Below are 72,089 nucleotides of genomic sequence, written 5' to 3' on the forward strand. Positions count from 1 at the left end.
ACATTATATCGTAATAACTGCCTGCTGTATAGACACAGACTGTTATTTTGAAATAACACTAGTTATTTCAAAATAATGTTTGAACCCTGGAAGATTGACTGCAGCAGTGTCAATCTTCTCCTTAGTCTAGACAAGTGCCAAGAAACACAGAGCTGCTGCAGTGATTCTATACCAACCCTTCTCCTGGTCCTCCACAGAGTGGGTCTGGCTAGGATCAACATGCCACTGCACTCTCTCTGTCATTGCACTCCACAGCTGCTAGAATGGCTTCTTCAGGCCTTAGCTAGCCAGGCATGATCCATAATGAGCTTGAAGGCTGCTCTAACTTCTACAAGCTGGCCATGGTTGAAAGCCAACTCTACCTTTACTCTCTTCAGCCAGATCAGAGAATTTGGGCCACAGAATACGGTTTTTTTACAAGTCAAATGAAGTAGATTAGAAGTTGAGAAGAGACGGAAAGGATATGAAACTAACTACAAGCACTTAATATTTTATACAGATGTGGGCTAATTTCTGCTTTTTGTCACACTGCTATAAACATGAAGTAACTCCACTTGAATTAGTGATTTTCCCTGAATTTATATTGTTTTTGCTGTCTAGCATTTACCACTCTCCCTCCAAACATTATGGATCTCTATGCACCATTTCAGCATTTTCCATCCATGTATTCCATTTTATGCTCTTACTTACATCCCCTCCTCTGTAAAGAGCAAACTCTACCATGCCTTTTCCTTTCTTTAACAGACAGTTACTCTGATTTCACAAATCTCTTGTTTAACAATCTGTCCTTCCATCCCTAAGTATCATCGTATTGCCAGATAAAACTGTTATTGTTCTTATTATATGAAAGATGAAATGGATATATATAAAATACAGAGACAGTCCCATTGTTCTTAGAGTCCATTTTAATGTAATGAAGTTCCACTCTTAATATTCTGTGATCTTCAATGTCCTTTACAAGTAACTTTTTATAAATTAATCTATAATAATCTAATTCAAGTTGCTTAAAATGGATAACTATACTCCAATTATGATATTGGGAAGGGCTTTTACATAATATGAGCTTTTATATAGATGGTTAACACTCATACTGCAGTTTACAACATACTGTATGAATCACTAATTAAATGACTAAGTAGCAATAATGGAAATGGAACTATCAATACAGAGGAGATATCAATGATGTAAGGCATTAATAAAACTTTATGATACCATTTAATCTTTTTTTATAGGTACTCCATTACATCAGTAAGAAGAACAGGCAAGAAAACAAAAAAGTAAGCTGTGGATCTTAAAGGAGGAAGGAGGTGAAAACTAAAACCTGTCTTTCATCTTTACCTTTTCAAGGAAACAGACTGTAGACAAGATGAGTGGGATAGAGCACCCATTTTTGTAAACGGACTTAGCATTTTTTCCTGTTACATCAGTTGTATAATTCATTGTAAAATGTGTCCTCAATGGCTCTGAGGGTAAATGCAGTTTTAAAAACTGGCATTTTATGGAATATGTCAAGGGCAGAATAAATAATATCTTCAAAAAAGGATATAAGTTTAGTAACATACTGACCAGAAAAGGAACAGATAAACTGTTGTGTTCCAGCTGTTGGCTAACCGAGAGGACTAGCAGAGTAAATATATAAACATTTATATTGGAAGTAAAAACTGTTAACAAAGGTATTTTATTTTTAAGCCAAAACACAAACTTGGCTTTCACTGCTGTCCAAGGACCATTCTAGCCATCTCAGCTTCTATCCTGACAGGACATTTACTCTGTGTTCTTTGGACAGCTTCCAGTGTCCCCCGCAGGAAAGCAATCTGCCAATTTGCATATCAAAGTAAAGGAATAAGCCAACCTCAATAGACTTCTAAGGGGAAGTGAAAGTATATGGGAATTTTAGTTTTAACAACTCTCAAAAAAAATTAAAACCACCTCCATGCGTTCCATGCAAAAATCATTTGAAATGCTTTTACAGCACATTTAAACAGAAACAAGAATTTAACACTTCACATTCTCTTTGATATCACAAGTATAGCAGTGTTTTAATAAGCAATCAGAGGGAAGATATCTAGATCATTTCTGCATGCACCATTTTGGAAATTATTGCAGAAGACATCCTTTCATAGTTCTCAAATAGTACTTCAATAGCCAATCAAGCATTTTGTGTTCTGTGATGGTGAGATGACATGATATTTAATTCATACTTTTTAGTCTTGAGCATTTCTTGTAGCTTAATTCAGGGCATCTGATACCATGTGTATTGGAGATCCTTGCTATGAACATCTGGGATAGAATTAGCATTGAACTCCACCCTAACTAAATGCCCGTCAATGCCCAGTTGCAGGGGAAAACAGAGCAGATGGGACTTGCTTTGTAGATTCTAAAAAAATAAAATAATAGAATAATAGAAAAGCAGGGCTGGAAAGGACCAGAAGAGGTTATCTAGACCACCGCTACCCCATGTTGATTAGGAATCTCTCTATGAATTCTTGTAAAACTATAAATTGAATATGAATGTGCAATAAAAGTCTCTCTTCAATACTCTCTAGAGAACCAAGAAGTAATCTTTTTTTGTGAAAAGAAATTTATTTTTCTTCTTGCTCATCAAATATTGCCCTTGACAACCTTCCACTATAACCATAGAGAACTCTTTGATAGCCATGATTTTGGAAATTTAACAAATGAATCCAAATCAGTGTGACGACAGAGGCATGTAGTCTAGACACAGCCTGAGACTCATCCCAGGCAAAGTCAATGGGAAGTTTTGAGGTCAATGAGTAAGAACATCATTGAGTTTTGGCCAACTGATTCCAAGCTTGCCATAGCTCATACCTGTACTATCTAACAGCCTTAGGCTTATGTAAACAAAATAGTGACAGGCAAATACATTAAAGCAGGAAATTATATCAAAAGTAAGGTCAAAGGGGAAACAACTCAGATCATGCTTCCACAAGACCTAAGATGACACCCTGTGGGGTTGTTATGCAATTTCCCTCATAATAACTCTCATTTCTACTGGCTAAGTGAAGTAAGATGTGGATGTGTTGATCATTGAAGCATCAAAACTGTGTCATTGCTAGAGACAAAGTTCCACATGTGCTCAATGAAGGGTAATGGCTATCATGATGCTGAACATTTCTTATGACTTGCCAGTTCTCCTGAAGTTACCATCAGTTGTAAGCAAAGTTACCAAACATTTGTCAAAACTATAGCTGACTAAGATAGCAACAGCTTTTACAACCTGAACTCCCAGCAGGTTTTATTTGTTTTCGTTTTTGTTCCAGACAACATGACTCTCTTTAGGGCGCAAGCATTTCAGGTAAAGAATATAACAGGAGATCACAGTTTTGCCAGAGAAACTCATCTTTGCTTGATTAAACTCTTAGGGGCAGATCCTCAGCTGGCTCTGGCATAACTCCATTGGCTTCAGTAAAGACACACTGATTTAAACCAGCTGATGAGCTGAAAATATGGCCTTCAGTCCGCATAAAGTTTTGTTTTAAACAGTATCACTTGGTTGCATTACTATGAAGGATCGTTCATTCTTCCCTTTTCTCTTATATGGGCTAGGATTTTTTCCAGCAGGTTCTCACTAAGGGGGGAATTCATGTAGAAACCAGGTTCAACTGGGACCAAAAAGTGGTTGGTGCTTTATTTTTTAATCTTGAGTTGCTTGGCTATACTAGCAATGAGGGTTTGCAACGTTGCATTTTACACACTGCATTTTCCTTTTCAACAGTCCCAGCACATTCAGTGTTGTCTCCTTTCGGTTTAAAAGATGCTATGTTTATTTTTATTTCTAGGTTTAATACTCAAAGTTTTCATATATAACTCTACTTCCATAGAACAATAAGTTAGGAGAAATTTTAAGCTTTATTATTATTGCTGTTATTTGTATTGTGCCAACACCTAGCAGTCCCAGTCATGGACTTGAATGCCATGATACTAGATGCTGTATAAACACAGAACCAAAAGAGGGTCCCTACATCAAAGAGCTAAATCATCTTTGAACATTTCCGTTCTTCACACTCTCTCCAACACAGCATTGGTTGTTTTCTTTATTGTTAATGGTAAAAATAACTTTTGAAATGGTCTCTATTCTCTCTCTCTTGTTATCCCAAAAGTATTTTCATTCCAATTTGTCTCTCTCAAAAATGTCTAGTTTTCTTACAAGAATAATTCAGGTCAGGTCACTCAGCACTATAGAGCTATTTCTGAGGTAAATGGACTCCTACTGACTTCAGTAAGCTTTAGATCAGGCCCTTAGGCCTGATTTCGGAACAATTCCAGATAAAGGTGAAAAATGTTTTGAGAAGTTATGTTTCTACCTTTTCCCTGTCAGAGTGAGTCTTCAGTCTCTTCCTTGGCTGAATCAAGTTTCTCCATGTTAGGTTTTCCTCATGTACCCTTTCTTTGCTACTAGAATTCCTTTCATTAGGCTGAAGGCTTTTTATCTTTTTGGTTCCCTGTGACAGGATGAGATTGCCCCACCAGGACGGAACCAATTCACCCTGCACTCAACCTGCGGCCGTGTACACACTGCTTGGGGGTAAGCAGTGAGGATGGGAAGCAGCCCAGGGCGGGGCGTTATAGGATTCACCGACGGGATGCTGAGTTACAGGATGATGATTTTGCGGGGCCCAGGGCAGCACAATTTTGCGGGGCCCCCCCCTTTGACATGGCGCATGCGCGATGGCACCATGGTGCATGCACGGTGGCACCACGGTGCATGCGCGGGGCTTCTTGAAGTGTGGGGCCTGGGGCGGCTGCCCTGCTCGCTGTGCCCTATATCTGCCCCTGGTGGATGCTATACTTGGAGCCAAGGGACTGGACATTTTTGGAGAAGCGGCCCTCCCCGCTCCTATTTTTGTAGGGGAAACTGCGGGACCCCGGAGGGGAGGGAGGGAAAAGGGGCATTAGGCTACACTTGTACATTCCCCTATAGGGATGTATTCACTTTATTTGGTTCTGGGAAATTTAGGGAGCCAGACCAGCCTAATGCAACATCCAGTGCATTTCTTTCTCCCAAATCTATGTTTCTCACTACTTAATCAGGACTTTTGTAATTGCTTGTGACTCCTGTCTTAACACAGATATTTTCAGAATTCAAACTATGTCCAGTACCCCAAAACTATGGGGTGCAGTGATTTTAGGCCTATGAAGCCCCTTTATTTCTCAGTATTCTAGTGAATTCGGTCTTAAGCTTCTTCTTCCTCCATGATTGCCTTCCTTCTGATCTCAGCTGGGCGCCAGACCCCCTTTTTGTTCCTCTTTCTCTCATGCAGCTTGTGGTGGTAGGTAAGGAAATTCCTCACTCTTGAGGTATGCAGAATTAGGCCCTTGATGGATCTGAATATTGTTCATTTCTTTTATTCCATGTAGATTCAACTTGCTGCACCATTTCTTCACATTAAATTACTCCATAAAACAATGGCACTTCAGGATATGTTATTCTCCTTAGTATAAAAGCATTTAACACAAATCCCCTCTTCCTAACACTGTTTACTTTGTTGTGATTGAATCATATTCTCAATTCATCACTCAGGGTATGTCTAGACTACATGCCTCTGCCAACAAAGGCATGTAAAATAGTCTACCCGACGTAGTCAATGAAGCGGGGATTTAAATATCCCCGGCTTTATTAAAATAAAAATGGCCGCTACATTGTGCCAGCTCAGCTGATCGTCGGCACAGCATACAAGTCAAGAAGCGGATCAGTTGACAGGGGAAGCCTTGCCATCCGCTCCCTTATGCCTCGTGAAATGAGGTTTATAGGAGTGGTCGACAAAGGCTTCTCTTGTCGACTAATCAGCGTCTTGATTCGTGCACTGTGCCGACGATCAGCTAAGCCGACGCAGCGTGGCGGTCATTTTTATTTTAATGAAGCTGGGGATATTTAAATCCCCGCTTCATTGACTATGTCAGGTAGCCTATTTTACATGACTTTGGGTATGTCTACACTACAGCGCTAATTCGAACTAACTTAGTTCGAATTAGTAAATTCGAACTAAGCTAATTCGAACTAACGCGTCCAGAACTAAAAACTAGTTTGAATTAGCGTTTTGCTAATTCGAACTAGCATGTCCACATTAAGTGGACCCTGAACAGGGCTTAAGGATGGCCGGAAGCAGTGCCGGCAGGGCATCAGAGGAGGACTTAGAGCGTGGAGATGCTGTCTCAGGCTAGCTGAGGGCTGCGCTTAAAGGGTCCCGACCCCCACCCCGGACAAACAGTTCTCAGGGGTGCCCCGCTTGCAAAGCAGTCCTGGCTTGGAGTGCCCAGAGTGCCCACACTGGGCACATCACAGCACTCGGCCATCAGCCCGGCTGCACTTGCCGCAGGCTGCCATCTGGGGAAAGGGGGCAATTGGGGGGCTGCAGGAGAGCTTCCACCCCCAGAAGCCCGCAGAGCCATCCCAGTCCTCCCCATCGGGGGCTCGTACCCCATTCCTTCCTCACCTCCTTCCACTTACCCTGCCCTAGCCCCTTTTCTTGATGTACAAAATAAAGGACAATTGTGTTCAAAAATGGAATCTCTCTTTATTGAACAAAACTGGGGGAGACTGGGTAAAGGAGGTGGGAGAGGGGAAGAGAGAGGCTGGGAGAGGGGAGGGCAACTAAAATGATCAGGGGTTGAGAACAGGTCCCATATGAAGAGAGGCTAAAGAGACTGGGACTTTTCAGCTTAGAAAAGAGGAGACAGAGGGGGGACAGGATAGAGGTCTCTAAAAGCAGGAGTTGGGTGGAGAGGGTGCATACAGAAAAGTTCTTCATTAGTTCCCATAAAGAAGGACTAGAGGACACCAAAGGAAAGGAATGGGTAGCAGGCTTCAAACTAGTAACAGAAAGTTGTTCTTCACAAAGCAAAGAGTCAACCTGTGGAACTCCTTGCTGCAGGAGGCTGTGAAGGCTACAACTAGAACAGAGTTTAAAGGGAAGTGAGATCAAGTCATGGAGGTTGGGTCCATGGAGTGGTATTAGCCAGGGGGTAGGAGTGGTATCCCTGCCCAAGGTTTGTGGAAGGCTGGAGAGGGATGGCACGAGACAAATGGCTTTGTCACTGTCTTCGGTCCATCCCCTCCAGGGTCCCTAGGGTTGGCCGCTGTCGGTCGACAGGCTACTGGGCTAGATGGACCTTTGGTCTGATCCAGGACAGCCATTGTAAGCTCAGGGCTCAGGGTCGGGGGTCTCAGTGGACCCCCTAGATTTTCATGCACACCTGCTCCTGGGTGACCAGGCTGGCAGCTCTCCTGCCCTAGCTGGCCACTTTCCTGTGCCTAGTGCGGAGATCGTGGACGAGGTCCACGATGTCTGCACTAGCCCAGGCGGGTGCCCGCCCCTTGCGGTCCCGGGCAAGCTCCCGGGAGCCGCCAGCCTGGTCCCAGGAAGAGGGGGAGGGCTGGGTGGCATCGGGTGGGTGGCTCGATCCGTGCCAGGTACAGGGTCTGCTGGCTGGGTGCTGGCACGCTTGCACCTGGCACGGGCACCGTAGCCAGCCCGTGCCCCTTTAAGGGCTCCGGGGCTGGGAGGGGGCAGACGAGTTTCCCTGGTGTTGGCCAGAGTGGCCACCAGGGTAACCTGGGGAGGGCTAGCCTCCCACTAGTTCGAATTAAGGGTCTACACAGCCCTTAATTCAAACTAGTAAGTTCGAACTAGGCTTAATCCTCGTGGAATGAGGATTACCTAATTCGAACTAAGCTCTCCGTTAGTTCGAATTAAATTCGAACTAACGGAGCGCTAGTGTAGCGCCTATGAAAGTTAGTTCAAACTAACGGATGTTAGTTCGAAGTAACTTTGTAGTGTAGACATACCCTTTGTCCACAGAGGCATGTAATCTAGACGTACCCTCAGAGTCAGGAACCTTATGAGGCACATTCGGCCTATAAACAAAGAGTGATTCAGTTTGCTACTACCTAGCCATGAGCTCTATTTTTTCAGAGCACAGCCCCTGAAAGTTTCACAGAAGGGAAAGGTGAGATACAGCTATTGCCAACAAATACATTCAGTGAATGATACTAAGGATGACCATGTGAGTGGCACAAGGTGTGCAAAACTATTCATGTTAAATGTGGCATTACATGAAATCCTTCATAAAGTAAATCCACCATCATATGCATATTTTTACCAGCACAAAGAAATCTCCACAACAACTGGTTCATTTGGAAGCTTATAAAATTTCATGTAGCTAATGGAGTTTGTGCTGTCCCCAGATAGCTGCCATTCTAACCTCTCCTCCCTGCCTGAGATGCCCAGATACCTTTGAAGATCTGGGCATTTGTGACTGTATAAATTACTAGTGTTACTGAGGAAGGATCACTAAGGTGTACGCCGAGGGCAAATTAAGCATGTTGAGAGTTAGATGCTGGAGTCTGCAGTAGAAGAAGGCCTTCTGTGATTTTCTTGTTTTATTTCTATAAAATGTCAACAAGGCTTAACTCGGTCAGTTTTGCATAGCCTGCAAAAATATTGCACTCAGCCTAACTGGCTCTTTGCCCATCTCTGCATCTGCAAAGTATGTTCATCTTTATGATTCTGAGGCATCCACAATTAAGTATATTAAGAGGGCTCATCCTTTCAGTAATTAGCAACTCTGCCTACATCATGGCTAATGGGGAAAAACAAAAGGACTTGAATTTTTGCTTCTGCTCCTAGAAAGTAGAGAATGTCTTTTGAAAATATTTGTTCATGAGTATTTTGAGGCTATTGACAGCTGGGCCATACATGATGGTTAGAAGAACTAATAAGTAAAAAACTTATGTACAAGGGCATCCAAAGGACATACTTTGGGCATTACTATACCATAGTATTTAGAAATGATACAGGGCCTGAATTCTGCTAAAGAAAGTCTGATAAAATCAATATGGCCGTTGTTGGACTATCTGAATGGAAAGAGACAATAGTCCTGTATACAGACCAGCTGATGTGGTAGGGGACAAAGGGGATCTGGTAATTCAAAAGGACCCAGGACTCCTGGCCACTGACTGCAGGAAAGGTGTCTGCTGGAGCTCTGGGCACTGTAAATCACTGCTGGAGCACCATGCGGCACACTCCTGGTAGCAATCAGGGCTAGCACCACCCCAGAGCCCACAACCCCAGCCCAGAGCACATACCCCTCCCACACTCCACACCCCTTGAACCCATTCCTCACCCCAAACTAGTTATGCCTAGCCCCATCCCAGAGCCCACACCCCCTTCCAGAACTCTCACTTCCTCTCATACCCTAGACTCCTGCCCCATTCCAGTGACAGTGAGCAAGTGTGGATGAGAGTGAATGACAGAAGGAAGGTCTATGAAAGAAGAGGGGCAAGACCTTGGAGAAAGAGCAAGGCAGGGGGAGATCTCTGGGCAAAGATACTTGGTTTGTCCTATTTGAAAGTAAGCAGCCCTAAACTTCTCATTTTTCTTATATTCATGAGAATGAAAAATATTTTGTGGACTCAGATTTTTCACTGGTTTCTGTGAAAACAAAATCTTTTTGTATTGTTTTGAGAATCCTAAACATTCATTTCAGTTATGCGGTAATGTGGGTGGAAAGGACTCTAGCATACTGGTTCAACTTCTCACAGCATATATGTGTTTTGTGGGGTAGGGGGGGGTGGGGTGGAGAAGTGTAGAGTTCTAGGTGCAGATAATTGAAGGCATTTAGATGTGTAGCTCCCAGTTCAGCACCTGAACTTTTGAGGATCCAGACCACAGTTCCTATTCAGAAAGGTGGAGAGAAGCAGGAGATGAGTGAAATGCCTTGGTGTTAGGGGTAGGCAAAAACTTTCCATCCAAAAAGATTTTTGAAGAAAAATTGAGTCTTTTTTTTTGGGGGGGGGGGGGGGGGGAGGTTATTGGCATTTGCTTTCTGTGGCAAATATAGACTTTTCTTTGAAAAAACTATACTCTTCCCTTCTAAATTGAAAACTTTCTGGCTCCAAACTGAAAAAAAAAAAATCCAGCTAAAATGTTCAGGTTTTTGACAAAGCAGAGAAAATTTCTGCATGAAAAGAAGCCATACAGCAACTAGTTTTACTTGAAAAACAGTGACAGTTTTGGGGGAGTTCTATCTGTGCACAATTTATGAATACAGTTTCATAGCAGTAACCTTCACTTTGGGATGAAATTCCAAGGGGTAGTGATACAGGGTTCACAGCGGAGACTCTTTAAACTTTGATAATCTTTTATTTAAATAAAAACACCCTTGGACTAAGAAGGTAGCCAATCCAAGAAAACCAGTCTGCTCATGTAGCTGGTAATTAAGCAATGGAGCATCTAATGAAGCATCTCAAAAATTTTAGAGAGAAGGAAAGACAGAGACTCCATGATCTCACCTAAAAGCAATATCCAGGATGGAAGGGCGAGAAGAAGTCTATCAAGAAAACACTGATCCACAGTGAGGAAATGGGTGGAGGGTGAGAAAACTGAAGCTGGGATGGTAAATGGATGTTCTATTGTTTTGTCTAGGTCTGTATATTTCTTGTGCTATCTAAAGTGAAGAATAATTACTTTACTATCCCTTTTGCATATAGTATGTACTTCAGGTATCACCTGAGTCAGGACCACAAAGTTGGAGCTTGGGGAAGTATGTTCATAAGCAATTGGATGTTCTGAAGTGTTAGCACTGGTCCTGAGGGCCCAAGGTAGTTGGACTGTGGGGGTCTCAGACCTCAGATGCAGGTGCTAGGCAAAGACCAGTACCCTGAGAGCTTGCCAAAGCTAGAGACAGTGCTTGGATTCTGCTTGGCCTCAGGAAGCTTAAAAGCACACAGGTATGAAATGTGATTGTCCAATAGGAGGAGTTCCCCAGGTCAGTGATAAGTGCTGTAGATTGATCACTGTTTTCATTGCATTCTGTGGAGCTCTAGGGTTAAAGCAGAGCAGAATTTGACTTTTTATAAGACAATAATTCCAGTGTTCACCAGATTTTTGGTGTTAATTCTCCTCTTGAAGCATGGGTCAAGCACTGTGGCCCACACCTACACTCTCATTTTAAGCATGATAGTGCTTGTGGAGACTGAAGGTGGGTTGAGGTTGTATTGTGACCAGAGAAGTTTTCCAGCCATGCATTTACTAATGCAGGCATGTAAAACTGTTTGTTGTTATAAAATTCTCTTGGGGGTAGGGAATGTAGAGTTCTAAAGGGTTGAAATGTACTGATTAAACAGATGTTTTGGCATGTTGCTTTACTCCTGGAATTGGATCAGAAATCCTCTGGCCTCGGTGGAATGAGTGAAATATCCAAAGATTTTATGGGGTACCCAAAACATGTTTTCTTAACTCTTATTGTGTGGGTAGCTTCTAATAATTTCCCTTAATTAGCATAAAAGGAAACAGGGGACCAATGCGTGCAGTCCTTTGTCCCAAAGACAAAACTGTCATTGGCTTCAAGAGTTTGGCCAGAGTAAAAATTTGGCACAGAACATCTATTGCCTCTCCCAGGATACAAGAGAGATGGGTCTGGCTCTGACTGCAGGAAGACAGACTAACAGTAGGAATAGTCAAGCTTGCCTATGAGGCTAGGCCTGAAATCTGTTACATTGATATTTATCTTATAAAAAAAAAATCAAACGCCAGGAAAAGACTGAGTTTGCTGAGAGTTGGGGAGAGGTGGATTTTTTGTGCTGATGATAAGGTGTTGGGACCTGTGGTGTGCAGACACAGCCAGCCAGAGTGGAAAGAGAGTGCAGTAATTAGTACACTAGCCCAGGATGTGGGATGCCTGCATTCAATTCCCTGCTCTGACATAGTCTTCCTGAGAAACCCTGGGCATGTCCCTTGACTTCTGTGTGCCTTACTTCCCCCTCAGTAAAATGGGATTATTGTATTTTTCAGCCTCTTAGAGGTATTGTGAAGATCAATACATTAAAATTGTGGGGTTCTCAGTTTTATTTTATCTTATATAAAATATGGCAAATCCCTGTAGCGGTGTACGTTGAGAGTATATATATATATGTGTGTGTGTGTGCTGCAGTCCTGTGTTGAGACTGCTGTGGAAATTGTCTGCTCTTTGCCAACAAACATTCTCCTTTTGGTGATTTTTGCAGTCTGTTTTGATTGACTATTGAACATATGTACTTTCAACAGAACCCTTCAAGGCATTTCTGCATCTGACTGAAAGACAAAGAGCCCAAAGGAGGGAAATCAAACATGTATCAGAGGAAAGAGGAAAAGCAGGTTCAGAGCAGCTAAGGAACAGCCTATAATCAGAAAAGTCTAGTCACCTTCCTCCTGTGGCAAGTACATTTTACTGTCTCCTAATAAATCAGCTACATGAACTGTGCAAATATCAACTGTGTGTGCGTACCCTACAAATAATGAGAAAAGAGTAAGAGCCTGATCCTGCAAAACTTCACTCACATTAGCCAAAATTGTTCATAGAGTTTTTCCCCACAAAATATATTCCTAGCAATTTTTTGCCTTGGTGTTTTTGCTTGGTATCTGCATATTTAAATTTCTGCATGGTGGAATCTAATGTTGCAGCTACCTGTTACAACATGATTATATTGAATAATCTATCAATGCGCCAAAAATATTTATATAGAGAATGAGTTAAAATATAAGTGGTTTGAATGAAGAGTCTATTAGCAGAACGTAGTGCTGTGTGTGTAATTGGCTGGCTTAGTGATCACATTTCCTTCTAGTGGCCGACTTGAGCAACCTAAAGCCCGCTACTTACTGCTAAATGAGTTCTCTGTTAGCTCAAATGGTAGATGCCTGTGCTGTTCATGCTGAATGTCCCATTTGGGTAAGATTTTAAATGAATTATGACATGACTGGGACTACATGTGCTTATGTGCTCAAGTGCTTTGTATGTGGGCATTAGCTGGTATTGTGTCTTTCTCTTACGGGAAAAAAAATTCAGCAAAAAATTTCAAATCTGGGTCTGAAGAATTAAAGATTCCTTAATTCATATCAAGATACTTACATAGAAGATATTAAAGTGTCGGACTTTAGGCAGTGGGATTAGAAAATTTTGGCCAAAATCTAGATAACCTTTTGAACAATAAGAAACCATTTCTTACAAGGAAGAATTTAATTATGTGCATGACACTAGTAATTTCTATTAAGATTAGTCATTTCTATTATGCCTGCTTTGCGATCTCTGTATGTTAAGAAGGTGATTCTCATTTGAAAATAATTCCAGCGTTTTTTCCCATTGGCAAGGTTGAAAGGGATTGATCAAAACGAAACCTTTTTTCAAATGAATACACATAAAACAATCTCAGCCAGTAAACAGGGTGACATGGGGAATATATTCCTATTTAAAATTCTTCTCATTTGTTCTTCTCATTAAATGTTTATTATATACTGATAGTGTACCCTTAAAATGTGAATGCCAATAGTTGCTAAAAACTCTAGTGGGTTTTTAATTTTAGAAATGTAATGATCTGTAACAAAAGCTTTTAAAAAGACCCTTTGTCATGTCAAAATAAAATATCGCTTTTTTCACTTCTGAAATCTATTCTGTTGTCTACCAGTTAAATTGTCCACACAATTGTTATTATTAATTTAAGTAATGAATGATTGAAATGTTAAAGGGAGAAAAAAAGCTGAATCCACTTTTTTTAGTCTGAGCTTGGGTAAGTAATTGTAGCTTTTATTCATTTATTTAATATATCTTAGATTGGTATCTGTGGAAGTCATAGCAGGTTACCTCTGCCAAGTTCCAACATGCAAGTGCTGTAGAATTTACTACAGTAAATTGCAGGCATGCTTCATGTATCCTTAATTTATTTTGAGAGATCCCATCTTTTATCTATAGAATCCTGCTCTCTCAGCAGGATGAATTTCTCTGTGAGAAAGTAAATTTGTTCTAATGTGGCAGAAGTCCCAGCATGCAGTGCTTATAATTATCAATTCTGATGTATCACACAAATGGTTGAAATAGTTAAGTCAGCCTTTAGTATAATTCATAATTATTCCTGGTCAATAGTCTCCAAATAGAAACTTTCATACCACTTATTTCATTTTATGGAAAGAAGAGGGCTCATTGCTTTTTGCCAAAATTCAGATCTGCTGTTCACTACTGCAAAAAATTCACGTTTGCTAATCTTGTAGAATGCTTTTATTTTTTCCTTTTACAGTTTTTTTCAAAAACCTTTGTTTTCCAATCTGATGCTAGCAGGGGTGTGCATTTCTAGAATCCTAGTATTGCCTGGTGACTTAGCAAGTTAAATGCTCTTGATATTTAAAGGATGGCAATAATCCATCTGTATCAGTACATGCTCCTCAGCTTTCTAAACTTTGCAACGGACTAAAAAAAGTAAGCTTCAAGCACATGTCTGCTGTAATAAAACTAATAAAAAATAATAGCAGCAACATTACATAGGACAAATGCTATGTATCTGCTTGTGAAACAGTTAATCTTTGTTAGTGGTGTGAATGCTCAATATGGAACAAGATTCTATATCGTCACTTATGTTTCCACATATATTTCTACTTCATCCATCTAGCAAAGTGGTCTCCAGCCCATGAAAGCTTATGCCCAAATAAGTTTGTTAGTCTTCAAGGTACTACAGGACTCCTCATTTTATTGTCACTGAAAAGATTCTAACAAATATAATAAATGAAAGATTTATTTTTAATAAAAAAAATAGGATGCACTGTGGTAAAAGGAATTGTGATTAACTAAGCTTGACAGACTATATATTTAGGTGCTTTAGTGAAGTAATATCCCAAGAGAAAGGTATATGGTTTGAGAATTGTCACCGCCATGTATCCAAGTAAACTACAGAGAAGAAACTCTTGATTTTACTTTGAATGTCCCTTCATAATTGTTTATCAATGCTAGAATTTTGTTCCCATTAATGTTAATGGGAATCTCTCCCATTTTATTGGGAGAGAAAAAGGATCCCGAAGACTGTTCTAGGATACGCTGATATTGGTCTAGAAGATTTTTCAATTAATGCAGTATTATTTTTACCTAAAATAATTATTGATTACTTTCATCTCAAGAAAATATTAGCATGTTGTTAGATAGTAAACATATGTTTTGAAGACTGATGTATTGGAAACTAGAATCTGCCCAAAAGCTTATATGTTCCAGGAAATGTTTATTGTCACTATTGTAATTTCAATACAATTTGGCTTGGTACTTGGTTGTACATACATAGCCAGTCTAGATTACTCCTGGCATGAGCTGGAGTCTGCTAGCTATGCTTTCATGAGAGTCTCAATTCACTATGGTTATCTAGTTAGACAGTTTAAAACACAAACCTCCCTGTGTACCAAGTGGAATTTTAGAGGGTACCAGCAAGAGTTACCCGGCATTGCTTGGGAAAGTGGAGGAACAAAATTTAGAAAAACAGAAGTCCATTATTGTTTTTTGAATGGTAGAAAAGTTGCACTGAGTTCTATAGGGATTAAAATAGAAAAAAGTATAAAACAACCAATTTTACATGTTATCATCAAAAACCTTATTGTAAACTATATTTTTGTTTCATTATTCTTAAAAAAATGTACAAATTTTTTTCCACTTCCAACTCTTGAACATGCAACATAGCATTGTCCATGTGAAAAAGCAAGATGTCTCCAAATCAATTCCAGCTACTTTAAGTGATGTCCTTGAGCTTTGTCAGTATACATTGTTGAACTATAAGTTGACGGTTGATATAACTGAGGTGAGGAGCCTGAGGGGAGGGAGGGGGAAGGGAGCTGAGTGAGGGGAGGGAGGGGGAAGGGCGCCCAAGCCCGCTCTCCACTTCCTTGTCCCTCCACCAGCCTTAGTGAGTGACTGGCCCCTCCACTTCCCCTGGGAAGCCGCTTCTCCCCACACTGTCAAGCTCCATGCAGCCCCAGGGAGAGGCGTTGGTCTCTCATCTCTTCCCTCCCACAGTACCTTAAAACCTTCTCCTGAATAAAAGGTTATCCCATGGAAAGTTTGGTTGCGGTAGCTCTTATAGTGTCCAAGTTATTAGCGCACAAACATACGAACATTCTCCTTTATATATTAGATGTGTTTATTATTTGTTTAGATTTTTGCTGAATGCTGAAAAGATCGGTGATTTTGCTTTATAAGGGATTATCTGTAGGTCTTGATTAGTGCTCATCAGGAACAGCATTTTGCCAGCAAATGCTAATTCATCAAACCTGACTTGTTTTATGGAACAATATTGGATTTCACAAACCACAGAGAGGATTCTGATGGAACCCTCTGCTTTCCTGCCATCCAGGTGCTTTTGTTAACTATGAAATGATTGTGTAGCTCTATGTGTGCATATGTAAACAAATGTTTTTCAGTTTAGTTTGTCTTGTAAATGAACTGTCTGTATAGATCAGTATTTAAAAAATAATTATGCTCAATTATTCGTGCAATAATTAGCGTGAATAATTCTTGTTTCACATCTTGTTCATGAGCAGTTCATTGGTAGCATTCAATATTCTAAACTCATGTTGTTTGGATTGGAGACAGAGGTCACATGCTATATTTCTGTTCCCTGGTTGGATGCATTTATCCCTTTGAATTAGAGTTTCATTGTAAGTACTCGTGTTTTCTAATTCAAAATTCATTTTTGGCAATGTTCTCTTGACTTCTGTTTTTTCATTGAATATTCCTGCCATGAAGTAATTTGCTAGAATATTCAGAGAATGAAAAGAAAAGAGAAGAAGAAAGTGAAACAGCAGTTACTTTTTGCTCTGCAGCCACCCCGCTTCACACTTCTACGGCAGTTTGTCCCCAAAGATTTCAAAGCATATGGCAGACAATATATGATCTAAGCTCCTGAGGAAAAAGACAAGTAACTGTGTGTGTGTGCGGGCATGACAGAGAAAGAGAGAATCATTTGGCTAGCATGACATTGTGACAGACAGCATGGCCTGATTAGAGGTTTTGTGACACAGTCTCTCCCTGAGCTCCCCAGTGAATACAGGTTACATGAACTTTCTCCATCTGCTGCTCTTGACATGCTGTTAGGCCTAGTGTGAAAGAAGGCCCTGCCTTCTCCCTGCCCTCTTTCTAGTGTCCTGCACACAGAGAAGCAGCTCTTCTGCTCCCACAAGGGCAAAGACTACAACTGTGGAAGCTGAGCTATTCCTATCCATGCAATGGATCAGAGCCACTGCCCCAGGTCCTGCGCTTTTGGGGGCCCTGGATGGGACTCCAGGATTACCTACATCTGGGTCTAGTGTGGTGTCAGCAGAGGTTGACACCCCCATCCCTATACTCACTGCAGTGTTAGGAGCCAGAGCAAACCAGAAGCACTTGACTCCTCAGCAGTGGCAAGAGTCAAAGTGCCCAGGCCCCAGGGTGCTCCACTTTCTGCCACTGCAAAGAAATGGGGCACAGTGGGCCAGAAGGGGGACATGACAGAGCAGAGCAGGCTGCTGGGATGCTCCTGCTCATAATGCCCAGGTAGTACTGACCTGTGCTGCTACCATGCCGACCTTGGTCCCAGGTAATCCTGGGGCCCCATCCATCGGTTGGGACAGCCCTCGGGCTGGTCCTTGGAGACTGCAGAAAGGAAGGGAGGGTCCTTGCAGTCCCTTTCCTGCCCAGATGTGTAAGAGTATTTAGAGTTTGAAGCCACCAGCAACACAGCCCTGACTCTGTCCCCTGCTATAACCATTAGGTATTATTACCTACCAGGCTTTGAGAAGCATGTGCCTATTTCCTCTAAGTTCAGAATGGAACAGCAAAACAGGGTGCATTTTCATAGAAAAATCTTTCCACTGTTATAAGTCAAATCAACGGCCTTGCTGTAAGCATTCAAAGTAGAGAAACAAAATAGTAATGTAAATAGTTGAATTTATCTGAGACTTAAATAACCCACAATTCATGAAAAGACACTTCGATATGCATTTTGAGGGAATCTTAAGAAGAGTTTATATGTTTATAGTAACATTTGATCTTCTATTATGCATTCTCATTACTTCACAAGGATTCATTGGCTGACAGTCATCTATATGTATGAATGGGTGCTGACTGTACTCTTTCAATAACATCAGTATTTACTCTGATTGCCATATTGAAGATAAATACCTCATTTTACCATTAAATGGGTCTAAATGACACAGTTTTGCAACAAGATACAATGGTGATAATATACTTGTATGTAGTAATGCTGTAATTTATTGGACAACTAATCTTTAATAATAAACATAATATATGTTGTTTTTCCTTAAGGTAGTATTGCACCTCTACTTGGTATTGATACTTGATATGTAGTTTGAATGTTAGGTTTTGTCAATTTTTGTTTTCTATTCAACTTCTACATTTTATAAAAAAATTAAACAGTAAAAACTTCATATTAAACACACTTTTTTTTACATCTACTCAGCTGTTAAAATATGGCACTGTCCATGCTACATTTCTCTTTTAATTTTGTTTCCCTTTTATCTTTTTTTTATTTACTGCTGAGAGAAGATGCTTTAAATGGTGCCTTCCCCGTTCTCTGAGCTACTGTTATGGATGGTGGGTGTCTTTAAGAGAGGGATCTGAGACAAACTTCAGCTTTATTTGTCTCTTACCTGGAGGAGAATGCTAAGTGCCACTGAGAGACTAAAAAGTTCATTCTCTCTAGCAAGGTTGCTCTTCCAGATGAGCATTAAAAGATAGCTTTAAGCCATTCACAATTATGACCTTGACTAGGAAAATGTAAGTTAATAAGGCTTCAACAAATTATGGCCTTTTTGGTCGATTTGCCTAGTGAACTGTTAATTGTAAAACTGAAAGACATTATGTTCAGCTTTCTCTATCACATCTTTTGTGTTTTAACAGTGACACTTCATTGAGTGCAATTAACAAAGCCTAGGAGATTTATTAACACACTTCTTCATGGCCAATGATCCATTCCACTTAAGACATAACACTGTAAAATGCACATTATCTCCTTTTGGCACTTACAATAATGCTTCATGAACTAGGAAGGCATATGTTAAAGCAGATAAAATAGCATTATTAGCTGACAAATCTTACAATTTATTAGACAGTTAATTTATCAGCTTAAAAGACACTTAAAACAGCTGTGCATTTAATGTCTTTTTAATGTATCCAGTAAAACTTGCATAATTGCCTGTAGTGCAATTTATTTTTAGCTATGTTGCAAAATGTCTGCGTTTACTGTTTACATCTTCTTTAATTTTTCCTGCAAGGCTCATCTCATCTAGGCACAAGCCCTAACAATGAGGGCAAATGATCAGATGATAAGACTTCTTGTACAAATGGCTACCCATGAATAAACTATTCAAAAGTGCATGCTGAGCTGGACCACCGAGTTTTAGCATTTTATCTCTACCCCAGGGCAAAAGAGAGGGGGAAAAACAGGGGTGCCTCATACAGCACAGTAGTCATGGACTGCCAAACACGACACATCAGAGACTGACAATGTCTGCCTTTACTGGCATTAGCATTTGGAGCCCATTCTGAGCCACATGTCTGGGGTGTAAACTAACAAGGCTCCAAGACTACATTAGCAGAGGTGTTTCATTTTATAATTAAGGTAACTGCTCCCTGTAGATCAATTGTATCAGACATAAGTACTATCCATGAAGAAAGTGTTGGAGAGGATACAAATTTAATGACTCTGATGCATAAATTGCCTGTGTTTGTTTATTGCTCTCTAATTTAATGGAACCTTTGTTAAATGTTTCTGACTTTTTTTCTTTTTGAAACAGGCTCATAGTAATGATTTCTGTGGGACTGAAGGGTGCTTATTATGAAAATAAAAAGTCAAACATAGCAGTTTTCATTAATTAAATGTCAGATTAGTTTTCATCTTTTATAAATGCTGTATATAATCCATTTACAGCTAGAGACCAGGTCTGCAGATGAAACCCTGTGTTATCCAAGTGTTAAAAAGGGACATTTTCCCCTCCCTCGTGCAGAAATCAGACCTGGATGTGAACTTTGAAGATTTGGCCTGTTTTAATAGCTTACGGGAAAGAAGAGGGTAGTCAATTTACCAGAAATAAAAGGATGGTTTTAGATAAAATATAAACCACCCCTTCTCTGAAATGACTCCTCTTTTTTGGCACCTGAACTTTTCTGAGGTTCTGTATTTTTCCCTAGATCTTTGTTGTTGTGATAGAGATAGGAAGTGAAAGTGAAGAGCTTTTCTGTACTATTTCTGACCTGACCAGAAGGCAGCTGTGCCAGCCTGCTTGTGATTAAACTTGTTCGCTTAAGATTTCCAGCCTAGCTTTCCAGAATCTTGAGCCCTCAACAAGCAACCAAATTACTGTGTTTTTATCCAAACCAAAACCCAAGTTTGAGTCCTTTTGAGATCCCCTTCTGGAGAGAAACCTATTTGTTTTGAATTCTTAACACAGTTATTAATCCAGAACTCTTGGTTAAGATCAATATTTAAAAAAGAATAAATCTTCTGCATGCTCAGTATTTGATTCCTAGTCATCCTGAAAGTTACCAGCAATAACTTCTCCCTCCACCATAAGTCACTTCTGCTAGTTGGCAATCTGGCAACATGACACATTAATTATCCCACTGAATGCATATGAAAAGAATGGATGAATCACTGGTGTAAAGAATAATACTGGCACTTACATACCTATGTTCATTAAAACAAAGTTTTATCTATTACATTTTTAATTAAACCTAAACATATAATAGTGCATTATTCATGCAGAGATAGTCATCTAATGAGAACTGCTTTACAGTTTGATTAGTGCAGCATTGTTGACTATTTTATTGTTGTACAGTAAATTGTTGGAGAGTTGTCTTTGTCCCAATTACAGTTTAATTTTGATTAGTTCCATTTTCTTGTTGGTAGTAACCAAACTACCACTGCATGAATCTCAAATGAAGTTACTGGGCTTTTTATGGGCGTCTCTGAATGTTTGTTTTTTTGGTGTTTTGTTAAAACTACGCTCCTTTCGGTTCTCTTCCCTGTGCTGAGAAGAAGCTTTCTTTTTATATTCTTACAATGTGCCGTTAAAATATAAATTCTTAATGTTAAGAAAATGGAAATTAAAGCTAGAAAAGAAACCAGAGAGAAGTTTTGCTGCTTATTTCTACTAGTGTAAGCAATGCCACGGGGGAAACAGTTTCTTTGGATTTAAACCAGGATCTTGTAGCAAAGGGCAGTTTGTCCCTAAAATATTTGACATTCAACAACTCTACTACATTATTAATCTCTTATTTCATAGGCAAATCATATTCCATTTTCTGAGCAGATTGAAATACTCTCCTATAACATTAGCACCTTTCTTTAAACCAAATGAATTCTTGTTAAAAAAAAGTTTTCAAATGTGGGAAAATGATCATCTAGTCCAAAGTGATGGGGAATTGGAGAGAATGTGCTTGCTAATCTGGTATGTGTTCCTCCTCTCTGTAAATAATAACAATATTCTGTGATCGCGAATCTTAAAAAACAGGAGATATTCAAAACTAAGAGTCTGAGTGGCTGTTTATTATCAAAGTGCTGAGCAGCCAACAAACTGCCATTCAACCTTACATTCACTGCTGGCTGCTGTATACTGCTGAAAATCAGGCCACTTATTTAGGGATCTAATTATGGACTGAGAAGTCCAACTGTCACAGCCCATTAGAAGAACTTTATATTTCAGGACTCAATTTACATGCAATGGCTTGTTTCCATCTAGCAAACTGCCAGTATATGTGTATGTCGGGGAAGGGGGAGGGGACACATATGTTTTCCATAAACTCAGAATTCTCTCCAGTCTTATGTACCCAAAGCCACCTCTGATGTGGATAGCTGGGAATACAGATTCTGCAGTAGGTTGAACTTCTCTGCAGAAAGCTTATTCCAATAGAGAACATAAAGAACTCCCTTCATTCCAGAAGCTGTTGAGCAGTTCAGGGGGAGGGACAGCTTCTATAACTAAGTCCCCTTCTTCCAGTCCTCCACAGCTCCCAATTCCTTAGTCTACCTGCCTTTCTCAGGGAGACTCATGCTGTTTACAGGAGTTTTGTGTCCTGTGGATACTGTTAAAAACCAGTTTAAGAACAAGTACTTAAAATGGAAGAGCTGTTTACCCCACATCTTCAAGAGGTGGCAGGGAGAGGGGCTGGCCCTCGAAAGCTGGGTTTCATTGGAAGTGCCTGTTTTTCTCATAAAAATATTCTGAAGAACATAAAATCTTTTGAATGGTAGAATGACCTGGAAGAATAGTACATTAATATGTACAGAGTTTACAATACTCTCTCCCAGACAAGCCATAAATGGCTTGCAGGTAACACTGAGTGGATACAGAATTGAAGGAAAAATGGGATATTGTTTTTAAACACACTGGCTCAAAAGTGTAGAAAAGGGAAGAGATAATTCACATAAGGTGAAAGGTTTTAAGATGTATGTAATCTCTGCTATTTCTGTGAATTACTGAGAGAAGGAGCATTTGCCACATACAATATATGGGATAGTGATAATCTGTTCCATAAGGATTGTTCACCATTGGGATCATTAACATTTTAAATGTAAGTGACTGTGCTGCAGATCTCTTTTCTTTGATTCTCTGCTGTCTATTTCCATGCTTCTGAGTTGGTTACTTAGGAAGTTACTCTACGGAGCCTGATGAAGGATGAGCTGCAAGCCAGAGGTCAGTTTTTCTGCCTTTTGATAATATTTTATTTAAGATTATTATTAGAAAAGTATTTTCACTCTTTAATTTCAAAGTCACTCTGAAGCTATTGTGTCATTGGCTCTGCCAATCAGAATACACTGCTGGGGAATTGTTATTTATTTTTAAATAATAGTTTGCATTCGTATTTAAGAAATAAAATACATTGCAGATGTTCCTATTGGCTGTAGCTTCTAGGAAGAACATATGCAGGGATCATAGAATCATAGAATACTAGAACTAGAAGGGACTGCCCTTATGGCAGAACCAAGCACTGACTAGATAATCCATGATAGATGTCTGTCTAATTTTCTCTAAAATATCTCCAGTGATGGAGATTCCACAACTTCCCTAGGCAATTTATTCCAATATTAACCAGCCTGACAGTTAGGAAGTTTTTCCTAATGTTCAGCCTAAACCTCCCTTGCTTCAATTTAAGCCCATTGCTTCTTGTCCTATCATCAGAGGCCAAGGAGAACAATTCCCCCCACCCCTCCCTGTGACATCCTTTTAGATACATGGAAACTGCTATCATGTTCCCTCTCAGCCTTCGCTTTTTCAAACTAAACAAGCCCAATTCCTTCAGACTTGCCTTATAGCTCATGTTTTCTAGACTTTTAATCATTCCTGTTGCTCTTCTCTGGACCTTCTCCAATTTCTCCACATCTTTCTTGAAATGTGGTGCCCAGAACTGGACACAACCCCCCAATTGAGGCCTAATCAGTGCAGAGTAGAGTGGAAGAATGACTTCTTGTGTCTTGCTCACAACACTCCTGTTAATGCATCTCAGAATTATGTTTTCTTTTTTTACAACTGTTGACTCATATTTAGTTTGTGGTCCACTATGACCCTTAGATCCCTTTCAGCCGTACTCCTTCCTGGACTGTCACTTCCCATTCTGTATGTGTGAAACTGACTGTTCCTTCCTAAGTGGAGTACTTTGCATTTGTCCTTATTAAACTTCAGTTCATCCTATTTACCTCAGACCATTCTCCAGTTTGTCCAGATCATTTTGAATTATGACCCTATCCTCCAAAACACTTTCAACTCCTCCCAGCTTCATATCATCTGCAAAAGAGATACCATTCAAAAGAGATATAGTAGTGTGGACAATTTGTCCATCTCTATTAACTGTTACTGATGTAAGTTTTCAACAAGCAGACTTATAAGAGATACATGATATTGGAAAGCCAACTGGAGGCAGGGACATGTATGTAGGAGGGCCATTCAAAAGCATTCATCATTTGGCCTAACTGTTTTTACTGAAGGCAAACTTTAAAAAACTTCCCATTGACTTCACTGGGAACAGATCCCGGTGAAGATCCCATCCTAAGTCCCAAGTTCATAGTACAATATAGCTAGCTAGCTAAATATTACAGGAGGAATTGTAAGCCACCCTCTGAAATACTGGATGTCCTCTGTATACTTTTGGACCTTTTTTGCACTGTTCTGTGCATTTAACCTGCCTTTATAAAATATGACCCTGCAGTTAAACCAGTTCTCAGATAACATTGTTTTTGCCCTCTATCAGATGCCAGATGTTTGTGATGAAGAGGAAATTAATGGCCTAAATAATAACTATACTGGAGAACAACAGCCATGGTCTGAATGCTCTGTTAGGTCCTCTTCCTACTGAAGTTAAAATCAGGCCACATTTCTGTTGGTTCTTGGTTCGGGTAAAATGGCGGGAGTCCCAGAGGCTTAAGGCCAAATACCCAGTGAAAACACCGAATGATGGCAAGACAACAAGTTTTAACAAAGAAGGAATGATTTATTAAACTGAACAACTTAAAATGAGCAATTACCCAATATTTGCCACAAAACAATTGAACCACAACAATTTTTAAAACTCTATCAGCTAAGTCAAATATATACACATTTCAAAAACTGTTTCTTTAAACACACTGACAATAGCCAAGGTAAAAGTTATAACTGAGCAATATATTTTCCAACCTGTCTCTTTTAAACCACTTAACAAACAGTGAGGGTAAATTAAATACTTATGAACTCAGCAACAACAACACAAAGATATACAAGGAACTGACGCAAGCTCGAGATTGGTACACCCCTTTTGAGATTGGTACACCCCTTCTGAGATGGGTACACCCCTTCTGAGATGGGTACACCCCTTTTTAAATTCGGTGGGTGGGAGTCGGCCTTTGGGTGATCAGTCCTAAGCCAGACTCAGATTCTGTCTTCCAGTATTCAGTTCTCCCTGGGTATGTCTACACTACCCTCCTAGTTCGAACTAGGAGGGTAATGTAGGCATACCGCACTTGCAAATGAAGCCCGGGATTTGAATTTCCCAGGCTTCATTTGCATAAGCAGGGAGCCGCCATTTTTAAATCCCCGCTGGTTCGAACCCCGTGCAGCGCGGCTACACGGGGCTCGAACTAGGTAGTGAAACGAGGTGTACCGGTAGCTCGGAATAGGCACCCTAGTCCGAACTACCTAGTTCGAGCCCCGTGTAGCCGCGCTGCACGGGGTTCGAACCAGCGGGAATTAAAAAATGGCAGCTCCCCGCTTATGCGAATGAAGCCCGGGAAATTCAAATCCCGGGCTTCATTTGCAAGTGCGGTATGCCTACATTACCCCGCTAGTTCGAACTAGGAGGGTAGTGTAGACATACCCCCTGAGCTTAGGGCTCAGGGGTTTTTATGTTATTGCCTATTACCATATTTGGTATTGTTTGTGCTCTGGGGGTGGCACGGGTGTGGTCAGGGTGCGGTGTGATGCCCATATATGGTATTGAGTGCTGGACTCTGGCAAACTCCATTTTATTGGCAGATAAGCCTTGTTGCTATCCTTGTGACTTGGTGAGGTTGCTGAGGTAGATCTCCCAAGGCCTGGCCAAGAGAACCCATACCTGACAATTTCAAATTCCTGATCAGGTTAGCTTATGTCCTGGGGAAACAATCACAGACATATTAGTAAATAGCAAGGAATGACAGTTAGTCTAAGGGATTAAAGGGTGCTGATATTTTGCTGTCTGATACATTGCATGTTATGGAGTGTGAGAGTAAGCTGTTAAAAATAAAGCATCTCACTTTTGTCCAGTTTCAGATCCAGGGTTTCTCGCTTTCTTTAAATATCTCTACTCTCTGGCTGTCTCTGCCAATAGAGCTACTGTCTAGTCTTGAGGGTTAGAGGGAGAGGGAGCCCAGATGACAATGAACAAACGCTAGAAGATCAGATAAATGAGGAACAAAAGCATATCTTTAATACCACACTAGTAATTTCATCACTAAAAGTAATGAAGTCATGAGAACCAATTCAAACCAGCCCTACGGTCATTTTATATGTTGAAATAGCCATGTGGAAGAGGTGTTTTACCAGAAACTTGACTACAAAGCCTTCACTTGTTTCCCTGCAAATATTTTTTAAAGCAATTGTAAATTCTCAAAGAAAGATCTTCCAAAACATTTAAGACATTATTGCCTTGAGAAGAAATGCTTTGTTTTAGATCTTATGCTCTTTCAGCTAGTTTGAAGCAGTACACTTAGGTCCGTCCCCAGTGAAATACAGCAATGATTTAGACATTAACTAGAATGGCAGTCAATACTCTGTTCTAAATCACACCTGAATACACACCCAACACTTCCTCTTTTGTCCTTGATCCAGTATTGCACCTGAATCCATGCCTCTAAAACTGCCAGCCTGATGGAATCTTATGCATTCCAACACATTTTCATCATTATTACCCAGTGCATGGAGACATGGCATAAACTAGTGCCAATTTAAGCAGAGAATCAGCTTTGAGGTCATACAGTTGATTACCCAAGCGATTACTCTGCTTCCTTTATTACAGAGCATCTGTATTTTAGCTCTCATAGCAGTAGTTCTGTCTCACTTTGGAATTAAATTACTATAGGCCAGGTACATGTAGTAGATTTAATTCACAGCATGAAGGAATAAATTTGTTATTGCAAGAGTGACACTACACATAGAGTCAAATGGATGGGAAAGAGGCGATTCTAAATATTATTCCTCCCCTAATACTCCAAGCACCTTTAGGTAATGTACACCCTAAAAAGGCAGAGGGTGTATATTGCCAAACCTGGCATATACAGACATAAAAAGGATATATTTCCAGAGCTATATGGATATTGTCCTGAATTCCCAGAACAGATGGACAAAGTTCTGTTTTTTATCTATCAAGCTGACGGTCAATGGACATCTAACATAGAGAGATTTTAGATTCACAATATGCATTCAAAGTAAAACAAAAAATTAATGTGACTTTTGATTTAGAGCTCCTGGAAGAAAATCAGAAACACTGGATAGAACAAACAGGAGCATGCAGCTTTTCCCTTCTGTGAATAAGCAAACCAAATCATGAAGTAAGAGTTCTTCTTTGAGTGATGTCCCCGTGGGTGCTCCACATTAGGTGCTGGGCTTGCCCCGGCGCTGCAAGACGGAGATCTTTAAAGCCGTAGTCAGCTGGAATGCGCATGCGCGGGGAGGGGCGTCTCACGGTGTTCGCGCTCTCCCGTGCTGCGCGATCCGGTCTCACGGCCATGCGGCATGTATACGATGTCTCGGCGAGAGCCATGTTTCACAAAAATGCACACATTGCTCCAAGCTCACGGCAAGGGCCCGCCCAGACCGCGAAATGAGACTCTGTATGATTTTATTTGATAAGGCCCTTCAACTGCCTGTGCCAGCCTACCCAACTCAGGACGCGCACCAGCCTCGGAGAAACGGAGCGCCTCCTCTCCATCAAGGGCTCCCCCTAAGAGACCCAGACCGTCGCTGAGTAGATCTCTCCCTCTAACATCTCAGGGCAGAGCTACTCAGAGATCTAAGTCTGATACAGCAGTTTCAAGCGCTCGTCCCGCTTCAAAACCGCCTAAAATAGTGTCCTTAGCATCCCGTCATGCCACTGACACTTCTCCAGTGCGAAAAGCTCTCTTGGCACCGAAGCTGTCGGCACCGGCTATTTCACCGGCACCGAGGCAACCCTCGGTACCGTTATGAGTTGCATCTACTTCATCGTCCTCTTCAAGGGACTTGATAACTCTGGCGCAGGAGCAACTGACACCGAGCTCCGTGCAGGACCGTTCTCTACCTTCACGAGCTCAAGATGAGACTCCAGCACCGGTGCCACACTCTCAGGACCGACAACCTACGGCACCGACTCAGGACACGCCGGCACCGACTCAAATCCAATCGGCGCCAGCTTCCACGTGCCCGGCGCGTGATTCCCATGCCGAGAAACATCGCTTGGCACCAGTCTCAGCACCGACGCATACGGCACCAGCCTTGGCACCAGAACGCACAGCTACCAAAGCACATACTAAGACACATCACATCCATAGCCCCTCTCCGGCCTCTCCAGTGCCTGTATTCTCGCCTGCTCCATCTCCATCTCCTCCTTCTCCATCAAGCAGGAAATCACCACAGCAATCTACGAGGTACTCCTCATCAGACAGACTGCCATCTCCCTTTTTGACGCCTCCTACACATCATCGAGGTTCCTCCTGCTATTTTTCAGCCTCACCTTCACCATTACAGCACAGATCATACTCCCCTTCTCCATCTATTCAATCGAGAAGGTCTTCTTCACACTATGACTAAACCATCGTTATACTCGCTCCCCATCCCGCTCTTCCTATTATTACCGGGACAGTTACCACCATTCCCGTTATCACAGAGATCCATTGCCTCACTACCGCATTAGTCATTACTCACCTAGATCACCTCCACGTTCGATAACAGTTTGCTCTTCTTCCAGACATTCTCCTTCTATTCCACCTGCCGGCCAAGCCTTGCCATCCACTAGGAGTTTCACGAGGAGTAATGGTAGTTCGAACTAGGAAGCCTAGTTCGAACTACCTAGTTCGTGCCCCGTGTAGCCGCGCTGCACGGGGTTCAAACCAGTGGGGTTTTAAAAATGGCGGCTCCCCGCTTATGCAAATGAAGCCCGGGAAATTCAAATCCCGGGCTTCATTTGCAAGTGCGGTATGCCTACATTACCCTCCTAGTTCGAACTAGGAGGGTAGTGTAGACATACCCAAAGCGACAATCTACTCTCCGGCACACCTTTCCAGTACCCATCACTGCGCATCCACATCACCACCGATGCCTCTCTCATTGGCTGGGGTGCTCACATGGGCCGTGCAAGGTCGCTGGTCTCCACAGGAATTGCTTTTACACATAAACCTTCTCGAGCTGAGGGCCGTTGCCAACGCTTGCAGACACTTCCGTACACACGTCCGCAATTCCACCATGGCTGTTTTCATGGACAACGTAGACACCATGTTCTATATCAACTGTCAAGGGGGTGCACGATCCTGTTCTCTTTGTGTGGAAGCAACCCAGCTATGGAATTGGTGCATTGCCAATGACATCACACTCGTGGCCTCCTACTTACCTGGCGTCAACAACACGATGGCCGATTCCCTCAGCAGGAATTTTGCGACACAACACGAGTGGGAGATCGATTGCCATGTACTTCACTATGTATTTTGCCGCTGGGGATTTCCTCAAATAGACCTTTTTGCCACGGCCGCCAACAGGAAGTATCACCGCTTCTGTTGCAGGGCATGCCTAGGGCACCACTCGCTAGGGGACGCCTTTCTACTGGACTGGAATGGTCCCCTCATGTACGCTTTTCCTCCATCCCACTTATCTTCAGAGTCCTCCAGAAGATCAAGTCCTACAAAGTCTCGGTCATCCTCATAGCACCCGAATGGCCTCACCAGCATTGGTACCCGATTCTGTTGCGCCTCGCATAATATCCACCATATCGGCTACCATTAATGGACAACCTCCTAACACAGAGGCGAGGTTCCCTCCTTCATCCCCAACCACACATGCAGCCTGGTATCTAGTTGTCTGAATGCTTTGGAAGCCCTCTGCTCTGATAGTGTTCAGAAGGTTCTTATACATAGCAGAAAACAAAACACACAAGTCACTTACCTGTCAAAATGGCGTCGCTTCACTTCGTGGTGTTCTGTCTGCAACCTTGATCCTCAAATTGTCCCATTCCCTCTCATCTTGGACTATATGATGTATCTACAAGAAAACAGACTGGCTTTAGCGTCTTTAAGGATCCATCTCGCAGCACTAACTGCATTTAGACAGCCAATAGGGGGAACCTCGCTCTTCGCTCACCCTCTGACGAAGCGATTTCTTAAAGGTTTAATGAATCTAAACCCTCCTGTACATTCCTCCATCGTGGAGACGTCGTGGAATTTGGACTTGTTACTCTCCACTTTGACTACACGACCATTCGAACCTCTGGCTACCATACCTCTCCAGACCCTCACCCAGAAGCTGGTTTTCCTGATCGCCATCACATCGGTGTGCCGAGTGAGCGAGATCTTTGCACTCATGCGTCGTCTCCATGCACTGTCTTCAACAAGGATAGTGTTATCCTGAGACACCACCCGGCCTTCATCCCTAAGGTCTGCTCACAATTCCATCTTATTGAACCTATAGTTCTACCAGCATTTTACCCGAAACCTCATGCATCTCCTCTCGAGGCCACCCTTCACATCTTAGACGTATGCAGGGCCTTAGCATTTTACTTGCAGCACACAAGGCCCTTTCGTAAGACCGATAGGTTATTAGTCTCCCTAGCAGAATGATCCAAAAGACATCCCATCTCGTCCCAGAACATTTCTAAGCTAATTGTGTCCTGTATATCACAGTGCTATACTCTACATAATGTTCCCTTGCCTCAATGCCTTAGAGCCCATTCCACTAGGGCAGTAGCCACCTCTACTGCATTCCTTAAATGTGTCCCCCTTGCCGATATTTGTAGGGCAGCCACCTGGTCGACTTTTGATACATTTGCTAAGCACTATGCCATTTACTCCAGATGGTCCTCAGATACTTCTGTGGCTACCGCAGTGCTTTCCCCCTTACATACACAGTGACTTCCAAATCTCACCTCCTTCGGGTGGGTACTGCTTCTCAGTCACCTAATGTGGAGCACCCACGGGGACATCACTCGAAGAAGAAAGTGAAGTTACTCACCTTCGTGCAGTAACTGTCATTCTTTGAGATGTGTGTCCCCGTGGGTGCTCCACTACCCACCCGGCCTCCTCGCTTTGGAGTCTGTTCTTTTTTGCAGATCCTGAGATGGCTCTGAGGAACTGGTTGAGACCAGATCGCGCAGCGCGGGAGAGCGCAAACACCGCGAGACACCCCTCCTCGCGCATGCGTGTTCCAGCTGACTACGGCTTTAAAGATCTCCATCTTGCGGTGCCGGGGCAAGCACAGCGTGGAGCACCCACGGGAACACACATCTCGAAGAACGACAGTTACTGAACGAAGGTGAGTAACTTCACTGACTGTAAATTACCTTTTCAGTTTCTAGTAACTGTTCTCCCCCCAGTATCCCTGGTGTAGAGGATTCCTATGCGTGTGAGTGAGAAACTGTTCTCTGGGGTTATTCGTTGTCCCCTAAGGGGCAGTGGATATCTGCTTGGATATCCATTTTTGGGTTCATACTGTATAATGTATGGAATATGTTACTGTCCGGTAGCTTTTTCACCAGGCATATATAAACCCTACTACTGGTAAAAGCCTATGGGAGAGTCTCCTCTAAAAGCCTTTTGAACCAGATGGTCTGAACTCTATCCCCAACATTGCATGAATGGTTGAGTTGCTGAAACGTTCATGAGGACAAGATTGTACTACAGGGGCTTAAAGGAAGCAGCATTTTCTGATTCTGTGCCTGCACCCCTTCCTATGGGGTGCAGTGGGAATTCCAGTGGGAATTACTTATCTAGTAACAGCAAGAGTCTCCTGGGAGGAGCCCAAAAGAACCATATCAGGGGCTTTTCCTTTGGAGGACTGAAGGTTCCCACTTCACTATGAATGTTCAGGAGCAACCTCCTTCCCTGGTTCATGCACCCCAGCTCCTCCCATCTAAAGGGTTAATCATTTAGAAATTTCTACAGGTCATCTTTAAAAAACGTCTGTGACATTCCCTCCTATGTGTTTCTCCAGGGAGAAATACTAGTTCTAGATCTAGTTGCATTTCTCTTTCCTTGACTATGGGTAAGATTATTCCCTCAATTGTTTATTAAACCAGATTGTTAAGCTATCTCTAACTGTGAGAAATAATAAAATTAAAGATTTAATACAGACTGAAAGAACTTAGGCTGTAGAGCTCATTTGTTCTTATCACTTGCTGTAAGTGGTCTAAGTGCCACTACAAGGGACAGTAAACCACACTAGGGCTACGTCTATACTGCACCCTTCTTCCACAAAAGCTTATGCAAATGAAGTGCAGAGTAGAATATTGCCGCGCTTCATTTGCGTAATTAATTAGGATTGGTTTTGTGCAAGAGGCTTTTGCACAAAAAGGAACTGGGTAGATGGCTCCTTTTTGCACAAAAACCCCCTCTTGCGCAAGAGCCGTTCTTCCTCATTTTTTCAGGAACAACATCTCTTGTGCAAAAATGGCCCTTAATTAATTATGCAAATGAAGTGCAGCGATATTCTACTCCGTGCTTCATTTGCATAAGCTTTTGCGGAAGAAGGGTGCAGTATAGACGTAGTCTAGGTGTGTGGATTATAGACACTCCACTTATTTTGAAATAAAGGGGTCTATTTTTAAATAAATCCCTAGTATAGACCAGGGCTAAGTGACAACTTGTCATTAGTTTTATATTCATATGATGAAATTTCACACCATACTTTGATATCCAAGTGGGCAAGATCCCGCCTAGTAAATTAGTTACTATCTTAGTAAAATAGTTTTTCCTAATATCCAATAAACCCCCCCTACACAAACACACACACAAATAACAAAAATAACATAGCTGGAGTCAACGTACAGTAAGCCTAATTTTTCCGGCAGCCCCACAGTGGTCAATGGGATAAACTCTCCTGTTGACGTCTCTTACTCCTCACAGCTGCAAGGAGTTCTAGACTTGATGTGGGGGCATCTCAGCATTTGATTTAGCAGATTCTTACTAGACTCACTAAATTGAACACCCAGAAAATCGACCTTCGCAGGATTGAGCCTCTGTTTAGCATAGATATGGTCTAAGTAGTGTTGATTAAGAGTATTTACCGGGGAGCTGACAGAATTTCCAGGTCCCTGGGAAAGGTGGGGAACAGCTCCATGCTCTCTGAGAAGATAGGGCCTCTGTCTGAAGGAGCAATTAGCCCTCAGTGCCCCCCAGAGTGCACCATACTGCGCTCTCTTCCCAGCCCTCAGAGGTGACTAGAGTACATGGAATGGTTCTTTGGTGTTGATTTAAAGGCCCCAGCCACTGCTGTGGTAGTGGTGGTGGCCAGGAACCCCAGACCCTTTTGAATTGTTGGGCCCCAAGGCAACTTCCCCCTTTGACGGAGACTAAATTAACTGTTACCATGCATGAGAGCATCCCCACAATGTGTATCATCGGCCAAAAAAAATCAAACAGATTTTTAGGAATCATTAAGAAAGGATAGAGACTAACTCAAAAAATATTTTATTAATTCTCTATAAATCCATGGTATGCCCACATCTTGAATATTGCAGGTACATGTGATCATGTCATCTCAAAAAAGATATCTTCGCATGGGAAAAAGTTCAGAGAAGGACAACAGAAATTATTAGGGGAATGGAACAGCTCCCATATGAGGAGTAATAAATAAGACTGGGACTTTTCAGCTTAGAAAAGATACAGCTGAGAGAGTATATAGGTCTATAAAATCATGACTGGTGTGGTGTGACTCCTTCCCATAAACACAAGAACCAGGGGTCACCAAATGAAATTAATAGCTAGCAGGCTTAAAATAAACAAAAGGAAGTATTTATTCACAGAATGCACAGTCAACCTGTGAAACTCCTTGCCACTCCTTGTGAAGCCCAATACTATAACAGAGTTCAAAAAGTGATAGAAATGTAGCCGTGTTAGAAAATAGTCACAACCATATATACCAAAGGATACAATTAAAAAAAATGTCCTTTTCATATGTGTTCACCTTTTTTTTAATTGTATCCTTTGGTATATATGGTTGTGACTATTTTCTTCCACTATTTGATCTGAGGAAGTGGGTCTGGCTCACAAAAGCTCATCATCTAATAAACCATCTTGTTAATCTTTAAAGTGCTACATAGTCCTGTATTTTGTTTCAGAGTTCAAAAAGAGCTAGATAAATTGATGGTGGTTATTAGCCAGGATGGCAGGAATGGTGCCCCTAGCATCTGTTTGTCAGAAGCTGGGAATGGGTGACAGAAGATGGATCACTTGATGACTACCTGTTCTGTTCATTCCCTGCAGCACCTAGCATTGACTATTGTTAGAAGACAGGATACTGGGCTAGATGGACATTTGGTCTGACCCAGCATTGTCATTCTTATGTTACAAGGTTGAATAATAAGAGTAAAGAAGTAGGAAGATACTACCATTCCCCAAACCAGTATGGGGACAGTGATTGTGAAATGCTCAGGGAGAGTAGAGAGGCTACAAGAATATGAAACTCATTAACAGTGGAAGATTTCAAGTGTCCTCATATTGCCTGTGCATATGTCATCTCAGAAAAGGATGGAGAGAGAAAAATGTCTAGACTCCATTAATGGCAGTTCTTGGAGCCACTCATCCTGGAACCTACAAGGGGAGAGCCATCTCTTGATTTAGTCCTAACTGGCGCACAGGATCAAGTTCAGGAAATGAATAAACCTGAACCTCTTGGTAATAAGAAAAATAATAAAAATTAAATTTATCATCCCTGTAGGAAGGAAAGAAACCTACCCCAGAAGCATTTAACTTCATAAAGGAAAACTACAAAAAAATGAGGAGGCTAATTAAATGGAAATTAAAAAGAATAGCCGCAAGAGTGAAATGACTGCAAACAGCATGGATAGCTAAACAAAACCACCGTAATAGTGGCTCAAACTACATGTATACCCCAACTAAAAAAACCAATAAGGGGATAAAAAAGCCAGCATGTCTAAACAAAAATTAAAAGAGACAGAGACAAAAGATACCCTTTAAAAATGGAACATCAAATCCTACTGATGAAAATAGAAAGGAACATGAACTCTTGCAAGTCAAGTGTAAAAGTGTAATTTAGCAGGCCAAAAAAGAGAATGTGAAAGCAGCTAGCAAAAGATACCAACTAATAACAATATATATACAGGAAGTCTGTCAAAACAACTGGGGGAAAGGCTCTTTGTCTGATTTATGTGCTACAGGTGCATTTCAGGAAGACAAAGCCATTGCAGACAAACTAAATGAAATCTTTGCATTGGTCTTCACTGCAGAGGATGTGAGAGAGATTCCCTCACCTGATCCATTATTTTTATGTGATGAATCTGAGGAACTGCTCAAGACTGAGGTGTCAGTAGAGGAGGTTTGGGAATAAATTGATAAATTAAACAGTAACAAGACACCAGAACCAGCTCATATTCACCCATGAACATGGCTTTTGTAAAAGGAAATCATGCTTCACTGATGTATTAGAATTATTTTATGGCATCTACAAACATGTGGACAAGGGTGATCCAGTGGATAGTGTACTTGGAATATGAGAATGTTTTTGATGAGGTCCCTCACCAAAAGCTTTTAAGCAAAACAAGGAGTAATAGAATAAGAGAGAAGGTCTCAGTAAATGGTTAAAAGATAGGAAACAGACCGTAGGAATAAATGCTCAGTTTTCACAGTTGGGAAAGTTAAATATTGGTGTCCCCAATACAAAGATCTGTATTGGAATCAGTGTTGTTCAACAAATTCATAAATGATCTGGAAAAAGGTAAGTAGAAAGGTGGCAAAATTTGTCAATGATACACAATTACTCAAAATTATTCAAATCAAACTGCAAAGAGTTCCAAGTGGATCTGTGATGAATGGGAAGGGTAATACCTTTTCTGAACATTCTGGCCATTGAGTTAACTAAAGTCTTTTCACAGTGGTTAACTCTTGAAACTTAACCTTAATTGTCTTGCTTGCAAGGACTGAAACCATACCCAGTGCGTCCTAGAGAGTCCCCAGGAATGCTAAGGAATCAGGAAGTGAGTTGGCAGGAAGACAGGCAATCTAGTGGAAACTGAGGTTTTTTAGTTGGAAGCTGTGACCTTCTTGTCCATGTCTGTGTGTGACCAGAGCAGAGCTGGGAGACCTGAATTGAGCCAGGGAACAAGTTATGGAATAGCCAATGGCATCCATGTCTAGGGAAGGACTAAACCTTGGAACAACAGATATGTGAGTAGAACAAGAAATGTTTAGTCAGATGTAATCATGGTTAGATGTAATCAGAGTGCTATTTTCTTTGTTTTGGGGTTTGTTGGACTTCTCTATCCTGAGCACATATATCTGCCCCCTTGCACTGTAATTTCCAAACTGAATCCTAAGGAAGCAATTTTCTCTGTTTTAATCCTTTTTAAAGTTGCTCTTTAACATCTAGCAACCAAACAATGTTTCACCAAATGTCTTTTGTCTGTTTTGTTAATCACCCTTTTAAGATCATGATCTCATTCCTGTGACCAAGAAGGCAGAAGTTTCTATGTGCAGATACCCAAGATTGCAAAGCCAGTTATTAAGAGAAATTACAGTTTTTCAAGTTCTCTTCAGAGGGAGGGTAAAAGAGCTTGAGGGAACGCCACAGGAAGAAATTCCCAAATGTGCTTTCCTGGGTTCACAAAGCAGTTTTTGCATTTGGGTGGTGGCAGCAATACCAATTAAAGGCCAGAGCATCTGTGACCTTGGGGAATTTTAAAACAAGCCTTTAGTGGTGTGGTATTTTTAAAGTCTCTTGTAGGCCCCCACCTTCTACACTTGAATACCAGAAAGGGGGAACAGCCATAACAGGCTCTCATTAAATTAGAGCAACAAAGTGACATTTGAACTTCAGTGTTGATTAATGCAAAGTCATGCACATTGGAACATATAATCCCAACTATAAATATAAAATGATGGGATCTAAATTAGCTATTGCCACTCATAAAAGAGGTTTTGGAGTCATTTTGGCTAGTTATCTGGAAACATTTACTCCATGTGCAGTGGCAGTCAAAAACTTAACCATGTTAGGAACCATTAGGAAAGGCAGAGATAATAAGACAGGAAATATCATAATTCTATTATATACATCCATGCTATGCCTGTATCTTGAATGCTGCCTATAGTTCTGGTCTCCCCAGAACTAAAAAGTTCAGAGAATGGCAATAAAAATGATTAAAGCTATAGAACAGGTTCCAGATGAGGAGGAATTAATAAGACTGAAGCTATTCAAAGTGCAAATGAGAAGACTGAGGTGAGATATGACAGAGGCCTATACAATCATAAATGGTATGGAGAAAGTGACTAGGGAATTGTTATTTACCCCTTTCAATAACACATGAGTCACTTGTCCTCCAATGAAATTAATAGTCAGCAACTTAAAACAAACATAAGGAAGTACTTATTCACACAATGCATGGTAAACCTACGGAACTCATTGCCACCAGATGTTGTGCAGGCCAAAAGTGTAACTGGGTTCAGAAAAGATTTAGCTAAGTTCATGGAAGCTAGGGAATTGCCACTAGTTAAGATAATCACAGACACAACCCCATGCTCTGGATATCCCAAAACATCTGTCGGACAAAAAGCTGAGATTGGACAAAAGGGAATGGAACTTGAAAAATTGCCCTGTTCTCGTCACTCCCTCTGAAGAATCTGGCATTGGCTGTCATAGTCAGAAGACAGAATACTGAAGTAGATTGTCTGACCCAGTACAGGCAGTCCCCGGGTTACATGGATCCGACTTACATCGGATCCCTACTTACAAACGGGGTGAGGCAACCCCACACTAGCTGCTTTCCCCCAGCAGACCAGGGAGACGCGAAGCTAGCGCCCCTCTCTCTCCCCCCCCCCCCCCCAGCAGACCAGGGAGACGCGGAGCGGCTTTTCTCAGCAGACACCTCAGCTTGAGAATAAAGGACTGAGGGAAGTGAGGTGTGGAAGAATAAAACTGAGCTCTGGAGAAATGTTTGGCTAGAGTTTCCCCTACAATATGTACCAGTTCCGACTTACATACAAATTCAACTTAAGAACAAACCTACAGTCCCTATCTTGTACATAACCTGGGGACTGCCTGTATGACTATTCTTACGCTCAAAATGGAAGCAAAATTTCAGTGGCACACAAATCACATTTTCATGTTAAATTCTATGAGCAAAACTATTGCTTAATTGTAATTTATAAAGGTGGATAGAAATAAATGTCTTTACTAGTATGAGAAAAGTATTAGACACATGCACATATAAGATTTCAATGTATATAATGTACATTTACATTTTTGTTTAAAAACACAACAATTTCAAGAGTTCTGCCTGAGTAAAGGATTTCATTGTTTTATATAATAGGAAAAGTAGTAGGGCAATTCTGCAAAGATTTGGTCGACTGAAAATCAGAAGAAGAAAAAGAGGTCTGCCTCCTATGGAGAGAAAATATTTTTATGCACCAGGTCAATGATCTGCAAACAAAACAAAAAAATCTAAGTAGGTTTAGACACATTAGACCATAACCTCCTATGAAGACACTTCAGACGTTTGGGTCAATGATCTAAGTCATCAAGTTGCTTACATGCAGCCGTACACATGGTAATGGCTCTGCTGAGCGTTCAAGGACTATTGAGTAAGCTATAGAATGCTTTTGAAAAGGCTTGCAATGAACTTTATTTCACAAACTTGCCATCAAGAAGATATGACAATCCATGGAGTGAAATTATGGCTGGTATTTGTCTTTTCTTGATACCATCCACTTGAAAAACTCAAGCGTGTTATAGAAATTGAGAATTTAAGCTATAATGTAGGTCCTTATTCATGTTCTTGTAGCTGTCCTCTGACCCCCATTTGGTACAATCAGCACCAGTGTGTCAGCCCAGATTTTCAGACCATTTAATCATTTGCCTCTACCTCACCCCTTGTTTGTTTCCGTCTCTACACTAACAAGGCTGCTTCTAAAATGTTATTGAATGGTTATTGAATCACCCTTAACAGTGATAAAATGGTTCTAAAAATGAAAACTGACTGAACACAAGTTCAGCCTTTGAACTGCAATGCCGTCGGCACATTTCTCTCTTCCAAATGCAAGTCTTTATCTTTGCCCCAAAACAATAATTTTACGAGAATAAACATACAGATATAGCAGGGGGAAGCCTTCCCAATGGGTAGAAGTATCAGCAAAATATAAGGAAGTGTTCTCAGTAATACACTCTGGGCCCAAAATCACTGTAAAGTCCACTAGCTCCATTTTCGTCCCTCCTCACCTGCCCCCAAACATCTTCCATGTCTATGGGTGAGCTTCACCAGTATTCTGCAACTGCTCTCTGATAAAGCAAGGCAATGCTAAATCTGACTTGGCCAGCCTGTTTAATGAGGTTTGAGCCAGCCTTACATTAGCAGAGTGGTACAAAGCAGTGAGAATATACAGTTGAAGCTGGCCCTATGGAAGTCATTATGTTAATTATTCACTAATTAGAGTCTCATAATGTGCCTGTCCTGTAGCCTGTTTGAAAGGGATGGTTGAAAGAAATACACAAGCACAACACCTTGACTTTCCCTGGCCAGGGTTCTCCTAGCTATACAGAGCTCTTCCTAATCTTGATTTTATCCTCTTCCCCCTTTGGACTAAGCTTCTATGGCTGTCCAACTAGCCTCTCAAAATAGGAGGAAAAGGATACTGACTCCTTATACCTTCTCATATTTTCCAGGGCATTGCTGCTGGTCCACCAGGAAGGAGACAACAACAAAAAAAGCAGTACCCCTTAATGGTCCTGTTGGAAACTGCACATCTCCTTTTGAGCTTGTTCACTGAACAAAATAGACTTGTATGTTCTTTTAAATGTGTTTCTAGAATGACTATCACCTTTCTCCACATAAGCACCAGAACTGAAAACAAGGTATTGTTTTTTCACAGCCCTACTCTTGCAAATTGTGATCAGTGTTTCACCATTCCTCCAAATTACAGAAATTGTGCACTTTTTCCAAATTTGTTTGATTCTGGATGGATACGTTATAATTAAATTTATAGACTGTCCCTTTCTTTCCCGTTTTAAATCTGATGTAATGTTTTCCTTTTGGAAGTTTGTAAGCTACTGTGATGCATAAGGAGGGGGTAGGTGAGATTCTGTGGCCTGCACTGTGCAAGGGGTCAGACTAGATTATCCCTTCTGACCTTAAAGTCTATGAGTCTATAAAGGAGAGGTGTCTACACCTACTGAGGAAAATGATGAATATATGTCTAACTGTAACACAAATACTGTAGAAAATTTCATTAATGTGTAAATCCCATAGAACTGCCCCAAGATTTTCTTTTTATATATCAGGCATTTAATGAACACAATAGCCTATGGCAAGTTAAATATCAAATAATTCTTTAAAGTACTAAGTGACATTTATAAGCAGGATAACTGGTATCTAACTAGCTAAAGTTCTCTTAATAAATGCATAGACATTCTTTATAATTGCAAAGTATTAATTACAGTAGCATATTTCCAGTGATTTATTGTATTTGTCAATGTTTTCATTATAAACCTCCACGTGTGACACATCTCAAAGGTGCAGAATGGTCCTGTAACAATAGTTATTCCCTGTCAAGCAGCAAACAGTAATTCAAAAATATTTTCCCAGGAGAGAAAAAAAAGGGCAAGGAGACATGAAACCCGCCCAAGAAGTATGGCATTGGCTCCACAGCATGCTTCCCCTCCTCTTTAAGCCCATAGTAGCCTCTCAATATGGGCATCACAGGGCCAAGGATCTGAAGATTAGGGCAAGGGTGCTGGATGTGAGGGAGGATGAAGAGCACATATTGCATATCATGTTCCCATGAAGAAATCCATTCTGTGGTGCACGCTGCCCTGGGGCACAACCATGCCTCCTGACCTCTTAAAGGTCTTGAATTGTCTGAAAACTGCTCTCCTCTAAGATTTTCTAGGTGTTCCCTTCTCTCATAGATTTTTTAAGGGGCATGGGAGAGAAATAGGGCACTTAGCCTTTTTTTTTAATGACTTACTAATTCTCAGGTTTCAGGAGCATTCCAGGTTTCTTCATACACCCAAGGTATTGAGCTTACATTGATTTTGTAAAAAATTGTTAAGTGAAGTTGTTAAGCCTCTTCCTAGGACCTACAGGGACCCCCTCTCACATCCCTCTCTCCCTGTCCTAACACTGAGCCCCTCCAACATTCTGAACCTCTCATCCCTGGGCCCACCCAGAACTCACCCCCCCCCCAGATGGACCCCTCATACTTCACCTGCACCCCAACCCCTGCCCCAGAGCTGAACCCTCCTGCCCCCAAGCCACTCCTCCCCATCTATACCCCAAAGCCTGCACCCTTAGCTAGAGCCCTCACCCCACCTTGCACCCCAACCCTCTGCCCTAGGTTGGTGAAAATGAGGGAAGGGGATGGAATGAGGGGGTTGGGCCTCAGAAAAGGGGCAGAGTGGGGGTGGGGCCTTAGGAAAAGAATGGTGAAGGGGCAGGACAAAGGTTTTGAGTTTTTGTGTCATTAGTAAAATTGGCACCCACAGAGCTCAGACACTGCTATAGTCAGCAGCCTCTTACTTAGTTGCAAAAGAGGGACAGGCTGTTTGAATGTCCCCCTTTGCAATATACAGCTGCCATATTTAGCTCACCCTCTTGCATCTAACTAAACTTCCCAGTAGTCTGAGGTGAGGAAGGAAAAGGTGACATCACACTTTAAGCAGAAGTCCTGTTGTTGGGCTTGCCGGTGGAAGGCATATACCACCTTTTGGGAGGGCAGGTAGTGAGGCATAGACATTGCTGTTGACATGGAGCAGGCCAGCATGGTCACAGGGACTCATCCCTCAAGGACTGGAAGAGAAGGGAATTGAAAAAAGGGAAGCCTGGTTGGAGAAACCCCCTTTACCCAAATCACATGGAGCAGCACCCATTCCCTCACCCATGGCAGTAGTGAAATACCAGGTTTAGTCAGGGTCCACAGTGGGCATGTGGGAGAGGTGTGGGGGGGAAGGGGGACACTAGGAAAGAAATTTTCCCTAATGGCCAGATTATCCAAGGCAGAATGGGATTTTTTCACTTTCTGCACAGTGGGTTTGGGGTGAACAGGGAACAAAAGTTAGACTGTGATGTCACAACTCATTATGTAAGTATAGGGTGAATGTCTAGGGCAGAACGATCAGAAAATTGGTTTTGTAAAGGACTTAAAGGAGGTGTTTGTTAAAGGAGCGGAAATCAGAGTTTGGGGAACCTATGACTGGCATGGTAGGGAGCCAATACCTGTCCTTTATAGTCCACCTTGACCTTCATTCGAGGGGCAAGGATAGTAAGTGGATTGGCTGGAGTCCAGAATGGAAAAGGGAGAAGTTGGCTGAAGGAAGCCCCCTTGGTAGACATTGAAATGCTCATGGAGTTACTTGAATTGAACATGTTTATCTGCCAAACCACTAATAAAAAACTGTGGGCTAATTAAACTTTAATGCGGTGTCTTCTGTCCTTCTTCTGGGACAACCACACAAAAGGTTCATTCTATTTTGTTGTATGTCACAACTTTAGTGCTGTTTCTAAAGTGGATTTTGCATTCAGTGATACGTTTCTCCCTCCCACTCCAATAAGGTAATTGCATAACAACTAGATTAATATCGCTTCATACTTATTAAACTCAATAAGTGGCCCTGTGCAAACAATTGCTATTTAATTAACATATTATCATCCTACTAAATTTTAATTACTGTTCATTAAAAAAACCTCATGTGTTAACATTCACATTAATGTGGATTTGTTTCTTTGTAAATGTACTTTAACTTTAGGTTGGAATAGACTGCAAAGCAATCAAGATTGTTTAGGGCTTAAAGTAGCAGTATCTTTCACAGTAGTTTATACGGTATTGCAATATAATATATAATCATAGAATAATAGAACTGGAAGTAACTTCAAGAGATCATTAAATCCCATCCCCTGCATTCATAGAAGGGACAAGCACAATCTAGACTACTGTGTCAGGTGTTTTTCTAACCTGCTCTTAAAAATCTCCAATGATGGTGATTCCACAACATCCCTAGGCAATTTATTTCTGTGCTTAACCACCCTGACAGTGAGGAAATTTTTCCAACCTCAGCCTCTCTTGCTGCAATTTAAATCCATTGCTTCTTATCCTATCAGAGGTTAAGAAGAATATTTTTCCTCCTTCTTCCTTGTAATAACTGTTTAGGTACTTGAAAACTGTTATCATATCCCCTTTCAGGGTACGTCTACACTGCACAGGATACCAGAGGTATCCCGAAATAGCAACCCTGCATCTACACAAGCCACCAGTTAATTTAAAGTATTTTTGAAATAATGGGCATGCTATTTCAGCATCCTGGTCACCGTCATTCCATGACGGTTAAGGGATGTATCAAAAATAGCATGTTATTTCCATATTTGGTGCTGTGTAGATGCACCAAATTCCAAAATAAGCTATTTCTAAGTAGATTTGAAATAAGATACACAATTTGCATATCTCAAATTGCGTGTCTTATTTCAAGTTCAGGGTGCTGTGTAGACACACCCACAGTCTTTTCCAAACTTAACAAATCCTATTCTTTCAGTCTTCCCTCATAGATCACGTTTTATAAACTTTTAATCATTTTTGTTGCTCTTCTCTGGACCTTCCCCAATTTCTCCATATCTTTTCTGAAATGTGGTGCCTAGAACTGGACACAATCCTTCAGTTCACATTTTTCAAACTTGGGTTATGGGGCCATGAGGGTAAGCCACTGGCAGGCCTACACCACTTTGTATACTTTGTCCATAGCCACAGACCCACGCAGCTCCCCTTTCCTGAAAATGGCGAAATGCAGCCAATGGGAATGGTGAGGCTCTGTAGCTATGGACATGTTAAGTAAAGAAAGTGGCATGAGCCCACCAGCAGCTTACCCTAGTGGCCCTGCACCCCAAGTCTGCAAAACGCTGCTGTGTTTGGGACCTAATCAATGCAGAGCAGAGTGGAAGAATTATTTCTTGTGTCTTATTCACAACACTTCTGTTAATACATCCCAGAATGATGTTTACTTTTTTTTTGCAACAGTGTTATGAATTAATACACTAATTACAAATACAAATGCTATCCAGCACAGCAAAAATAGTGTTGTACCAGCACTTGGAACAGATTTAACTTACCATATATTTAAAAACTTCTTTTCAAACAAACCTTAACTCAGAAATCCAATTCACCAGAAAATAGTATTAAGTAGCCATGATTTAGATCATTTTTAAGAACCAGAGGAATTTAAAGCTACTTAAAGACAATGGACAAATGTATTAAAATCTCTATATTTACTTGTGTTTGACACTGCTCTTCCACTGATCATCATTTTCCCTTGTGACAATTGTCTGTTTTCTTGCCCTCATTTGTGAGTCATTTAATTACCCCTCAGATACATCATTATTTTCTGTTGGAGGAAAAGACCCATGATAAGCAGGTTGTCAATTCCTGCAGCAAAGTGAAATGAGCATGCTTTCACAAGTGAAAGCAACTGCACTTTATTGGTCTTGCAATTTATTGGTCTGTGATCGTCTAAGAGAAATGAGACCATTCTATATGTAAAGGTGCAAGTTTGGGGTCAGAAGGTTGAAGGTTGTGCAGGTGAGTAAAGGTTGGTGGCTCCAGGCTATCTTTGCTCTTTAATTCAAGCATTTTTGACAGTACCTTAGTCCTTAGCTGTGTCTCCCACAATGATGTGTGGGTCAATGAGATGCAAATACCATCCCTGAAGACCTGTTGCTGGGATTTTGGAGCCTAACAAGTATGATGTGCACTAAACAGTCTGGGTAGACCATCTCATCTGCCCTATCTGGGTATGTCTACACTAGCCCCCTAGTTCAAACTAGGGAGGCTAATGAGGGTGACCGAAATTGCAAATGAAGTGCGGGATTTAAATATTCCACGCTTCATTAGCATGTTCCCGGGTGGTTGCCATTTTGGAAATTGACTAGCCTGGAATAACTGCCCACATCTACACGCGGCAGTGAAACAGGAGTTAGAAGTAAAGCCCTAACTCGAATTAGCTGTTATTCCTCCTGGAATGAGGTCTAATAGCTAACTCGAATGAAGGGCTTTACTTCGAACTCCCATTTCACTGCCATGTGTAGATGTGGGCAGTTATTCCGGGCTAGTCAATTTCCAAAATGGTGACCGCCCGGGAACATGCTAATGAAGCGCGGGATGTTTAAATCCCGCACTTCATTTGCAATTTTGGTCTCCCTCATTAGCCTCTCTTGTTCGAACTAGGGGGCTAGTATAGACATACCCTATGACTCCTCCATCTGGCAGAAATATCACTGTACTCAAATAGCTGTGAAAGGCACATTAAAGCCAGGATGAGGGTAAACTTATGTTTCTTTATTTTCCAGTTTTGCTGAAATGAGGCAGAATTCCAGGGCCGAACCACCAGGGCAGATATTACCCCTTGATTTGTAAGCAGGACACCCATATTCCTTTGTAGAACAGTGAAGCACTGGTATTTCTGCACAGGCCAAACACCTTTCCTTCAAGAATACATCTACAACAATCCACCTAAGTTCAGGCAGCATTCTCAAAGCTTCTCCATATATCTCAGTTCCTCCCCCACCCATGCCATATTATTGCAGGATCTTCAAACTGGTCACTTTGGGTCTGACTACACAACAAAGTTATTTTGAAATAACAGCCGTTATTTCGAAATAATTTTCCAAGCGTCTACACAGCCAAACCTCTATTTTGAAATTAATTCAAAATAGCGGAGCGCTTATTTCGAATTTGGTAAACCTCATTCTACGAGGAATAACGTCAAAATCGAAATAGCTATTTTGAAATAAGCGCTGTGTAGATGCTTATTTCAAAATAGGGGGCCTCCAGCCCTTCCCAGGGTGCCTTGGTAGCCACTCTGGACACAACCAGGAAAACTCTTTTTCTCCTTCCCCCACCCAGCCCCAGAGCCTTTAAAGCGGTAGACTCTGTTTGGTCACAGGGCCTGTGCCAGCTCTAGACCTGCCAGCCCAGAGCCCGCAGGCACTGTCTCTGACCCAGCTGCCAGCTTGAGTGAGCTGGCCAGTGCCAGCCAGCCCTCCACCGCTCCCCAGGAACAGTCTGGCAGCTCCCAGGAGCCTGCCAAGGGCTGCAAAAGGCAGGCGCCTTCCTGGTCCACTGCGGAGATCATGAACCTCATTGAGGTTTGGGGGGAATCCTCCAACATCCATGATCTCCTCACTAGATGCAGGAATGTGGCCATCTACAGACGGATGGCTGACAGCCTGGCCACCAAAGGCCACATGCGCAACCAGGAGCAGGTGCACATGAAAATAAAGGAGCTGCAGCAGGCCTATCCCAGGGCCACAGAGGGCAGCTCCCAACCAGGGGCAGACACAGACCCCTTCCTCTATTATGATGCCCTGGACCGCATCCTGGGGGGGGCCAAATGGTCCTTGGCCCCCAGTTGGTCATCAACTCTGGGGCAGAGGGCCCTGACCAGGACACAGAGAAGAACGATGGCCAGGAGTTTCGGGAGCCTGGCGGGACCGTGGCACTCACCCAGGACCCCCAAGCCATCACAGCAGCCACAGCACCGCTGTCTTATGAGGCCAGGGAGGCCCCAACGTGAGTGCCATCACTGTCCCCTTATGTGGGGTGGCAGGAGTGGGGGGGCGAGAGGGAGCCCAGGGTGTGGGCCTTGCTGACCACGGAGCAGGTTGGTGCCCTGGCCTGGTACCCACATGCATGTATGTATGAAGGCACATGACATGCTCCTGATCCTGGGGAGGGACACTGCACAATGCCTTCCCTCCAGAAGCCCCCTCTATGCATCCCCCATCCACACTATATACAGCACAGGGGCATGTGTGCAGTCCCAGGCCAGCTCACACTCCCGGGATAGCAGGACACGATGTTGCGGAGACCTGCCGTCCTCGCCATGCAGAGGGGGGCTGGGCTTCACCCACTGTGTCCCCAAGGAGAACTGACCACTTCTCTTGTTTCTCCACAGCTGCACCAGCTGCGAGTGCAGGGTATACCACCCCACCCAGGACATTCTCCTGCACCCGGGCCAGCAGGCTAACCCGGAACCATGAGAAGTTCCAGAGGCCGCACCTGGTGTTACTGTGAAGGCAGGTCAGCAGCCAGGAGCACTGGGTGCAAGAAGACCTCAGCCGCGGCAGGAGAGCTTGAGGGAGCTGCTTGACTAGGGCTGTGCCATCCGTGACCACCTGAAGACCCTGGTACAGAGATTGGTGCCTGCCGCTGCTCCCCCGTGGCTGTCCCATCTATCACTCCTCCTCCCACTCCTGCTCTCCCTCCCGCTTCTTCCTCCCCATCCTCCCACCCACCCAACCCTCCATACCCACTCCTCCCCGGAGATGCCAAGGCCCCTGCACCCGCAGTGCTGGGAGACAGGTGAGCCGGAAAGACCCCAAACCCTGAGCTTCTCCTTCCCCTTCCTCCCCTTGCCTCCCCCTTCCAGCTCCCTCCTCCCATGTTTCCCCCTCCCCTCTCCCACCCTCATCCCCTCTCCCCCAGTTTTGTTCAATAAAGAGAGTTTGTTTTTGGCAACATGTGTTTTTATTTGATATCAGGAAGGGGGGTTAGGGAGGACGTGAGGGTGGAATAAGTCACAAGGCCCCAGTGGGGTATACCAGGAAGGCTTCACTCCTCCTCCATCAGGAAGCTCTCCTGCAGGGCCTCCCAGATACCGACAGCCCCCTGATGGGCCTCCCAGCTGGCAGCCATGCAGGGCTGCGCATACAGGCCAGCCAAATGGTTGGCCTCTGCCATCCAGGCTGGCAAGAAAATCTCCTCCTTCCGCTCACAGAAATTGTGCAGCACACAGCATGCCACCACCACGTGCAAAATATTCCACTCGGAGAGGTCCAGGCGAGTGAGGAGGCATCTAAATTGGGCATTCAGCCAGCCGAAGGCATCATCCACCACAATACAGGCCTTGCCAAGCCTGGCATTAAAGACCTGTTGGTAGGGGTTGAAGTGTCCCGTGTAGGGCTTCATGACACAGGGTTGTAGTGGGTTGACCACATCCCCCACCAGGCACACAGGCATGTCCACATCTCTGACCCTGATGTGGTGGTTGGGGACGAAGGTCCTGGCATGCAGCCTCCGGAGGAGGAGTTGTGGTAAACTCATGTGTCGTGTGCTTTGCCAGACCAGCCTACGTTAATGTCATAGAACCATAGAGCTGGAAGAGACCTCAAAAGGTCATCGAGTCCAGCCCCCTGCTCTAGGCAGGACCAATCCCAACTAAATCAACCCAGCCAGGGCTTTGTCAAGCCAAGATTTAAACATATCTAGGGATGGAGACTCCACTACTTCCCTAGGTAACCCATTCCAGTGCTTCACCACCCTCCTAGTGAAATAGTTTTTCCTAATATCCAACCTGGACCTCTCCCACCACAACTTGAGACCATTGTTCCTTGTTCTACCATCTGTCACTACTGAGAACAGCCTCTCTCCATCCTCTTTGGAAGCTCTCTTCAGGAAGTTGAAGGCTGCTATCAAATCCCGCCTCGCTCTTTGCTTCTGCAGACTAAACAATCCCAACTCCTTCAGCCTCTCCTCATAAGTCATATGCTCCAGCCCCCTAATCATTTTGGTTGCCCTCCGCTGGACCCTCTCCAATGTGTCCACATCCTTTTTGTAGTGGGGGGGCCAGAACTGGACACAATACTCCAGATGTGGCCTCACCAGAGCCGAATAAAGGGGAATGACATCTCTGGATCTACTGGCAATGCTCCTCTTAATGCAACCTAACATGCCATTAGTCTTGTTGGCTACAAGGGCACATTGTTGACTCATCCAGCTTCTCATCCACTGTAACCTCCAGGTCCTTTTCTGCAGAACTACTACTTAAGTGGTTGGTCCCCGGCTTGTAACGATGCTTGGGATTCTTCCGTCCCAAGTGCAGGACTCTGCGCTTGTCCTTGTTGAACCTCATCAGATTTCTTGTGTCCCAATCCTCCAATTTGTCTAAGACACTCTGGACCCTATCTCTGCCCTCAAGCGTATCTACCTCTCCCCCTAGCTTAGTGTCATCCACAAACTTGCTGAGGGTGCAATCCATCCCCTCATCCAGATCATTAATAAAGATATTGAACAAAACTGGTCCTAGAACCGAACCTTGGGGCACTCCGCTAGAAACCGAACGCCATCCTGACATTGAGCCATTGATTACTACCCGCTGGGCCCGGCATTCTAGCCATCTTTCTATCCATCTTACAGTCCATTTATCCAATCCACATTCCCTTAACTTGCTGGCAAGAATATTGTGGGAGACGGTATCAAAAGCCTTGCTAAAGTCAAGGTATATCACATCCACTGACTTTCCCATGTCCACCGAGCCAGTTACCTCATCATAGAAGATAATCAGATTGGTCAGGCACGACTTTCCCTTTGTGAATCCATGCTGACTATTCCTAATCTCTTTCCTCTCTTCCAAGTGTCTCAAAATGGATTCCTTAAGCATCCCTTCCATGATTTTTCCAGGAACCGAGGTAAGGCTGATCGGCCTATAGTTCCCTAGATCATCCTTCTTCCCTTTTCTGAAGATGGGCACTACATTTGCCTTTTTCCAGTCATCCGGGATTTCTCCCAATCTCCATGACTCTTCAAAGATAATGGCCAAAGGCTCCTCAATGACATTTGCCAACTCCCTCAGTACCCTCAGATGCATTAAGTCCGGACCCATGGATTTGTGTACATTTAGCTTTTCTAAATAGTTCCTAACCTGTTCTTTACCCACCAAGGGCTGTCCATCTTCATCCCATCTTGCGTCACTTAGCGCATTAGTCTGGGAGCCCACCTTGTCCGTGAATACAGAGGCCTTCAATAAGGCTTCTTTAAAATACTGCCAGCTATCCTAGACTCCTTTCCCCTTCATGTTAGCATCCCAGGGGATTCTGCCCATCAGGTCTCTGAGGGAGTCAAAATCTGCTTATCTGAAGTCCAAGGTGTGTATTTTACTACTCTCTTTTCTTCCTTTGGTCAGGATCCTGAAATCTACCATCTCATGATCACTGCTTCCCAGGTTGTCACCCACCTCTACTTCCCCTATTAATTCCTCCCTGTTTGTGAGCAGAAGGTCAAGCTGCGCACGGCTCCTGGTCGGATCCTTCAGCACTTGTGCCAAGACATTATCCTCAACATTCTCCAAACTTCCTGGATTGCCTGTGTAGTGCCGTACTGGTTTCCCAACAGATGTCAGGGTGATTAAAGTCCCCCACGAGAACCAGGGCCTGTAGAATGCCCAAGAAGTATCCCTTAAGGTTTATGTACAGGGTGGCCTGGTGTTCCTGGGCAGGGATGGGGATGTGCATCCTGTCAATTGCCCCCCCCCCCCCCGCAGTTGGGGAAGTCCAGGCCGCCAAACCCCTCGATCACTGAGTCCAAATCAGTGAGTTGGATGACTCTGTGGAGCAGCACTCTATTGATGGCCTTGACCACGTCCTGCAGAGGGACACACAAAACCAAGAGTCACTGGGGTCCCAGGGTGGCCGAGAGTGCTCCTTCTCCACCACTGCCCTGCGCCCCCACTCCCCAGAAGCAAACCCCCCTGCAATCCTGGCCACCGCGGACAGTCTGTAGTACGGCTGGGACAGAACAAACCCTCTCATGGAGGGACTTGCACCACCTCCCTGCCTTTTCCCTAGGGCAGCCCATCCCCTGCTTGCACCAACTTCCCCCCCCCCCTTTGGCCTCCTGGCACAGTGGCTGGAGATTGCCATACTTGCATGAGCACTGCTCCGATGGTGGATTTCCACATGCCAAACTGGTTTCCCACCGATCGGTAGCTATCCAGCTTGGAGAGCTTCCAGAGGGCGATGGCCACACACTTGTGGAGAGGAATGGTGGGCCTCATGTGCATGTGCTGTCGCCGCAGAGCAGGGGCGAGCCACTCACAGAGCTCGAGGAAGGTGTCATTCTTCATCCTGAAGTTCTGGGTCCACTGTTGGTCTCCCCAGTGCTCCAGGATGATGTGGTCCCACCAGTTGCTGCTGGTGTCCAGATGCCAGATGCAGCAGGGCACTCTGGAGTCCAGGAGCTGCTGCTGCTCCTCCACGTCCCCCAGGGGGTTCCGGAAGAAGGCCTGGGGATGGGCCGCAGCAGATGCTGCCAGGCAGTCTCTAGCAATTGCTTCCAGGCTTGCAGCAAGACATCCAAAATGAGCACCAGAGTGCCCAGGGGCAGCTCTGACTCCATGGTGCCGCATGCTGTTGTGTCCCGAGTCAGGGCAACCAAAGCAAGCAGAGACAAAAATGCTTTGCTGTCCCTCAGCGAGGTAGGCAAGCAAGCAGGGAAATCTGAGAACTGGCTGTCAAGGGGGGGTCCCTTTCAGCACAAGCCTCAGATAGCCTCAGGCAGCAGACACACAAAGCAGCTATTGACCTGATGCCCTTCTAGACCCAGTTTCAGCTGGCCTTAAATGCGATTCAGTATCCAATCAGTGTGGACGCGCTATTTCAAAATAGCAAAATGCTATTTTGAAATGCATTTTGTGTGTAGATGCGTTATTTGGAAATAGCTTATTTTAAATTAACTATTTTGAAATAAGATATTTTGAAATAATGCTGTAGTGTAGATGTACCCTTTTAGATCATGGCTGATTGCTCCCATTTCTTTTCTAAGTTTATTGTGAACAGCCAAATTTCAATCCAGGTTCATGGTAAAATTATCTTCTTCCAAAAGCGAATCAAATAAGAAAGAAGCTTAATAATCGTTGTAGCATAGAAAGAACTTTATCTGTAATGGTTTGGGACTTTTCCAGGAACTGCAGTTCCTTTTCTGTCTCTTTCTGAATCATCATTCAAAAAAGTTCTTGTAATTGCATTACAGTAGTTAAATTGACTGCAACCGGGGAATTTTCCTAGACAGGCCAGTAATTGTGTGACCAAATCCCAGAAACTCCTGTAAAGACGTTATTGCCTGTCAGTGATATATCTAAAGGAAAGCCAATATGTTATATAGGTCCATTACTTTTCTAATAGATAATGGTGACATCGAATGATATTAAATCAATTCTTTTCACCATATGAAACTTTATTGGCTAACTGTTCTTCTAGAATCTGATCCAAAGGCCACTGAAATCAATGGAAAGACTCCCATTGACTTTCATAACCTTTGGATCAGTCCTTAGAGCTTGATACTGCAATGTACTCAACAGTTTGGGTCTGATCCTGCAAATCTCTTAAAGCTAAGAGCAGGTTTAAGCCAAGAATTGTCCCTCTGAAGTCTGTCCTCCAGCCCAATTTAAGATGGTTATATTTGAATGATAAAATACATTTAAAAACTGTGGTGGGGTGAAGTAACCCCGCTCCTGCCACGAGCCAGAAGAGGTGCGGGAGGTGAAAGACGCAGGCACTCACCTGGAGCAAAAAGCGGCGGGGACGGCTTTGAAAACCCTGAGCGGGGAAGAGGGAGGGGCCGCACAGGAAGCACGGGACCTGAACGAGGATGCGGCGTTGGGGAATCACGTCACACGCCAGTGCAGTATGATGTCAGGCCAGGGCCAGGTCACTTACGTGGGGCAGAGGCCAGATGCAGGGAGGAGAGTGATGTCACCCGCCAAGTACGGGGACAACCATAAAATGGGGGGAGTCCAGGAAGAAAGGGAGTAAGAGGATGGAAGAAGAAGCAAGAGGGGAGGAAGTTGATGGTAGAGACATGAAAGGGGCATCCTATCCCTCTGGATAAGGACTCGGACGGTGGAGGTAGGAAGTGGCCCAGGGCTGGGTCGCATAGCCCGCGAGCAGACGTGTTTAGGGGCAACACCCCCGTTTGCTAGATCAGAAAGCCCTGTTCTCTGTATTAAAGCCCTGGGCCAGGGTCCGGGAGAGTAGGTGGGCCCGGACCCCCCCCTTCTCCACCGTCGCAAGGCCATTGTTGAGGGCGCAGCCGGAACAGTTATCTGGTACACGGGGTGGCCCAATTGGGTTGGGACGCCGAAATAGGCTGTAATAGGGACGAGGAAACACAAAACTCAATCAAAAGGGTGACGTTCGAATAAGCTACGAGTGTGGACTCGTTACAAAAACATTTAAGGGAAATTAATGTATTGGTAAATATAACTATTTAAACAGCTGCAGGGACAGTTGATTTTGACTCAGTGAGGGTGTGTCTACACTATGGGGAAAAGTTGAATTAAGATACACAACTTCAGCTACATTAATTGTGTAGCTGAAGTTGAAATAGCTTAACTCGGCTTTTGGTGCTGTCTGCACTACAGGACGTTTCCCTTACTACTTGTGAAAGCAGGGTTACCAGCACTGACTGGAGTGCCCCTCTAACTTCGAATTAGCTGTCTTACCTAGACAGCTAATTCGAACCCTAGAAGCTTGACAGCAGCAGCTTTGATCTTCTTCTGTAGTGTAGATGTACCCTGAGAGACAGATTTAAGCTAAGAGATGGGAAAAATGTGTACTTCTCAAGCCCTGCATGTTCCTGTGATGTAATAAAAACAATCTTGCATTATTGTTATAGATGTTTTGAATGAATTATAAAGAAACACATAATTAACTGGCATGGCCTTCGTTGTGCTTACCTACATCACGTGTTGGATTTTATTATCCGTATTCACTAAAATATTTTAGCTAAAAGAATTTATGTATCAAATAATATTAAATTACAACATTAATTGCTTATAGGATATAGCTAGTACCCAGGAGGCTAATTTGTTTGCATTAGCTGGACGGGTCAACTGCTTCAAACATGCAGATTATAGAACTACTGGTAGATTGCATTACACCATTTAAATAAATAGTAGCAATTTGTCAATGTCATCTTTAGCTTCAACATTTTTCTTTTAAACCTCAGGAAATAGTAGTTCCAATTAAATTGACCTTTTCATTCTGAATATTGTTGTTATTACTAGATAATGCTCTGAAGACTTTTAGCAAGTAAAAAATAGCAATAAAAACACTTCTGAAGTAATGTTGCATTTACAGATGAACTTTCCAGTCACACTGCCATTCTTAATAAGTAAAAGAACCAAATTTAGTAGCCCTGTAAATTTGACAAAGCAGCTATAAAGATATGTCAGCAGTAGATTAAAACACACAATTGCTGTCTGTCAATGTTTAGTTCTTTTTCCTTTCTTTTGATTTTAGAAAGCTATTCTACATTCTTGGTGTTTTGTAAAGCTTAAACCCCACAAAATGCATAAGACAGTATAATGAAAAATAAAACAGATGAACAGTAGTATAAATTGCTGAGACAACATCTAAAAACAGATAATAAAATATTACCCTCAGGCTACCCCTGCACATTGCTCAAAGTATCCCCAACCTACACACCTGAGTACAGTAAAGTTATATTACTTACACTGCAAAGCAAACCAAGCCTGATATAACTGAAGTCAATGTTTAAACTCCCATAACTTCAGATGAAGTGAGATGAAGTCTAAGGATGTCTAAGCAGCACTCACAAACCCATGGCTAGCCCATGCCAGCTGATTCAGACTCACAGAGTTTGGGTGAAGAAGCTGGTTAACTGCAGTGTAGATTTTCGGGCTCAGGTGATATCCTCGGTGCCCAAGCCCTGTGAAGTGGGAAGGCACCTGAGCAGCCTGAGCTTGCACATGTATATTGCAATTAAACAGCCCTTTAGCCCAAGGCCCCTGTGAGCCTGTCACCTGGCCTGGATAACTGCAGATTTTTAAATTCAGTGAGCGCACTCTAAAAGTCTGGGGTAAAAAACAAAAACTTGACAAAACTGAAACTAGTGAGTAAGACAATCATAAGTGAATCCTTAACTCATCATGTTGTGCATAGGATTTTTACCATGCACATCAAGCACACGTGCCTGCATGCACTACTGTCCTTATCTGATCAGTATTTTACTGTTTAGGATTTTCTAATCATCTGATGTCCTTCCATGAACATTAGTATTTAGGCCTGTAGCCACCACGGTAGTACATCAGAAGTGTTTTGGTGGTGCTTTTATAGCCAAATCTTTCCAGTGGAAGATGCGTCCTACCTAGTGACTGCTATGCCAAGCCCCTCCCAGTCCCTGGAGCAAAGGATGTGGCCTGGGGAAAGAGAACATAACTATAATGCCCCATTGGTGCTCCTATAGCCTGCCATGTCTCAGCTGCAGGAATAATTGCAAACCCCTGGTTCAGGAGAGTATCAAAGGAATTTAAAGCCCATTGGTTTCAGATCTGCTTCTTGTCTCATGGGAGTGATGTTTGACTGGATATGAAGGTTAGGACCACAGAGCAAACTCTCTTCCCCTTTCAGCTGCCTCTGGCAAAACCCTTTAAAAATACAAGTACCTCCTAGCTCAGACATGAATTTGAATCACTCCTACAGAGTGGCAAGAGAAGCAATGATAGCCTGAGAAAAAAATTCAGCAAGGAATTGAGCACAGTTATCGTTGATTGGCTTTTCTCATCTTCTCTGTTGGAAGTTGGAAGCTACATGTTTTTAATGTATTCCCATTGGGACATGAGTGGACATGTCTTGCTTGCTTGTCGTTCTTATTCTGCTGCTACATCTGAGGCTGCATCTGCAGACTTTGCATGAGCTCAGCATCTTGACTGGTGTCTTTCAGGTTGCTATATCACACAACAAGCGACACTAAAAATGTAAATTAGCCAATTTTTTATGCTTCCCTTTGTCACACCTTCTGTTCAGGTCCTGCCTTTCTTCAGGAGTGTTAGGAGCATCCAGTAAAGCTTTTCACACTTCAACAGCTTGTGTAAAGGTAAAAGATCATGAATTTTATATATACTGTTAATAGGGGCGGCTTCAGTGCGCTGCTGTTTAACCGCATCCCCTCCAAATCCAAGGGTGCCTGAGCAGTGCTGTGACCTCATGTGTAGAACCCTGCAAATCCATGGATTTCTGCTTTGTATCCACAGGAATCTGCATCTGCCCACATAGGTGCAGATATCTGTTGCTCATGTTTGTGGTTACACATTTTTTATCAAGAATCATGCAAATTCGTAGATACCTGCTTTATATCTATGGGTAGCTGCATCTGGATGTCCATATCAGTGGAGCATTTTGGCAGATGCAAATGTGGATACCAATTTTGTATCCATGCAAGGCTCTATCGGTGTGATAGGTTACAACACCCAGAGTAAGGAGCAAGGTTCAGCCTGTGGGATATCAGCCACCACTGCAAATTAGTTTGCGACAGGCTTGCTCTTAAGCCCCCTTTTTGGTCCCATAAGGCTTCCTGCAGCTCCAGGCCAGGATTAGAGTTGTGGTACTGGGGTGGAGAGTATTGCTGCAGGTATTTATTGCAATAATATACATCAGAATTTGGTTTTTACTAGTAGGCTACGTCTACACTGGCATGAATTTCCGAAAATGCTTTTAACGGAAAAGTTTTCCATTAAAAGCATTTTCGGAAAAGTGCGTCTAGATTGGCAGGATGCTCTTCCGCAAAAGCACTTTTTGCGGAAAAGCGTCCGTGGCCAATCTAGACGCAGTTTTCCGCAAAAAAGCCCCGATCGCCTTTTTCACGATCGGGGCTTTTTTGCGGAAAACAGTACTGTGCTGTCTACACTGGCCCTTTTGCGCAAAAGTCTTTCAGAAAAAGATTTTTGCCCAAACGGAAGCAGCATAGTTTTTCTGGAAAAGCACTGATGATTTTACATGAGATCGTCAGTGCTTTTCTGGAAATTCAAGCGGCCAGTGTAGACAGCTGGCAAGTTTTTCCGCAAAAGCAGATGATTTTCCGGAAAAACTTGCCAGTCTAGACATAGCCGTAGAGTATCATAATAATCATCCTCTCTTTTTATTTAGTTTTAATTTTGTTTCATATTGTAGTTATGGTCTAGTTTAGTATGGTTAGGGCCCTTCATTTTCAATATTTAATTTTCCTAGAGGAATTCCTCTAATACAGTGTTTCCCAAATGGTGTTCCGTTGAACCCCGGGGTTCCGCGAAGTGACAAATAGGGTTCTGTGAGAAAATGCCATTACAATAACATTTTATGATTTAAAAAAATTATTAATATTTAAGCATTTATGAATTGTATTGAAAACAATTTTCGTTTGTGTTTGCCATGATGAGTGTCCCTGTGTAATGCCAGCTTAGCCAGAGAGTGGGGACGATGATATCACTACTCAGCGCTACACGCGCAGTCAGTCAATGGTGCAGTCACCTGTTATATACCACCGTAAATCCCCATACTCTCTCTCAGGGAGTGTGGATCATGTGAATGACTGAATATGAATATACTAGCACCGCATCAGACAGAGTCTACTTTCTCAGTTCCATATAGAAGACTGTTCTTAGGGGTTCAGCAAAATTATTGCAAGTTTAAAAGGGTTCCGTGGCCAAATAAAATTAGGAAACACTGCTCTAACAGCAAAAACTGGTGAAAATGGGTGGAAAAAATTATTCATAATTTTCTGGGTAAATATTGAGGTTTCATTTGGTGGACAGAAGGACACGGGGATAAGTATTCAGTAGATTAATGTTTTGATTAATGGAATTGAATTAGTTTGCTGCAGAACTAAGACAGAACTCAAAACACAGTGGTGCCTCTGAGTTTAGGAAAACAATGCATCTCTAATCCTCAAATAAAACTTTGCATTTGAATGAACAGTGTACTGTTGTAGCCTATAAATATATACATTTAATAATTGGACCACACCATTTTCAGTGCATACACTTCATCCTTTTCTCTTTTTTTAAAAAACTTTTGAATAACTCCTTGGCTGCATCTAGACTGGCAAGTTTTTCCACAAAAGCGCCTGCTTTTGCGGAAAAACTTGCCAGCTGTCTACACTGGCCGCTTGAATTTGCGTAAGAGCACTGACGATCTAATGTAAGATTGTCAGTGTTCTTCCGCAAATACTATGCTGCTCCCGTTCAAGAAAAACCCTTTTGCGCAAATGTATTTGCGCAAGAGGGCCAGTGTAGACAGCTAAAAACTGTTTTGTGCAAAAAAGCCCCGATGGCGAAAATGGTGATCAGGGCTTTTTTGCGCAAAACCGCGTCTAGATTGGCACGGACGCTTTTCTGCAAAAAGTGCTTTTGCGCAAAAGCATCCGTGCCAATCTAGATGCTCTTTTCCGCAAATGCTTTTAATGGAAAAACTTTTCCGTTAAAAGCATTTGCGGAAAATCATGCCAGTCTAGATGTAGACCTTGTGTTTCACAATGTATTCTGATGTGGATTTTTGTTTTCTTCCCATTTTAGTGTATCAGATTTTTAAATTGTTATCCGCTAATAGCTTGAAACATGTATGTGATAGGCATGAGATTCATCAGTATGTTCAGATGCACACACACTTCAGAGCTTTGCATACATGCCTATTTGTTTACTGTGTGTATCTTCTAAACTAATACATAGACTTACTTCAACAGACAGCTTTGTATATACACACAGGCTGATGTATTATCATAAAACAGATGGCTCATGCAATTTATTGTATTTTCCTAATAAAAAAGTTACTTTTGTATATTTGAATAATACACAAGTAGGGTGAAAATCAGAATAAAAGTGAATAATACTTTTTGCAAAATCTGGTATTTTTTGTAAAAATCCATTTAAATTAAAAATGAAAGGGTTAAAATATAGTATACCCACTGAATATGGAGACTGCCAATTAATATCTAAAAGTAGCTTTTTTGTGATCTTAACATGTAAAAGTAGAGTGCTCAATTGCTGAACCAATGATAAATTTACAGCTTAGAAGCACTGAAGGTTTCATTTTATTACACTGAGCATTCTGTATACATAATTCAATAATAAGTGTCTGAAACAAGGCCATGAACCAAAAACATTTACTTCAATCATTTCACATGAAAGAAAAATGCTTAAAGTCTTGAAGAGATAAAGCAGGGGTGGCTCAGGGATCTCCCCAGCATTGGAGAGTACAAGCTGGTGCTCCAGCTCCCCATCTCTCCACCACAGGGCTGGAGCAGACAAAATCTACCAGGCTGGACCCTCATAGGCTCTCGTGTGTGAAGGGAATGTGGGGAGTGTGTTTCCCTTTCTCAGTTGGGGGGCCACAGGTGCTTCTCACTTGTGTGCAGCTCCCGACTGATTTTTCTGTGAGTAAGCAGACCGCAATCCAAAAAAGGTTTCCCACCCCTGAGCTAAAGATCTCTGGAAAGCTTGTCATCTAAAACCGAACAAGACAGGTCAGCAGGCATCAAAACAAAAGCACTGCTTTCCCCTAGTTTAATGTATAATCATTCATATAGTCATTTCTGGAGACATATATTCTAAACTAATCAAATTATGATGTCATTAAGATGAGTAGCCCATCTTTGGTATTGATCTGACATCTATAATAGCCATATAGATTAAGCTTGAACAGAATTATATTGTTTGGCTTGATTTGTATTTATTTATATATTGAAATATTCTGATCCTTGGCTTTAAACCACTTTTCCACACCCCTGATCTGGAAAATGATCTCCAATGGGCCTATCCATGGGCACAAGTTGGAGCTGTGTAAAGGCTGCTCTAACCTGTCACCTGCCAATGATACAAGGCACTAATATGCAATGAGGGACTTCTGGGGTGGGGAGACAGATGAAGGGAAGAATCACTGTCACCAACAAAATTTTAAAATGTTGTCTTAGAATTATACAGCACTTCTCCCATAGAGGTCCCCTAGATCATACATATGATAGATCAAGGGGAAATGTCCTATGATTTCAACTTCCCTAAGCTAAAATATACTGGGCCAGATCTTTGGCTAATGTAACTGCTCAGAGCTCTATCAACTACAGATGAGGATCTGGTCCTTTATCTGTAGTTAAGACACCTGCAGGTTTTCTTGAAGAATTCCACTGGGGCTGGGGCACAGGAGATAAAAAACAAAACTTCTATCCCAATATATTGCACCAAAGTGAGTGGACAAAGCATTTGTGACTATTGTCAGTGAGCTGCATCATAAACAACTGAATCAAGATTAGAGGTCATATGTAACAAAAAAACTACTCCAGGATTTATTTGAAGAATTTCCACTTGCCCACCATTGCTGTGAGACTTAATATTGAGACTGATGTAAAACCTATCATAGTCTTCTGGTATTTTATTTTCTATATGCATCAAGTAGTGAGTTCATGAGAACTTGACCTTTTCAGCCACAATCAACATTGGGAAGCTTCAGTTGTTTCCACATGCATTATTACAGCAATGATAGTATTTTTATTTGCTCCTGGCTTTTAAGATTAAATAGAACTTTGCCTTCTTTGCAATTAATAACCTTAAGAGCTTTTTTTCATGAAAGTAACATAAATTTGTTTTTTATTTCTTTTACAAGGTAGCAGTCATGGATTGATTCATTGAATGAGGGAGAGGATTCAGGACTCCAACAGAATCAAGCTTCACAACAATCTGTATCTTTGCAAGATAGCTACCATTTCTTTGTCCTGGTAGTCAGTATTAGATTCTAGTGGAAGCTAGATTTAGTTCAGCTATCAACTGAACAATTTCAGTCAAGTATTCCAGAACAGCTCTGACAGATTATCAATGTCCTAGAGCTTATGTATTTGCTATGGTGGAATTTCCTTTTAGCCCTGAATTTCTCTCTTCATTAACACATGAAGTTTCTGGACTTGGATCTCCGATAAGCTGACTTCAACACTCCATTGATTTTGATGGAAATAGGTTTGATTTACACTGGGATACAGTAGCACAGCATTGGGCCCTATGCATACTGCCATAGTTTCATGCTCGTTCTCTAACCCTTTATAATTAACTGGCCACAAAACAAAAATTCATATTGCAAGAGAGAATATGTCTATCTCAGATTAATATCCGTAATATTTTATGTTCTCCAAAAATAATTTGGGGATAGTTTTGGAAGTTCCATAGTGATCAGCTCTCTAGAGTGTATTCTGTTTTATTAAGTATAGATAGTTTAAGACTGGAATTGAGTTGTAATTTAAATTTAATGCTAAATAGAAATTAGCAAGATGGAGTCACTAAACTAAATAAATAGAAACTTACCATTCATTTTTCATGTATGAATCTATGCCATATTTTTTAATGCTAGGATTAATGAGGAGACTCCATTTCTGTAGTCTCCTCACACCCAAATAAAATGCACAATTATCTGTCATATATTGTACCAGTTTCTGGAAACACATGGATTTATCGGTTCATTGTTTTTATGTCTAACATTAAATACTGTGGTCCTTACTCGGGCAAAACTGTGATCAGTGGCTTTGTCTACAGATGGACTGAGTAAGCAATCTGAGATTTGATCCTAAGTTCCTACATAATTCCATATAATGTTAATGTCTGTTAATATTAAAAACACTGATACATAAAACAAACATTTACAGACAGACAAAATCATGAATAGATTAAAATTTTGCTTTAATTTTCTTTATGTTTTTCTTTACCTAGGACAGAGATAGGGAACCTTTCTTGGGTCAAGGGCCACTGACCTGCAGAAAAATTGGAGTCACACACAAGTGAGAAGCAGGGGGACTGGAGCACCAGAGCAGGCTTCTCAATGCTGGAGGGGGGGACCCTGAGCCTCGGGGGCCAGAATCAGGCAAGCCGGGGACCACATATGGCTCCCAGAGCTTAGGTTCCCCACCTCTGATCTAGGAGATAAATACCTCCCAGGTTACATCAAATTCTTCAGTTTTTTCTCTACTCCAATACATAAACTGCTCAAAGGAAGAAATTTCTTCCATATCCAGGTCCTGATTTTAAATCTAGGACAAAAGAGCCTTCCTCATCTTCTGAGTATTTATAGTATGCTCTGCACAGTCATATTGAAGTGCCTCTAAAGATCAATCTGCTTATATTACTTTATACAGGTTCATTCCATCGATATTATCAAACAGATAGACACTTGTTTACCATGATTCCATAGCTCAGTTGAGCTCCAGAGGTGATAAATTGTGTGTATGTATGCAGGAGAATTTGGGAGGGTTTGAGTTTCTCCCTGGGTTTCTCCCATGAGTGCTGATAGAACATGAATGTTATAAGGCAGAACTAAGGTCTATAGGGAGACCTGGTTAGGAATAGTTGCCTTAGGAAAGCAGTCTCTGACACACTTTAGGAATGTCTGCACTGCAAAGAAAAAGCCACCACATCAAATCTTGAGCCTGGGCCCCAGATTAAGTAAGAATATCTACACTGCTATTTTTAGCCTGCAGTGTCAGCACTATGCACCCAAGTCAACTGACCCACACTTTGAGACTCTGTTACAAAGGTTTTTCTTTGAAGTGTAGACATATCCTTTATAAGAATATAGTGCTCTTCCGATGAGTCATAGTAGGAACAAATGCTAAAACCCTGCATTAAGTTGGAGGAATGTTATTGCTGAGTCATGCTAGCATATACAAGATAGGGACTGTAGGTTTGTTCTTAAGTTGAATTTGTACGTAAATTGGAACTGGCGTCCAGATTCAGCCGCTGCTGAAACTGACCAGCGGCTGACTACAGGAAGCCCGAGGCAGAGTTTCCCTGGTCTGCTGGGGGGAGGGGGGCGCAGCTAGTGCGCCGTTCCCCCCCCCCCCCCAGCAGACCAGGCTTTTCTCGCCGACGCCTGTGGTAGAGCAGCTGGGGTGCTGCCGGGTTGGTCCAATAGCGCCGAGGAGCGGCGCTGCGGGACCAACCCGGCAGCCCCCCAGCTGCTCTACCACAGGCATTGGCGAGAAAAGCCTGGTCTGCTGGGAGGGGGGCGCACTAGCTGTGCCCCCCCCAGCAGACCAGGGAGACGCAGGCGGCGGGATCGCCGAGACGCGCCGCAGTCCCGCCGCCCGCATCCTCCGTGGCTTTGCTCCGCGTCTCCCTGGTCTGCTGGGGGGCCCCCTCAGCAGACCAGGGAGACGCGGAGCGGCTTTTCTCGCTGCAGAGGACGCGGGCGGCGGGACTGCAGTGCGTCTGGGGGGTCCTGCCACCTGCATCCTCCGGGGTGAGAAAAGCCCCGTTCGTAAATACGGATCCGATATAAGTCGGATCCGCATAACCCAGGGACTTCCTGTAGTCCCAACTACAGTCCAACCTATACATGAGACTCTACATTTCCACATAAACACATCATAAACGCTCTGATTTTTCACTAATGAGACAGATTTTGGGAGTGGGTTTGTACATTAATGTAGGGTTTGTGACCTCTGAGCATGGAATATAAACTAAGTTTGTTCATAACACTTACTAGAATTTTGTCTATGCCAATCCCAATGTTGCTCAGATATAATTACATAAATATATACATATACAAACACATAATATAGATAACTATAGTGGTGCACAAACATGGGTTGCCCTCTGGACTTTCTGTCGAAAAATCAGGCCCCAGTTGTTAAATCTATTAGACTAACATTATTTAATTCATAATCTTGTACCTTTCTATGATTAAAGTGATTGCCATGCCTTATTTCTGAATTTCCTGGCTATGTTGGCTTCCGTTACTGTTCTTCATCTGTATGTAAATATATTGTAGGTTATATTTAACATTTACATTGATTTTGTAAAGAGTGTGTCTATAAACCTCATCCTCCACGCTGATACAAAAGCATAGTTACTCTAATAATGGCCTTTGAATGCTGCCCATTATACTTGGACATTGAAAGTGTTTACTGTGAATACGCATTAAGTTTTTAATTAGAGATCAGATTTGTTTTCCTTGATGTGGCTCTTACAATAAATCATTCTAATCCAAAATAAATAAAAAGATGTAGATTTTATAATAAATTGTCTTGTAAATTCATTGATGTTTAGAAGAGCAATTGCTATTGTAGAAAAATGGTTACTTTTGAGTTTCTCCACTTTGGCCCTCAAGAGGGAAAAAAACCCTCTATTCACTGTGTATAAAACCTTTTGCACTTTGACATAAGTCCTTCCAGCAGAATCCCTTTTTTATTGAAACAAACTTAAACCATATTTCATTTCACAGAAGCAAAATGTGCTGAACATGTGGTTTTTAAAATAGAAGCATGTGCATCAACTGTTCTACAAGAAGATACTTTCTGTGAGAAGTCCCCTGGGAAGGTCCATTACTGAAAGCCAGTGAGTACAGGAAAAGAGTGCAACAGTATTAGATCAAGCTTTACTAAGTTGGATGTTCCAGGCTGTTGAAGAAGTGATATTTAATATGCAGACTATGGGGCTCCTGTTGAGTGCCCTGTTTGGTAACCCGGATCAGGATGCTTGTTTAGTGGATAAAAGTGTAACTTTAGAAATTGGCAGGAACTTTCTGTGCTTGGCCACCTGTATTCTCAGCCAGATATGGTGTAAGGAGTCTCAGACAAGCACACTCTTCAAAGTTTGTTCTGTTTCACTTCCTTACAACTGCCAGGTTCAAAAGAACCATTTTAAAAAAATCCACCAGTCTTCGTTCAAAGATGCATTTATTACACTAGTTGGTCTTTCTGATACTTTGTCGTCTCATTACTAAAATAATACTTAACTCTTTCTCCCTTTATTCTTTCCCTTGTATTGCTGTGAAAACATAGCCATGAGGAAGGGTCTATCCATTTTATTTTCAAGAATGGCATAGTACAGTAAGTACTTACATAAACAGGAACTTTTGTTAGAAATTTTTTTATTTCAATGATAATAATACTTGGATAAAACTATATATTTTCATAACAGTCTGCACAGTCAATCAGCATGAAGTACTGGCACTTCTGGAACACAAGTCTCTGAGCTTTACAAAAGACTGGACTGAAAATTTTGACTTAAGAATATAAGATCTTCCTAAATCTCATTATACCCAAGTCCATTCAAAACCATCTGGGGCCCAAAGTTGTGAGAGTCTTGTGAATTTATAACCATATAGATCTAGCAACATCCCCTTGGCCATTCTGTTGGATTCGTAGATTTACCACTAATCCAAACACTGTGAGCAAAATTATGTCTTTACATCTGCAGTGCAGAACCCTGAAAATTATAGTAAGTTAAATGTTTGAAGTGTTGACAGCAGCTCCCAAGCTTCAGGCAGGATCTGCTGGCATTCTGCCATCATACCAAAAGTGCAGCTCCTCAGATCCACATGTCCGCTGCACTTGTGATGGCAGGTCCCCAGCAGAGCATGTGGTATAGCAAATAAAGGGAGTATTTAGCAAAATGTCACATGCTACTGTCCATTGCCATCATAAAGTCAAATTAGTCACATGCTACCCTTTGTAATAGGTGGATCCAAAAGCAGTTTAGTTCATATAAAATGCAGTTAGCATTGGAATGATGAATCTATGTTATTAAATTGCCTCAGTGTATAGTCAGTGGAGAATTATCTAGCTCTATGTAGTTCGGGGTATATTTCAGCTAAACTTAAAATCCAGTGGAAAAACTTTTTCTTTGCATTGAATTTTTTTATTTAGCTGAAATAACGCCCTTTTCTTAACAGGCAGCCATGTGATCTTTCTGGAAAGGTTTGCATCCCTGTCAGAAGTTAATGATTACACTAAACCCATAAACATGTTTTCTTCATTTCTGAAAGAATATTGATGGCATTCTTCATTTATTTTACATATTACATGAGATAAATAAACAATATAATTTTTGTAGCTATAACTACCTGGGGACTGGAATGTGGGCCCTGTGGAGCGTAACAGAGAAGCTTCTATCCATTGAGCTAGAAGCCAGCTGGCTCAGCCTCTATGCTGTAGAGGTCTTGTTCTTGTCTGTTTCTGTGGTCTAGGTGCCACTGTGTGGGACAGTGAACCACACTAACACTACGGGCTTTATTTTCCGAAAGATCCCCGTCTAGACTGGCGCTTTTTTCCGGCAAAGCCCCAAGCCGGAAAAAAGCGGCAGCCATGTTTATACAAATGAAGCGGGGGATATTTAAATCCCCGCTTCATTTGCAATAATGATGTGTCTAATCTGCATCCCTTTTCCGGAAAAGGGGTGCAGTGTAGACACAGCCAGTGTCTCTAGTGAATACTGTTCTTTTAAATTTTCTTCAGAGCTGGGCCAGCTGTGAACTTGGCTCTTCCTCCACCTCCCACACCATCTGCACGACTCCGCAGAATCCACAGGAGGAAACGCACCTGTGAGAACCTGATGTGCAAGCAGATGGCCTGCATGCAGGGGCTTGAGGAAGAGTGCCAGGAGCAGGATGCCAACAAGGAGGAGTGCCAGGCTGGCTGGGAAGAGTGCTGAGCTGACCAGGAACAACGGAAGGCCGCCTGGAAGCAACTGGCCAACCACATGATGCTATGTGCTCCACCATCAGTTCCATGATGGAGCACATGGCATCATGCATGAAGCAGGCTACCAACCACCTGCTCCCCTATAGCTTCCCCTCATAGCTCCTGCAGGGGCCACCAGGGCCCCAGAACATGGGGCGGTGGGATCTCTCAGGCAGCTGAAGCCTCCTGACCACCCGGAGGTGGATGCCAGTCCCAGACCTATCCCTTAGACCCTTCACCCCTCCCTACCTTTCCCATTTCAGGCTCTTTCCCCCGTCTATCCCCTGTTCTATGACCTCCTGTTGTTTCAAGAAACATGTATTTATTATTTGATCTGCCAGGGAAAGGAGAGGTGGGGGAGGAAAGACACACATAGGGAATGCAGGGCCCCCTTGTAGAGAGGCATGGGGAAGAATCTCACAACTGTCCTTGCATGAAACTCTCCCTCAAGGCCTCCCTGAAGAGCACAGCCCTTTGATGTGCTCTCTTGATGGCGCTGGTGTCCAGATGTTGGTGAAACGCCTCTTGTGATCCATGAGGGCCTGCAGCACCACAGAGATGTAGCCCTTCCTGTTGATGTAATCTAAGGAACTGTGGTCGGGGCCAGGATGGGGATGTGCATGCTGTCTATGGTAATGTTCCCTCTAAGATTTTCCAATTATGAGCGAAATGAGTTTGGCTTGTGCACAAATATTGAGGCTGCTGCATTGGTTTGGATGTGTGCCACTGTGGCACCCAATCTATTAACACAGACATGTTCCCAGCTGCCAGAGCAGAACTCCGCCCCCCCCCCCCCCTCCCACACACACACACCATGTGGCAGGTCCTGATTCTGGCCCCAGCTGCCAGAACAGGCCCCAACCCCCACCGCCACATGGTAGCCTCAGCCACTGGAGCAGGCCTCTCTCCCTCCCTCCTGCCATGTGTCCACAGCAGGTCCCAGCCCTCACCCCAGTGGCTCACTCACTATGCTGTCCCAGCTGGCCCCACCCACCAGAGCAGCTACCTGTGGCATACGTGCTATTGCACAGCTCTCTAGAGGAAGTGGGTAGGGGAATAATTTTTTTGTGCATGGCCATGCAGGTGCACACCTTAGTGGGAACTATGGTCTAGGCCCTCTCCACAGTTGGGGAAGCCCAATGGTGGCAAGCTGTCCATGATGCTGTCTACGTTGCCCAGAGTGACTACCCTCTGTAGCATCACCTGGTTGAGTGCTTTGGCTTCCTGTGGGAGCATGGCCCTGACTGTAGATATCTTTATGCCAAACTGTTTCCTGACAGAGCAGTAGCTGTCCGGCGTGATGAGCTTCCAGAGTGCAATGGTGATGCACTTCTGCACATGGATGGCGGGTCGCATGTCGGTGTCCTGTCGAGCCATTCGCAGAGCTTGAGGAAGGTGGCCTTCTGCATGTGAAAGTTCTGCAGCCACTGCTGGTCAGCACATGGCCTGCGTGAGGAGGGCCGCTAGTCCATTCTGAGGTTCATCCTGCAGGTTCTGGTCCTCGTCCCGCTTGAGCAACATGTGGGCAGTCTGGACGTACTGCACCATGAGGCACAGCATGAGATCAGTGAGCCTAGCACTTCTTCACAGCGGCTCTGGCTGTATGGTGTGAGTGCTGTGGCATTTGCAAGGGCAACTAGAACACACTGTATCCTTTTTGTCTCCGATGAGAGAAGAGGCAGTGGAGGAGTGGTGTGTGAGACACAGATGTAGAGAGGAGACCCTGAAAGCACACGTCACAGCTTGCCTGGACACGCAGCCACAGGAAATATCCGGCCTTCTGGTGTCCTCCCTAGAGTGCTTCCAGGGGCTCTAAGTCCAAGACAGGCTCCAATCAGTGTAGACATGCTATTTCAGAATCATTTTAACTAATTCCAATGCTTCCCTGTAGTGGGCACACGCTATTTCGATTTTGTTAAATTGGGAGTTGTTATATCGATTTTAGTTTTTCAAAATAATTTCCTAGTGTAGACATTCCCTTAAAGCCCTATACTTCTATAGTTCTAGGATACTTCTGAATCATGTAAATGGAATTTCAGAAGATGGCCTTTAGTATGGAAAACATTGCCAATATAACACTACCACTTGAAAACACACTTTTAGCTTTACTGGCATGCCACATACCAGGATGTGTTATATTTTATACTGTAAATATATATAAAATAGATGGCAGCGTATAGTGTAAATGTTTTTAGAGGCATTAGGTGACTATGTTACTCACATGAGGCAAAGACAGAAATAAAATATGCACATTGTCCCAGGAACTTTTATATACACCTCTTTACCATTAACTTTGATCAGTCCACATACTGTTCAAAAATGTTGTTTTATAAATTTTTGTGGAATTTCTCAAAAAAGCGTGATCTATATTCTCTAACTTGTGAATCCAGCTTGTAGTAGAACTTTGAGTCTGTGCTGCCCCTGCAGGGAGAGAAAATTATCACTAATAATTTTTAGAAATGTATAAATGGCTAAATGGCATATTTATGAATTTCAAAGTTGAGAGTTTTTTTTAAGTGCCATGTCTCAATAACTTTAAGGGGTAGAAACAAATACCTTTCTTTGTTCTAGTGGAAAAATAGGAATCTCTCTTGACAGTTCAAACTGTTTTTTCCATCTGTGAGTGCTGCTAAAATTTAATACAAGTCCAGGAGTGCATATTATCTATCCTACATCTCCCAAGTGTAATTTGGGGTGACAAATATTCAATACTTCTGTTGCAAATAATCTTTAATAAATGTTTGCTGCTGGAAACTGTTTAGACTGAGATTAGGAAATCTAGATATGCTGGTGAAGATAGGTTAGTGGGTACAATTCAGGCAAAGTTGCATGATTAATGCAATGAGTAACAAGTTACTGTACATAGGTATCACCATTTCTTAAAAGGTGTGGATAGGTGGGTGGTGTATTGGATGCTGGGAAGGTGAAATCACAGTTCAAATGTTCGCTTTTCAGGTGGATGCATCCCAAAGAAACATTACCAATTTACTGTCAAACTCACATGTTTTTACATTTCACTTATGTTACAAAATTGCTGTTTGAGAAATGTTTTAGTTTTGTTTTGTTTTTACTAATTAATGGAACAATGTTATGTGCCCATTCCTTGGTGAGTTCCAATATGTGGGCCTCAGAGAGAGGAAAATTAACAAATAAATCCAAAACTCATCTAAACGTTATCTCAATTTTTAGCTCATGTTTCCAATCTTGATGATAAAATATTCAACCTTAAGCTTGTAATTGATGTTGGATTCCATATTGCCTGTCTGGCACCTGACACCACAATTCTGGGAAAAACTCCATATTCAGAGGAATGATGAAAATGTTTCCTAGACAAAATGATTTTTAAATGGTTCTTCTTTGATGTTGCTCAGGAATTTGGAATGTTGGTAAGAGGGAGATGGCCAAGTGAACACAATAAATGCTGTTTTTCTTTTAGCATAACATTCTTTGTGATAAAGAAGTAAATGGCCAGATTTAAAAGGCAACACTGCCCATTCTGCAGAAATTCCTGGACTTAAATATGTTTGTCTGAGCTATCTGGACTGTGAAATTTTAGTTGAAGTTCAGTTTTTCCTCACATAGGACAAAAGCATCATATTTGGAAAGAAGAAAAATGTTTTGTTTTGTTTTTTTTCCTTATGGACTATATTGCTGGTATTGTTTACAGGTAGTTATCCATACAATGGGAGCTGGTGCACATATGAGTTTTAACACCTTTGTGATTTAATTCTTAGGTTGCCATGGCGTGACTTTTCAAATTCAAACAAATGAAAAACATCAGGAAGCCGAGTGAAATGGCTTTATTTTCTCAACGCATCGAGGCCCAAATATGGAATACAATATTCAAAATAAAAACAAAGTCATGCAAAAAACTTGGAATCTGGAGATTTCTTCCTGTAATGTATTTAACATTTTCTTCTGACTTACTTCATCATTTTTCTTATGGAAATTGATAATACTAAAATAAAATGGAGATAATGCCAAATTAGCATAAATTGTATCAAACCTAACCAGGTTAGACCTAAGCATGTGTGTAATCTAGACACTTAAATATTTCAGTTGCATAATGGGACTTCCTGTCTCCATAAACATGTGCTTAAGATCCTTGGTCTGTCTTCTTTTGGGACAACGAGGAGGACGTGAATTTGATGATGTACGTGGTTCCTGCCCATGCTGCCCCCATTTCAAATGGTGTTCCCTCTTGCCCTCCAATTCAGCTAGTAGTGGCTGTGGCTACCTGAAGGCTCCACTGCTCCTGCTGTCCCATGGCCCCAGAAGGCCCTCACAGTTGCTGCTTCTCTACTGGCAGCTCCAGGGTCTTGGCTCTTCTCTCTCTTTCCAAGGAGCAAACTTCAGACTCCTTTTCCAAAAAGCTGGCCACAAGGAATAAACACTTGTATTTGACTAGCCAAAAGCAGGAGCAGGGAGGGGGCTAGGAGACTGAGCTTGGGCATTTTCATATGTGGGAATAAGGGAGGGATGAGCAGTGAGAGCCCAGAAGCTCAGTTAGCGCTGTCTCCTCTCCCCCACTGTGACAATGCTGTTGACTGAGCCTGCCCGTCACTCCCTCCTCCCCTGTCAATCCCGGCAGATTTCTTCCTTTCCACCCAGACTTTTCTGCAGCATGGAGTGCTGGAGCTTCAGCCCACCTGCTCCCTGTCATGGAATTTCTGGACAACATAGTGTGGTGAGAAAGAGAGCCTGAAAGAAGCATATTGCAGTCTATACCCGCGAGGGCCCTACTTGTCGGTCGTCCCATCGATCTTTTCCCCTATTCATTTAACAAGTGTTTTCCTCACTGATCTTTCATTATTTCCTTTCTTCATTATTTTCCATTCTTTTTATTTCTCCATTATATATTCCAACAATATTGCTTAATATGTGTCCCAGACATTTATTTTCTGGTTACTAAATGCATATATTTCTGCGGGGGAGGGGGAAGGGGGGACCAATGGAATTACCCAGATGCTTTTGGATAATTTAGAGGAACTTGGGCAGGACAGGTACTTAAGTGTTTTTTTTTTAAACAGATTAATTAAAATTAATCACCAATATACATATTTCAGTATCCACTTTATCACATAAATAAACTCCAGATGAAAGAACCATCACAACCATGCCATGAAAATATTCAAGCCTACCTTGTCTGAGTAACACAGGGGGCACAGAAAAGAACAAACTAGTTATACATGCACAGAAAGTAGCAGGCTGAAAGTAATTGTGTATTCAGTTTTAATGGAGCTGAATCTCCTGCTGAGATTTCAATATCTGACAGCATTGCTTTCATTGCCCCAAATGCCCAACCTTTTTCTAATGTTTGACCTTGGGTATGATTATATTCCTCTATGTATCTCATGTGATGCAAAACCATTTGCCTGTATCAGTCATCTCTCACTGTCAATCCTGTTACCACTTACAGCAGAAGAAAACTAGCCTGATGCAACTAACTGCAGTTAAAATTAGGTTTAATAGATGTTTCTTTCTAACTTTTTTTTATTGATGAGGAAGAAAAGCATCTCTGATATCTATTATCAAAGTGACATACAATACAAGAATAAAGGTACCCACTTAAGCTCTATTACATTTCATTATCTCTCATTGTCTTACTTCCTTCATATGAGTACCGTGACCTACCGAATAAAGGCATTGAGCTATGCTAATTTCCATTATTGATTACTTTCATTCCCTTTGAAATAGAGAGCTTAGTCATTCAAGTGGAAACTCACTTCATCTGAACTATGCTGGCCCTGAGAGTGGCCACCCCAACATATTAACTTACAATGTGGGGTTGCTGTAAGTGCTCTGTTCAGTTTTGATAGTGGATTTAAGAGAGAAGATTCATCAGAGGAATGGCTTCCTGGAGGGCTTGGCTACTCTGCATCGCCGTTGCTCCTCTAGAAATAATGACATTGAGTTGAATGGAATTTACACTGAGCAGCACTGTAGATCTCTCGAATGGCTTTGTTTGGTTTGTTTGTTTGTTTGTTTGTTTTCGTTCTGTATTTTTTACAGGAGAAGGTTATTGGCCCTCTGCCAACCAGGTGGACTAGTAGACTACTTCTAGTCTGGTTCCTGCCCTTTAACCTGTCTGGCATAGGTGACCATACCAGGATTAATACTTCTCTCAGCATAGCTCTCAGGGTCATGGGGGAACACAAGCCTTCTCACCACATTAAGGCACAGCCCATGGAGAAAATTACAACAACCGATAGGCAGGGTTCAAACATAAGAAATCATGCACAGGTCAAATAACCCTACTTAACACAACTGCCGACAGAACGGCAGATAGAATTTAATAGATTTCCAACATTCCTTGGACAGAGGGGATAGAACAGTCTAATAGAAGTTGCTATGCTGCTGTGGCATTCCCTAGAAATTTGTGATCATTCAGAGTTTTTATGAAAATATGATGTCAAGTAATATATAACAGTAAACTGATCAAGTCATTCAAGATTACTATGGGCTTCAGACAAGGATTGCTTATGTCACCCATGATCTTTCTTTGGGTAGGGGATTGGTTAATGAGAGAGATCACAGAACAACTAACAGGTATACAATAGACTTTCACACAGAAGTTAGGTGA

The sequence above is a fragment of the Pelodiscus sinensis genome, chromosome 13 (assembly GCF_049634645.1).
Source record: "Pelodiscus sinensis isolate JC-2024 chromosome 13, ASM4963464v1, whole genome shotgun sequence".
Lineage (NCBI taxonomy): Eukaryota > Metazoa > Chordata > Testudines > Trionychidae > Pelodiscus > Pelodiscus sinensis.